Consider the following 71,436-nt stretch of genomic DNA (forward strand, 5'->3'; position numbering starts at 1 on the left):
TACTTTTTTCCACAATACTTTAAATTTACGTTTTATTTTCAACACCTTAGATGTTGTAAAATATAGATCATAGAATATTATGACTCAAAGACCACTATAACACCATGCCATGATGGACACGTAGCACAGCCTTTGAATAACTATATAAATGAGTGAAAACACACCCATAACAGATGCCTGACATCAGGCGGGATGGAGCTGTCAGCTGTATTTATTTGTTTGAAATTATATCTGTGTTTGGTTGAGCTGAAATCAGCTCTTGCCTTAGATCTATATCTAGATGGTCTGGATCAAATGCCTACAGAGGCTCAGGATAGATCTGTGGCTTCTTCTGTGAAATGTAAGCTGCAGGGTAGCACTCGTCTCCCTGCATTTTCAGTGGACGGGGACTATGTTATTGGTGGTGTTTTCTCTATTCACTACTTCATGCAAACAGTAAACCATGACTACACTACCATGCCTGAGCCAGTAAGATGCAGTGGGAGGTCAGTAAGTGGAAGAACTGGGTGACAAACCTGTATGATGTTCAATAGTGTTGTGGTCTTTTTGTGTAGTGCTATGTATTAGTAGTATTTATAGTAGTAGTATTTATTCATTTTGCAATGTATGCTAAATCCACAGTTTTAAAAATACGGATACTGACACTTTATTTTCTTCAAAACAAAAATTATACTGTGTTAACTCTTTTATGAATGCCTTGTTACCTTGCTTTGAATTCAGTTACTGCTCTCTTGTGATGAATTTAACCCTTATATTTTATCCTCAAATGAATTGCAGTTATTAGTTCCCTACTGTCTTTTTTATGTTGAAGCTAAACTATCCTAAATCTATGTGGTATAGATTCTAACAGGGAGTTGATGTTCTTTTTACAGCATTGATACCCGTGAGCTGCGCTTCTCACGAGCAATGGTTTTTGCCATTGAAGAGATTAACAACAGCACAGAGCTTCTGCCCGGGATAAGGCTCGGGTATCAGATCTTTGACTCATGTTCATCAGTGCCCGTGGCAGTGCATGTGGCATTTCAGTTGTTAAATAGCTTGGACTCTGTGTTTTACACAGGTGGCAACTGCTCACAATCTGGTATGGTGATGACTATTGTTGGTGAGTCTGGGTCTACACCATCCATCAGCATGTCACGCATCCTTGGGTCTTTTAATATTCCTCAAGTAAATGGCAATCTTTGTATTTCTAATAAGCATGCAAATAAGTTTTGATTGTGCCGTCCTAAAAAGAGTTTTGTTTCCTCTTTTACTTTAGGTGAGCCATTATGCCACTTGCGCATGTTTGTCTGACAAGCAGCAGTACCCGAATTTTTTCAGAACAATCCCCAGTGATCGTTTCCAAGCTGAAGCGCTAGCCAAGCTGGTAAAGCACTTTGGCTGGACTTGGATAGGTGCTGTTCGTTCAGATTCAGATTATGGAAATAGTGGCATGGCATCTTTTCTAGAATCAGCACAAAAAGAGGGGATCTGTGTGGAATATTCTGTATCTTTCTATCGGACTCACCCACATAGCAGGATCCAAGAAGTAGCAGATGTTATCCGCAGGTCTCTATATGACAGATTTTGCTTAGATTGAGATTTGCTTAAAGAAATCCATCCATCCATTAATTCTGTTTATCGTTTTGTGTATTTATTTACTACTGCCATATAGCAAACTGAAACAATTAGATTAATTCTTGTAAAAAAAGAAGACATTTCTAAATGTATTGCATTCTTTCTTAAGGTCTACAGCAGTGGTTATTGTGGCATTTGCAGCTCCTGGGGACATGAGGGTCCTGCTGGAGGAGCTTTCACATGAGCCTTTTCTACCTCGCCAGTGGATAGGCAGCGAGGCATGGGTAACCAACACAGAATTAATGAGGTACAGTTTCTGTGCTGGGGCCATTGGATTTGGGATTCAGAAGTCTGTAATCCCTGGTTTCAGAGATTTCCTGCTTAATTTGTCTCCCTCTCAAGTAGCTACATCCCCTATGCTTACTGAGTTCTGGGAGGAATCGTTCAACTGCAAAATGAAAAAAAGTGAGAAAATCCTTCTGATCTTTAGCAACTGTTGTCTTGCACAAGTATAAGGTTAAATAATATTGAAACCTTATGTTCTGATCTCTGGGGTGAGGTTTAGGCACTCAGTTAATGTAGTGATTTTGTCCCATTTTAAAAATGTGACTCGTTGTCTATTAAAGAATTTCATACTAATATGATTTAGTAAATACATGACAAATGAAAATGTGTTAATGAAATTTAAAATCTTGCAGTGATGAAACATTCCCTGTGTCCTCTATTGTTTAGGTCCTGTTGTAGACAAGAAGATATGTGATGGAACTGAAGACATACAGAATCTTCAAATCCCGTATACTGACACATCTCAGCTCAGAATTACTAACATGGTGTACAAGGCTGTGTATGCAATAGCACATGCCATCCATAATACAGTGTGTCAGAGAACCAATGGCATAGCTAAGTGTGACAAACTAACCAAGTTAGAGTCCAAACAGGTCAGCTCAAATTAAATAATAATGCCAGTTTCTTTTTGCTTGTTTTTTTTACCACTAAGGTATTCTTCATGAAATCAAATACTAGTAGTTCTAAAATATTTCCATTTTTTTCTTTCTCTTCTCTTGCTTTCTATCTTAAAGATTTTAGCGGAGCTGAAGAAAGTAAATTTTTCCCGAAATGGTTATGGTGTGTCATTTAATTCTAATGGGGATCCTGTGGCGATTTACGAGTTGGTTAACTGGCAGAAGAGTGAAACTGGAAAAACAGAGTTGGTAACAGTAGGGCTTTATGATGCATCACTGCCAATGGGCCAAGAGTTTCAGATTAACCGGAACATAACCTGGATGGAGGATAGCAGAAAAGTAATGACTCAAAAGACAAGAACCACACTGCACTTTGGAGGATTGCACATTTATATTTCCGTCTTTTGTTTTGGCTTTATCTCTCACAGGTGCCAGTGTCAGTGTGCAGTGCCAGTTGTCCTCCAGGAACTCGTAAAGTGCTGCAGAAAGGAAAACCCATCTGCTGCTATGACTGTATACTGTGTCCTGAAGGAGAGACTAGTAATACGACAGGTAAAATAAAATGATTTAACATATATTCGAAATTATTTTACTATGCATAAGAGAGACATTGAAGGAATTATTGGTAGAAGTCATCTTTCCGTCTCTCTTTATTTATTTATGTTTTTTAATTCAGATTCAACTGAATGTTTACCCTGCCACAAGGAATTCTGGCCTAATGCAAAGAGAGACACTTGTATCCCTAAGCCTGTAGAATTTCTTTCATTTCAAGACATCCTTGGAATCATCCTCGCTGCATTTTCAGTTCTTGGTGCTTGTCTGGCCATTATGACTGCGGCTGTATTCTTTCATCACAGGACATCTCCAATTGTCCGAGCCAACAACTCTGAGCTGAGCTTCCTGCTGCTCATCTCACTGACTCTATGTTTCTTATGTTCATTAACTTTCATTGGAGCACCATCTGAGTGGTCCTGCATGCTGCGTCACACTGCATTTGGCATCACCTTTGTACTCTGTATTTCCTGTGTACTTGGGAAAACTATAGTGGTTTTAATGGCTTTTAAAGCTACACTTCCAGGAAGCAATGTCATGAAATGGTTTGGCCCTCCACAACAAAGAATGACTGTTGTGTCTTTCACCTTCATTCAAGTTTTAATATGTACTATTTGGTTGGTACTTAGCCCTCCATTCCCAATTAAAAATCTAACCGCATACAAGGAGAAAATCATACTGGAATGTGATTTAGGCTCTGCTGTGGGCTTCTGGGCTGTGCTCGGTTACATAGGCCTACTTGCTGCCTTTTGTTTTGTTTTAGCTGTCTTAGCCCGCAAATTACCTGATAATTTTAATGAAGCCAAGCTTATCACCTTCAGCATGTTGATATTCTGTGCAGTGTGGATCACCTTTATCCCAGCATATGTCAGCTCTCCTGGGAAATTCACTGTAGTTGTGGAGATTTTTGCCATTCTGGCCTCCAGCTTTGGACTAATAATGTGTATATTTGCTCCAAAGTGTTTCATCATATTGTTTAAGCCTGAGAAGAACACCAAGAAATACGTTATGAATAAAAATGTATCATAAGATTTAGAGGTTTCATACTTAAGATGGCGATAAGAATTTCAAAACATACTTCTTCAACACAAGCTCTTGATTTTCAGTTTCAACTCAAATCAAATACTTAATCTGTGCTTTTTTAATAATAATTTTTGTATGATTTAGTATCTTTTAATGTATTTGTGTGAGATTTATTTTTTTCAAGGCACAAAAATAAAATTCACATTTCATGATAACAATATCTTATTCTGAGTCCTGTTTTTGAGTTGTTCAATACAACCAATGGTAATGAAAAAGTTCCAAATGTAAATTTAATATCCTGTGTGTGCATATGCCTAGTACAAATTCCAAATGATATTAGGATTCATGCATTCATCTGAATGTTACCCTGAAATGTGCCAGACACATGAATGTTACATAGGTAAGCACACGGCAGTGATTTCTCATTGCAGAACAATGAAACCATCCCACCAGAAAACTGTTCAGAAGCGTTTTGAAAAACAGAATAAAAAATATTTAGCTATCCTCCATAAATCCAGCATTCTAATTTGCTTGGTTAGGGGGTATGGCAACAGAAAAGGTGTGTTAATATTGAATTATAATGCTATCAACTGAATTCCCACAACATTCACAGTTTCTAATTCTGTAATTCTCGCAAGTCACAAAAATATATTTTCAGTGAGTGATGAACCGCAGCAATATCAGAAATATTAGCACTGAATCTATATTTGGGCGAAATAACGAAAGAAAAAATGTTTTTCACTTCCTTTTTTTCCACTTTTAATTTTTCAAATGTTTTTTTAAGATTTGACAAAACAAGTATTCAAGGTTAATTTGTACAGTTGTTCTTAGCTTTATACATCATTTACATGATATCATTACAAATCACAAACTTAGAAAGCACACTAGAATAAACGAATAAAAGGTATTACAAATAACACAAAATAACAAACATGTCTTCATGTAATTATTACTGAAGAGTGACATTGTGAAAAAAATTTAAAATGAATTTTGGATACTGTGTGGCATTAGTTGTGCTAAGAAAGGTATAAAAACAGAGTGCTCATGTGAAACATACTGATACGCAGGATGTAGGACCCAAATGCAGGACTAGAGAAACAGAGGGATAAACTAAAAGAGGCAGCTTTTATTGTGCTGTAAAAACTTGAATACTAGTTACAAGAAACAAAACATAACAACTAGAAGCTAGGAAACTAGGAACTCAGGAAACCAGAAAACTAGAAACAAAGAAGGTAGAAACTTGGAGCTGATGAGAAATAAATATAGGAACCAGGAGCACAGAGGAAACACACAGTACTGAGATGGTACAATGCAACAATGGACAGAGGAAAACACAGGGCTTAAATACACCAGGGAGAAGGGAATGAGAAACAGGAGGAGCGCACAGCTGGAAATAATCACACATAGCGAGATGTGGAGGAAGTGAAACTGAAACCAATGAACACGGGACGTGAGACTGACAAAGTACAACAGGAACCCAAAAGACATTCACAAAGACACATACTTGACACTAAGACATGGAGACATGACTGACCGGGGAGCTGCTCGATTTGTTCTCCACATCATGGACTCTCTGCTCATTTCAGCTACAGGTCCACCACTGGTCAGAACAGCCAGCAACTCGCCAGGTTCCCCAGCTGTTCTGCATTAATTAATCATGTTTTATTTAACTACAGTACTCTATATATTATTTTATCAATGACATATAGCTAGGTTAGACTCATGTTATCTCAGCTTAAATGTCAAAATGTGTATAAACACTCATGTTGCAAAGCAACACCACATGATGCAGTAGTGGTTTTACATTGATTTCTTTGGGTTCAAAATGATGTCCTCAGTGGTTCTACACTGTAAACCCAAAGAAGTTAGCAGAACTTAAAAATTAAGGCAACTGATTGCCTCATTTTTTTAAGTTTATAAACTTAAGTGTTGAACCTTATGAGAACTCCAATGATTTAATTCCATTTGAAATGTAACTGTTGACTAAAATAAAATTAAAATGTTTAATAATTAAATTAAAAAAAAAAAATTAGTAACTAGAACTAAAAGTTTTCATTTATGAATCCCATGGGAATAAGTTGGCATAAATGTCATGATCCGGCTGTGTGCAGGCAGGGATTAGACCCAAACGCAAACTCACTGAAACATGAGGAATAAACTCAAAAGCACTGCTTTATTGCCTGAGTACAGGGAAAACAGAGAACCAAACTAAACTGGGAAATGATAAACTGAAACGCCAAGAAACACAGGGAAACAAAGCCATGAGGGATGACGCGACATGGAACAGAGGGAGACTCTGACATAAATACACAGAAGGTAATGAGGGAAGTGGAAGCACACAGGGAACACAGCTGAGGACAATTACACTTGACAGGACGGGGAGGACACGAAACTGGAAACCCTGACACCAAGATGTGGACAAGGGAGTCGGAAGAGACTCTGCAGGGATGCTTCGAGTCAACTGACTGGGATGTTCTTTGTGATTCCAATCAGGACAATATTGACAATCTGACAGGCTGTGTTACAGACTATATCAACTTCTGTGTTGACACTGTGGTCCCCAAAAAAACTATTCTGTGCTTCCCCAACAATAAGCCCTGGGTTTCCAAAGACATCAAAGCAACCCTGAACAAGAAAAAAAGAGCTTTCAGAAACGGTGACAGAGATCAGCTGAAACTGGTGCAGAAGGAGCTGAAAACCAAGATTGCAGAGGGTAAAGAGTCCTACAGACAGAGGCTGGAAAACAAACTGCAGGAAAAACAACACCAGGGAGGTGTGGAATGGAATGCGGGCTATCACTGGCCTGAGACAAAAGAGAGGTGTTGGGATGGATGGGGACGTCGAAAGTGCTAACAACCTTGTTAAGTATTTCACTATAAGCAAAGTCATGTCCAAGTGACGAGATGACGTCAGAGAGGTGCGTGCCTGCGTGCACGAGATTGTTATCGTTTTCTCTTGTGAGCATGCGCAATAAACGGCCAGTGTGGTTCCCAGGCCAAAATGGAAGATGGCTATCGTTATTTTCTCTCCGTGAATATTAAGCCACTAAAGAGTGCAAGCTAGCCACTTTGGAGAAGGTTTACACGCAAGACTGCTGTAGTAATGTCTACCGCTACAGGTTATGGGCCCAGTCATACCAGCCAAAGGTGGTTTAAGCTTTTATTCGACGGCGATGAGAAAAACTACGAGCTCTGGGAAACGCGGTTCCTCGCGCACATGGAGTTGCGCGGCCTCGGTGCTGTCCTGCAGCAGGAAGCAGAGGACGACGAGGATGCCCGCGCCCAAGACGAAGCGAAGAACGGGAAGCATACGCAGAGCTGGTACAGTGCTTGGATGACAAGAGTTTGTCACTGGTCATGAGAGATGCAAGAAACAACGGAAGAAAAGCGCTGGAGATTCTCCATGAGCACTATGCAGGAAAAGACAAACCACGTGTCGTAAGTTTATACTGTGAACTGTCCTCCTCCAGATGACTAGTAAAGAAACAGTAACTGACTATATTATCAGAGCAGAGACTATATTCACGTCATTAAGAAGAGCTGATGAAAATATAAGTGATGGACTCCAGATAGCCATGGTAGTAAAAGGGCTACCTGATTCATATAAACCCTTTGTCGTGCACATCACTCAGACAAATGACACGGTAACGTTCAGCGAGTTTAAAACAAAACTGCGGAGTTACGAGAGTACCGAAAGATACGGGAGGAGTGACGTGAGTGTAGAGGAGGACAACGTGATGAAGACCATCGGCGGGACAAGGTCGCGGGGAAGACAGAGAGGAAAGAAAGTGGACATGGCTACTATCGAAAGTGCTACACCTGTGGTAAAAGGGACACATGGCCAGGACTTGTCTTGCAGATCCCCAGTTAAGAGAGAGGAGCAAAACTGGGGCACACCACAACGAGGAAGAGGACGCGGTCGTGGACGAGGACGTGACTACATGAATAAAGCAGAGGAAGAGGCTACATCCTTTTGTTTCTTTAAAATGAGTGACTGTCCTATGCAACAAGAAAAGAAAAGTCTTTTAGTAGACTGCGGTGCCACCACACACATGATTAACGACGCCACAAAGTTCAAGACAGTGGACAAGAACTTCAAACCAGAGAACCACGTGATCGAACTTGCAGATGGAACCAAGGTGAAAGGAATGGCGAAGATGAGGGGCGACGCAGAGATCTACATCCTGGACAGCGAGGGACGGCAGGTGAAAACAAGGCTGAAGCAAGCACTCTTCGTCCCATCGTTTCCTCAGAACATTTTCTCAGTTAAAGCAGCAACAGCCAACGGAGCCGAACTCCATTTCAAGAATGGGGATAACTGGTTATTCCACAAAAATGGAACCAAATTTGAGGTGAAGGTGTACGGTAGGCTGTATTACCTGAACACTGTAGAAAATGAAAATGTTGATGAGATATATGGTTGTCATGATATTCAGACCTGGCACAGAATACTTGGTCATTGTAACCTAGATGATGTTGCAAAACTTGAAAAGGTGGTTAAAGACATGACCATAAAAGGAAAACAGGAAGGGTCCAACCAAAACTGTGAAGTTTGCATACAGGAAAATTCACACAAAACAGAAACAGACAGGCAGATGCTAAAGCTAAAACTATACTGGAGCTAGTACACACAGATTTATGTGGCCCTATAGAGCCAGTAGGCAAAGATGGGTACAAGTATGCGATAACATTTACTGATGATTACAGTGGAATGATTTTTCCGCACTTTATAAAAGCAAAGAGTGGCACAACAAAAGCTACAGAAAAGTTCATTGCAGATGTAGCTCCATATGGAAAGATAAAATGTATAAGATCCGACAATGGTACAGAGTTTACCGGGCAACCGCTCCAAACTTTACTCAGGAGTAATGGGATAAGGCACGAGACTAGTGCACCCTACTCACCACACCAGAACGGAACTGCAGAAAGAGGTTGGAGAACCTTATTTGAGATGTCACGATGCATGCTGTTGGAGAGCAAACTCCCAAAGCATTTATGGACGTATGCTGTGCAAACAGCTGCCCAAATCCGCAACAGATGTTACAGTAGGCGACTGGAACAGACTCTTACTGTGTATTCACTGGAAAAACACCTGACCTATCAAACATGAAGGTATTCGGTTCTGAGTGCTACGTGTACAAACAGGATAAAAAGAAACTGGACTCTAGATGTGAAAAGGGAATTTTCCTAGGCTATGACAAATATAGCCCAGCCTACAATGTCTACTATCCTGAAGTAGGAAAGATCCAAAAACACAGGCTGATAAAATGTCTTACTAAAAGTAGTGCAGACAGTCAGACACAAACAGATTTTGACGTCAGAAATGTTTTTGAGATCCACAAAAATACACCACCAAACATGGTTGACCAAAATGAAGTAGAACCAAAGGCGAGTGTAGAACCAAACCTAGATGAGTTTACAGGGGCAGATTCAACAGAAAGTACTCAGGAAGGAGAAGAAGTGAGGTATCCTACAAGACAGAGAAAAGCTCCAGAGTATTTAAAGGATTATCAATGCAAAACTGAGTGTGACAAGGATGATGATGAAGGTGTAGACTATTTCTATAAAGTGGCTTATGGGGTGCCAATAACATTCAAAGAAGCCATGGACTCTAAAAAATCAAAAATGTGGAAAAATGCCATGAGAGAGGAAATGAACTCTTTAAAGGAAAATGAGACTTTTATTTTGATGCCACTGCCAGAAGGTAAACAAGCAGTGGGAGGCCGTTGGGTGTATGCAGTAAAGGAAAGCCCAGATGGATCTGAGACTTACAAAGCAAGGTATGTTGCAAAAGGATATGGACAAAAAGAAGGATTGACTATAAAGAGACTTTTCACCAACAGTGAGTATGACGTCTGTTCGAGCTTTGATGCAGGTGGCGGTGCAGGAAGACCTCACACTGCACCAAATGGACGAAGACTGCTTATCTCCACGCTCCGATGGACTGTGAAGTTTATGTGGAGCAACCAGAAGGTTTTGAGGTAAAATCCAAGACAGGAGAACACTTAGTGTGTAAACTGAACAAGTCACTGTATGGTTTAAAACAGTCGGGACGTAACTGGAACTTGTTACTGCACGATTACCTTGAAGAGAATGGTTTTGTCCAGAATGATGCTGATCATTGTGTCTACAACAGAGGTTCTGAGAGTGGGAAGGTCATTCTATTAGTGTGGGTAGATGACTTGATCATAGCAGCAAGTGACAACACCTTACTCAGGGATGTGAAAGAGATGTTAAAGAAAAGGTTCAAGATGAAAGACATGGGTCCACTTAAACATTTTCTAGGCATCGATTTTTCACAGGATGAGGGAGAGATTAAAATGACTCAAAAAAGACATATTGAAAAGGTGCTGACAAAATTGGGGATGTCCGATTGTAAACCGAGATTCACGCCAGGCGAGCAAAAGTTAAGTTTTGACAGTGAAGGAGAGATCATTGATCCTACAGGGTACAGAGAGATGGTGGGAAGCTTGATTTACATTATGACATGCACCAGACCCGATCTAAGCTGGATCGTTAGTAAATTATCACAACATCTTATGGAACCAAAACAACAGCACTGGTCTGCAGCAAAACATCTATTGAGATATTTGAAGGGTACTAGAGACCAAGAGCTTCACTATCACAAAAGTGAGAAAGGTCTAAAGCTTGAAGGGTACAGTGATGCTGACTGGGCGTCAGATAAAGATGACAGGAGGAGCACAACTGGATACTGTTTTAGTCTAACTGAAAATGGTCCAGTTATATCCTGGAAAAGCAGAAAACAGTCAACAGTAGCTCTATCTACGTGTGAGGCAGAGTATATGGCGCTGGCTGCTGCTACCCAAGAAAGTATGTATCTTGTACAACTACTTAGAGGAGTAGATAGTAGAGAGCATGTACCTGTTAAGATATATGAAGACAACCAGGGGCGATAGCTTTATCAAAGAACCCGGTATGCACACAGAGGAGCAAACACATAGATATAAAGTTTCACTTTGTTCGATCTGCGCACACTGAGGGAAAGATATCTATTGAGTACTGCCCTACTGAAAATATGATAGCTGATGTTCTTACTAAGTCAGTGACAAAGGTCAAGTTCGAGAGTTTCAAGGAGTATCTATTTGGAAAATAAAATGGATCAGCACAGAGAATCCTAAAAATGAACAAAGGAGCGATGCAAGTTTTTTTTTTTTTTTTTTTGAGTATGGCCAGTATTGAAAATATATATCTATATTTTTTTGTTTGTTCTATTTTCTATTACAGAGAACAACGAACATGTCTTTGAGTGGGAGTGTTAAGTATTTCACTATAAGCAAAGTCATGTCCAAGTGACGAGATGACGTCAGAGAGGTGCGTGCCTGCGTGCACGAGATTGTTATCGTTTTCTCTTGTGAGCATGCGCAATAAACGGCCAGTGTGGTTCCCAGGCCAAAATGGAAGATGGCTATCGTTATTTTCTCTCCGTGAATATTAAGCCACTAAAGAGTGCAAGCTAGCCACTTTGGAGAAGGTTTACACGCAAGACTGCTGTAGTAATGTCTACCGCTACAAACCTAAATCTACACTTCAATAGGTTCGACTGCCCTGCGTCTCCTGTCTCCACACCCAGCTCTTCCCATCTTCTCCTTTCGCCTCCCCCCTCTCCTGCCCCCTCAGACTGTCTCACTCTGTCCCTCTCAGCAGATGACATCAAAAAAGAATTGGGCAGACTCCACTCCGGCAAAGCTGCTGGCCCTGATGGTGTCAGTCCCAGGGCCCTCAGGTGCTGTGCTTCCCAGCTGTCTGGAGTTCTACAACGGATCTTCAACATGAGCCTGGAAATGCAGAGAGTCCCATCACTCTGGAAGCAATCCTGCCTGGTTCCTGTCCCTAAAAAGATCAGCCCGTCGACCCCCAGTGACTACAGGCCAGTGGCTCTGACCTCACATGTCATGAAGACGCTGGAGAGACTCATCCTGAAACATCTGCGTCTGCTGGTGGAGCCCTGGCTGGACCCCCTGCAGTTTGCTTATCAACCTCGTATTGGCGTGGAGGATGCCCTCATCTACCTGCTGGACCAGGCTTATTCTCATCTGGACATTGTTGGGAGCACTGTGAGGGTCATGTTCTTTGACTTCTCTAGTGCTTTTAACACGATCAGACCATCACTGCTGGGGAATAAGCTCACGGAAATGCAGGTGGACGCCCCACTGGTAGGTTGGATTACGGACTATTTAACAAGTCGATCACAGCATGTCCGACTGAAGAGCTGCCGCTCAGATAACATCCTGAGCAGCACAGGGGCACCGCAGGGGACGGTCCTATCACCCTTCCTCTTCACTCTCTACACATCTGACTTCAGGTACAAGTCTCAGTCATGTCATCTGCAGAAATTCTCTGATGACTCTGCCATTGTGGGCTGTATCAGGGATGGACAGGAGGAGGAGTACAGGAGTGTGGTGGACAGCTTTGTCGAGTGGTGTGAGCTAAACCACCTACAACTTAACATCACAAAGACAAAGGAACTGATTATGGACTTTAGGAAGCAGGCTCCTCCTCCTACCCCTGTCACCATCAGTGGGGCTGATGTGGAGATCGTTGAGGACTACCGGTACCTGGGGGTACACTTGGACTGTAAACTGGACTGGACCAAGAACACCAAAGCTATCTTCAAAAAAGGGCAGAGTCGGCTTTTCCTACTGAGGCGGCTCAGGTCCTTCAATGTTGGTAGGAAAATGCTGACCATGTTCTATCACTCGGTGTTGGAGAGCGTCGTGTTCTTTGCAGCTGTGTGCTGGGGAAGTGGGGTGAAGACAGCTGATGCCAACAGGCTGAACAAACTGATTAGAAAGGCTGCTTCTGTCCTGGGTGTCAGACTTGAGAACCTGGAGGAGGTGTCTGAGAGGAGAATACTAAAAAAGCTTCTTTCTATCATGGACAACCCCTCCCACCCCATGCACGCCCCCATGATGGACCATCGGAGCAAACGCAGCAAAAGACTCATTGCCCCGAAATGCAGAACTGACCGCCACAGGAAATCCTTTGTACCGGTGGCAATAAGACTGTTTAACTCTTCCTCACTCTGTAGGTGATTCTCCTGAGACTATTACCTATGTTATTCTGTTCCCTCCCAGACCGTGCAATATTACCCAAGAGTACTTATTGAATATTTGTTTTCATCCCCCCATCATATGCTGCTACTCCCTTTATTCTATTGCACAATACTTTGTCACTTTCTAGAACCGCCTGCACTGATAGTTAAGTTATTTATTCACCAGGATATAGTTATGTATATTACTTTGTTAGAGTTATCCAATACTATGTCTTGCACTATCCTACTGTATATTACTGTACACTATTCTTATTGTATATATTGTATATCTTATATCTATTTCATCTGTTCCTCGATCTCTCCTGCTGCTTTGAGCATGTACATGACAAAAGAATTTCCCTCGGGATAAATAAAGTTGTTCTTATTCTTATTCTTATTCTTAAACGTAACACAGGAAGTACAGAGAAACAGCCTGGAGAGAGAGGGAGAGAACATGAAGAAATACACGAAGGGAAGAGGAAAACACGGAACACAAGGAGTGGGAGCAAAGCACAATAACTCACATCACTATATAGACAGTCACACAGAGGGAGACACAGAAGGCAACAACACAGGGGGAACATATGGACAGAGAAGACTAAACACAGAACAGAGGGCACAGAGAAACATCCAACCGGTTTTTCACATGTTATCAAGGGAAGGATCTCAGAGCAGCCCTTCTGCCCTCGGTGTCAGACCACTTCGAAGAACCGGCTTCCCCTGCAGCCTTTTATTTCTGTGACACACAGTTTACAAACACCTATTGTAAACTCTCCTATGGTTATAAAAGATATGGGGTTGCCCTACTATTGTAATAGTTGTGGGAGTCTCCTAGTGGGTGTGTGTTTTTAGTGGCAGCCATTCCATGCTGCTCGTGTTCCGTTTGTACGTGTTTTGGAGGTTTCACGTGCTTCGGAATTTGTACGTGTTTTGGAGTTTGTACATCCTTCTGAGTTTTACGTGCTTCGGAGTTTGTACGTGCTTTGTCTCTAGGGGCTACCATAAATATACTTTTATTTATTCATTCCACATGAAATCTAATAAATAAATTATAAAATACAAAAACCAACTATTTACATTTCAACTTTTAACTATTTAACTATTGAAATTTTCAGATTTTTCCTTTAAACTAATTTAAAGTGAAACAACACAAAAAACTGCAAACCACAACACAATAAAATCTAAATTAAAATATGCAAAACAAAAAGAAGACGCACATTTTTTGTCATAAAAGGCCTGGGATGATGTTTTGGGAGAGTGTTTTCCTGCTTGGAATTGCACATATAGGATTCACTGCATGAATAAACTTTCTGAATGCTTTATCATAATTCCCATCACTAGAATACAGAGCCACATTATGGCTGGTGTTTCTGGCTTTTCAATGAGTCCTGAATTGCACCTGCTCCCATTTCAAAATCAAACAACTGTAGACAAGTTGGTAAACCTCCATACAGTGAATTCTTCATTAGAAGAAAAAAGAAATCTAAATAAAAAGGTCAGTTGACTGCTTTTAAAGCTTGCAGTTGATGCAGATATTGTAAATGTCCCAATAAATTCACTGCAGTAGATTCAGTTTTTTGAAGCCGTTAGCAACAACAACAACAACAACAACAACAAAAACTACTCCACTCTCATCTTAACCTATTATATCACAATAAACACATATCTTTTATGTTTGCGGTCAAATTGACCCATCCATCCATCCATCCATCCATCCATCCAACCATTCATCCATCCATTCATCCATCCATCTTCTTCCACTTTTTCCGGGCCTGGGTCGCGGGGGCAGCAGCCTAAGCAGGAAAGCCTAGACCTCCCTCTCCCCAGCCACCTCCTCTAGCTTATCCAGGGGAACAAAAAGGCGTTCCCAGGTCAGCCGAGAGATATAATCTTACCAGCGTGTCCTGGGTCTGTCCCGGGGCCTCCTCCTGGTGGGACATGCCTGGAACACCTCACCCAGGAGGCGCCCAGGAGGCATCCTTGTCAGATGCCCGAACCACCTCAGCTGGCTCCTTTCGATGTGGAGGAGCAGCGGCTCTACTCTGAGCCCCTCCCCGATGGCTGAACTTCTCACCCTATCTCTAAGGGAGAGGCCAGCCACCCTTTGGAGGAAGCTCATTTACGCCACTTGTATCCACAATCTCGTTCTTTCGGTCACTACCCACAGCTCGTGGTCATAGGTGAGGGTAGGGACGTAGATCGAGCGGTAAATTGAGAGCTTCGCTTTTACACTCAGCTCTCTCTTCACCACGACGGACCAGTGCAGCGTCCACATCACTGTGGGTGCAGCACCAATCCGTCTGTCGATCTCCGGCTCCCTTCTCCGAACACTCGCGAACAAGACCCCGAGATACTTGAACTCCTCCACTTGGGGCAGGAACTCATCCCCGACCTGGAGTGGGCACTTCACCCTTTTCCAGCTGAGAACCATGGCCTCAGGTTTGGAGGTGCTGATCCTCATTCCCACTGCTTCACACTGTCACCAAGTCCACAAAACACATGTAGACTGGTTGGGCAAACTCCCATTTGCCCTCAAGTATCCTTGAGAGAATAAAGAGCTGGTCCAGTGTTCCGCGACCAGGACGGAAACCGCATTGTTCCTCCTATATCTGAGGTTCGACTAGCGGATGAACTCTCCTTTCCAGCACCCTGGCATAGACTCCGGAGTGTGATCCCCCTGTAGTTGGAGCACACCCTCTAGTATCTTTTATGTTTGCAGTCAAATCGACCCAGGAATCAAAACCTTCCAAACACGTTTCCCATATAATTTAAATGAATTAGAAAAATTTAATGATATTTTTTTAAGGAGCAGGTACTTAATATCGCACACAAGGGAATGCAGGTTCATTGTAAATGCATTGAAACAGACCTTTTTTCATGGGCTTGGGTCTGGGGACCCAGGGCTCATGTGCTTCATGGGCTTCTGTATATTTGCTGGTCTGTCTTGGGCTGGCGGTCCTCGCAGATTGACCGCAGTGTTTATGGTTTGTGTTCTCGTGTTCCCCATTTTCCCGGTTTGTGTGTGTGTGTCTGTTGGGTGTTCTGGTTTCTCTGTGAGTCTGGGACCGAATAATAGTGTATGTTACCGGCACCAACCTGCTACACTCTCCCCTGCTTCAAGAGATGGCTCCGGACATCTGGAACCAAACTAACACACTTCATGGCGTTTGCCCAAAGTCTTTAAAGTCTAATAGTCAAAACTGTTACAGTTCCAGGAGTAATGTCAAAAGGTCTTTTGGTCACCAGTCTAACATGTGCATACTGGTGTGGGGTAATAACAGTCCGGAACAGCTGGGTAAAGTGGCACGTGGCAGGGAACGCATGCAAGCATCATGTTTGCTCCAGGTCTCCAGAGCTGATATGAAGGCTGTCCCATTTGGCTATATGTAAAAACCTCTCTCGGTTTCACAGCTCTGGTCGACCTCCGTATTGGGGGCACATCCCATTCTGGTGTCTCTGGGGCAGGGTCCCTGTTATCCACACAGCTCTCCGACCCTGTGTCCTCCATAAGATCCTCGGTTGCAGGTTCCTCCTGGGTTTCCACAGTTGGTGATGAAACAACAGGCATTGGGAAATCTGCTGGTTCTGTAGACACAGCTGGTGGGACTGCACTTCCCTGCTGCACTTCTACTGATTCCATTTCGTGTCTTATTGGCTGAAACTCAGGAGCTACAGCTCTCTGTTCACTGTGTGGTCTTGGCTGAGGCCTTTTGGCGTTAACTCTCCTCCACTGATACACAGGTATAGTTCTCAGGCTGTATGTGTATCCTTCCTCTTCATCCGAATGATCAGACTCATGTTCCACTGTTTCATTGGGGTTTGTCTCTCCCAGTCTTTGTGGTTGTCTTTTCTGACGTCCCTGCTGATCTTGCTCTACCGGCAAATCAGTCACAAGCAGCAAAAGGTTTCTATGCAGGACACGGGGGGTTTTGTCTCCTGTTTCTGATTGTACCCTATATCCAATCTCCAATCTTCTCAACAACTCTGTGAATTTTCTTTTCCCAGTAGGCATGGAGTTTGCCTGGACCACCTCGCTCGGAGAGGTTTCTGACAAGCACTCGATCTCCTGGTTGTAGTGCGATGCCTTTGATGTGCTGATCATAGCGCTTCTTCCCTTTTGCAGAGGACTTTGCAATGTTTTCTGAAGCGATTTTATAGGCTTCCTGCATGCGTGCAGCCCACTTTTGTGCATACTCCTGTCTGGACTGTGACTCTCTTTCAGGTTTTAAATCAAAAAGCAGATCAACAGGCAAGCGTGGGGCTCTTCCATAAAGGAGGAAGAAAGGTGAATAGCCCGTTGCCTCATGTCTTGTGCAGTTATATGCATGGACTATATGGGGCAAATGGTCCTTCCATTCTGCCTTTTTCTCCTCATGAAGAGTCCGTAGCATTTGCAGAAGTGTTCTATTTAGACGCTCAACAGGATTTCCCTGTGGGTGGTAGGGGGTTGTTCGAGAGTGGCCTATTCCTGCCAGCTGTTTGAGTCTTTGGAAGAGGTTGTTCTCAAACTCCCGACCTTGGTCATGATGCAGCTTTTCAGGGTACCCGAAGCGTGGGATAAAGTCAAGAAAGATGTTCTCAGCTGCTGTTTTGCCAGATTTATTCTTAGTTGGGTAAGCTTGGGCAAAACGGGTAAAGTGATCTACCAAAACTAAAATGTACTCATAGCCACCTTTACTTGGTTCTAGATGTAAATAGTCAACCGAGATGAGTTCAAAGGGGGCACTGGTTGTTATCGAGCCCATTGGCGCTCTCTCTGGGACACTTGGCTGTTTCTGTTTGATACAAGGGCACTGGCGAATGACATAGTCCTCAATTTCACGCTGCATAAAAGGCCAGTAAAACCTCTCCCTTGCTAACTGAATGACTTTGTCAGCACCAACATGTCCCATATCATCATGCAGGTGCTTCAGTACAGTTTGCTTCAGCTTACTGGGTAGAATCAGCTGTTTTCTTTGTCCAGTCTGTCTGTACAGTATTCCTTTCTCAAGTACAAGTCTGTTCCATTCATGTACTAGCCTACGTGTCTCTTGTCCTAGCTGTCTCTTATCTTTACTATTAGGACTCCATCTACTCTTTTTCAAGTTTATCACCTCACAGATAGGGGGGTCCTCCCTCTGCGCAGCCCTGATGTTTTCTGGGGTGATGACAGGGGCACCTTCAGGGGGTGTGTCATCAACACAGTGCAGTGCAGCCACCCATGGTACATCACCGTCTCTCATGGCTTTGTCTCCTTGCCAGATTGCAGAAACCACTTCTGGGGACAGTGTCTCAGTATACTCCATGAGGTGTTCCTGGAGTGGCAATGGATAGCGGGAGAGCGTGTCAGCGTCTGTGTTGGACTTGCCTGGTCTATACTTTACAGTGAAATGGAAGTCAGCTAATTCGCCCACCCACCGATGTCCCACAGCATTTAACTTTGCTGTGCTCAAGATGTATGTGAGGGGATTATTATCTGTGTACACTGTGAAAGTGGGTGCATAGTAGAGGTAATCCCTAAATTTATCACAAATTGCCCACTTCAGGGCAAGGAATTCAAGCTTGCCGGAGTGGAGATGGTAATTTTTCTCAGCAGGCGTGAGTGTTCTGGAACCATAAGCAATGACACAGAGCTTTTCCCCCTGTTGCTGATACAGCACGGCTCCCAGGCCTTCCTTTGATGCATCTGTGTGTAGCACAAAGGGCAAACTGAAGTCTGGGTAAGCCAGGACAGGTGGACTGGTTAACATATCCACCAGACGTGACACCACAGTACGATGTTCTGCTGTCCATCGCACTGGTGTTTTGGATGGAAGCTGACCACCAATTGTGCGCTTTAACTTGATTGTGGCTCTAGATGAGCTGCATTGCAGGCTAGGATCACTGGGACTCTCAATAAGCTTAAACAGTGGTCTCGCTATTCTAGAAAAGTCCTAAATGAACGTCCTGTAATAACCTAGAAACCCTAGGAGGGCTCTGACCTCTCCCACGTTCTTTGGCTCTCTGTCTCTCAAATGTTCCACTGCTTCGAGATCTTTTGGGTCTATGTGGACACCTTCACTGGTCACCAAGCGCCCAACATACCTGACCTGATGCTTAAACAGTTCACATTTTTTGGGACGTAGCTTCACGCCATGCTCTCGCAGGCAGCAAAGCACACGCCTCAGATCATCAACATGGTCATGAAAACTCTTGGAAAAGCAAAGCACATCATCTAAATATGGTGAGCAGCACTCATCCCTCAGACCATCAAGGACCCCCTCCATGCATCTCTGAAATGCTGCTGGGGCGTTGGTAAGGCCAAATGGGAGGCGGATCCACTCGTACAACCCCCAAGGCGTGCTGAATGCAGTCAGGTGTCTTGAGCTTTCATCAACAAAGCCCTGGTGGTACGGTCGAGTATTGAAAACCATGAATAGCCCCCCAAATTATCCGGCAGGTCTTGGATGCGTGGTAGTGGGTGGTGGTCAGCAATGGTTTTACGGTTAAGGCCCCGAAAGTCAATACACAAACGTAAGCTTTTGTCTTTCTTTCGGACACACACCACCGGAGATGAGTAGGGTGATGTAGACTTTTTGATCCAGCCGTTGTCCAGCAAATTCTGAACATATTCTTTTACCTCTTTATACAAAGGTTTGGGGACCGAATTGTAGGATGTCTGGACAGGTGTATCATCTTTCAGATTAATTTTCAACTGCAAGCTTGGGATGCAACCAATGTCAGAGTCACTTTGGGCAAAAACATCTGACTGTTCATACAACATATCTCTAACTACCTTTTGTTCATCCTCTGTCAGGTAGGACAAATCAACAGGTGGATGCCACCTCTGACCTTCATTGACTTCTGTCTGGTGCTTTTCTTTACCTAGCTGAACAGAACACACATTTACATTTGTATGGGCTGATGACCCTGAGTCAGCAGAGGGACACTTGACAGGTTTTACTTCAGTCACCTCTTCCAATGTACCTAAGACGGTTCTTTTGGAGAGAAAAATGTCATGTTTGGTAGGATTCTGAATGGGAATCTTAACAATTTTTGTCAACCCACTGGGGACATCTACCAAAGCGGGGAACAACTCCAAACCCTCAGGGCAGTTGTTCTCTAGATTTGGTTGGAAGAGTCGTGGGCCACCTCTTGGCCATTCTCTGACTCTACACTTTACTTCACAAATCTGTCCTGCAGGAATCATTACACCTTTTTTTCCTGTTCTCACACTACACTCATGATCTATTTCATCAGGGGTTGGCATCTGAAGTGCTGACACTAGAGCATCTACTGCACTGCTGCTGACACTTAAAGCTTCTTTGAGGAGCGCAGAAAGGTCAGCCCCACCTCTCTGTTCTTTGTTGGTTTTTAGGATTTCAGCTATTACATTGCTGCCTAAAATAGGACAGTTAAGGTTGTGCTGACTGATAAGCACTGGCACTTGTATGGCGACATGCCCATAGTTCACACTCTGAATTTGAAGTTCCGTGTCTACCCAACCATCAAATGGAACGTCTGTACCATTAGCTGCCGCTATTTCCAGAGGCTGGTCTGAAAGAAGGGACTCGAGTGACTTGATCTTAATGTGGGGGATGTTTTTCTCTATCCACGCTCTTGATACCATAGTCACTTGGGCCCCTGAATCAAGCAGCATCTTAAGTGGTACTCCATTGATGGCACATGAGACCATACATCTGTTCCCAATAAGCTGTGCAGTGGGTTTCATTGGTGGTGCATGACTGGGTGCATTTGGTCTCACCACGCTTGAGGTCTTAGCAAAACTGGCATGTGCTGGGGACTCCTCGGCTTGTTCGGTCACTGGCAGCCCCTCTCCAGTGACCTCACCCCGTTTCCCGACACCTTCCGCCGTAGGCAGCCAATAGCCCGATGTCCTGCCTGGCCACACGCAAAGCAGTGGGGGCAGCTCACTTTGCCTTGCTGTACACAATCACCACATCTGCCCCGGTTCTCAGCTGGAGGTGTTGGAGGGTGGTTCAGGGGCGAGCAGGAGTCTCCAGATGTCACACTATCAGTCTGGCTCACCACTTTAGTTAGCTGTCTGGTCAGTGAAGACACTTGGGCAGTCAGTTCTCTAATAGCTGCACGGTTAGCCTGTAGTTCAGTGTCAACCTTTGCTTGCTCAGTCAAGTCAGTGTTAGCAAGCTGAGCGGCACTTACAGTCACAGGTCTAGTTTTAGATGCTGTACCCAGTCGCCTCAGTCTCTCAGCTTCCTCACTGGTGGACTAATCTGTTCAAGCAAAAAGTCGTCACTAACCTGCAAGTCATTAAGAAAAGGTTTGAGGTCTTGTCTTACATAGTTGTTTTTTTCATTGAACCCTTGATAAAGTGTGTGAAGGAAGGTGCCCTGCACAAGCTTTTTGTCATAGTTAAAGTCTGCACCAGGCTGTCGTGACTCAAATAGTACACGCTGTTTTAACCCTATAATTCTGTACAAAAACTGCTGTGCACTCTCTTTGTCTTGCTGCTTAGCATTACTTAGCTCTTGAAAGAGTTCAGCACTATTCTTGTCTCGAATATGAGAGCAGAGAAGCTTCTTCAAACCATCAACTGTCAAATCATCTTTGTTGGTTAACATTTCCTTGAGAGTACCAGGCTTCATTATCTTTAGCACGGTTCTGATTATTTCACACTCAGTAAACCCTTCTTGTAACCCCTCATCAATTTGTTTGCACAGACTACTGTAGGATATATCAGAGCCAAGATCTGAAATTTGTCCATCATGCAACTTAAATTCTCTGCGTGGAAACAAAGCTGCCACATCACTGAGACTCAAAACTTGGTCATATCCTCTGGACGGACGACTCACCCTGCCAGGGGAAACCCCAGCAACACTAGGCGCCGGTGACGCTGAAGCTGGGATGTTGAAGTTCTTGGTGGGCGTATTAGGGTCTGTTAGCATGGATGAGGGAAAGGTGGAGATGTCTCTGTCCCGCGGTAGAATGGGCTGTGTGTGAGAGTCTGTGTTAGGGTGTAATGGTGGAGTGGGGATGTGGTCAGCTGGCATAGCCAGATGTCTGTCAGGATGTGTTGGGTCAGTGTGGGGTGAAGTAGGGCATTCCTGCTGCTGGTTAGGAATGTCTTCCGTCTCAAGCGGCACGGCCAGATGATCGCCAGCCCCTCTGACGTCCGTTGACAGCAGGTCACTCACGATGTCGTCGAGGAGCAGGAGCTGGGCCATACCTTCATCCTCCAACGCTCTCAACTTTTCACCTCTGATGTACTCGACGATCAGGTCATACAGTTCTGCTTCACTTAAACCATCAAGATTGCGAGTCATGCTGCCATCCTCCACTGAAGTAACAACAGTGCGCAGCTGGTCTTTTCTGGATCTTTACTATCAACAACCGCCGTGGGGTAACAGTGGCCATCTTGACGTTTTGACTGTGACCTGGGCTCCCTGGATGACGCACTCAATGCAGCCTTCCCTGAGACATTGGACACCAGTTCTGGTCGTTTGGCACACACGTCACCACTAGACGATCCCGGACGAGCCCCCAGTTGTTACCGGCACCAGACCTAGGGGAATCTGGACCGGCAGCAAGCGGCACACAGGCTAGAGAGCACTGCGTAGCCAAGTATGAGCAAACTGTGGATTAATAGAGAGGACACCAAAGTTAGCGTCTTGCTCAGGCCGGAGCTCATTTATTTCTCAACATATAAACAATACAAATCACACTAAACCATGCATTCTCCTAGTAAAATAACAGATTTCATAAACAAAAATAAAGTTACAAAAAGCATTCTCTCAAAAGCAAAATAAATACAAACTTTTACATCCACAAACAGCTGAGACGTGGTTCACGATACATGTGACAAGAAAGTGAGGTGTTGTGGCAACACCACTAACCTTGTCAAACACCTCAGAGTAAATCATATCACAGAATATGACAAGCGTATGTTGAGGCAAACTGAAGAGGAGTGGAAATGGACAGGTGCTGCTAGGGCGAGACCGATGTCTCTCACGGAGTCCTTTAGTGCTGCAGGCAGGCAAGGTGTTTTGTAAGTTTTTGTACAAAGTATCGGTAGCAGATCAGTATCGTTGATACCACCCTGAATTTTACTTGGCATCGAATCGGAAAGGAAATCAGTGGTATCCCACATCACTACTTGAAGGCCCAACGTTCTTTAGTGGCCTGTGTGGTCACTGCCCAGCATCGTGGAGTCTGTTGGGCATTTCTCATATAGTACCAGAATTGGTATGTCCACCATTGGTGGCCTGTGGTTTTCACAGATGAGGTCGGTTCATCATGAGCACATGTGCTATGGGGAATGTTTTGCTGCCTGTAATGTCATTCAACATGACAAGTTTGGTGGTGAGTAAGTGATGGTCTGACAAGGAATACCCTTTAGGAACTCACAGAGCTCTACAGGCTTGGCTTAAATATAAAAATTTGAAAACAGCCTTTCATTTCCAGTATACTGTATTATACAAAATACTATGCTATTACTATTTTGTTTAACCTCATAGGCATTGCTCAAATTATTGAGCATTATTACCGATTATTATTAGCCTATCAGAAAAAATAAAATGTATTGCTTGTAAATTATTTTTGAACACATTTCAAGATGTTGTAAAATACAGATTATAGAACATAATGACTTTCTCAAAGACTGCTGCATAAGAGCATGTCATGATAAAGACGTAGCACTGCCTTTGAACAACTATATAAATCAGTGAAAACACACCCATAACAGATGCCTGACATCAGGCAGGGATGGAGCTGTCAGCTGTGTTTATTTGTCTGAAATTGTATCTGTATTTGGTTGAGCTGAAATCAGCTCTTGCCCTAGATCTATCTCTAGAAGGTCTGGATCAAATGCCTACAGAGGCTCAGGATAGATCTGTGGCTTCTTCTGTGAAATGTAAACTGCAGGGTACCACTCGTATCCCTGCATTCTCAATGGATGGGGACTATGTTATTGGTGGTGTTTTCTCAATCCATTACTACATGCAAACAGTAAACCATGACTACACTACCATGCCTGAGCCAGTGAGATGCAGTGGGAGGTCAGTTAGTAAAAGGATTGGTTTACAAAACATGTTTGATTGAGCTGGAATAGTAAGAGTCTGACCTGTATGTTGTCCAATGATTTGTAAAAAAATCAATAATTTTTTAATCTTAGTGATACTGATACTTTATTTTCTTCAAAAGTGAAATTATACTGTGTAAACTTTCTTATGAATGTTTAACATGAGATAAATGCCTATATTATTATCACTGTTATTATATATTAATAATATGTCATTTTGCTTTGATATCAGTTATTAATCTTGTGTGCTGAATTTAACCCTTATATTTTATCCTCAGATATAAGGGTTATTAGTTGTTTGTGGCCCAACTAAAAATTTTCCTTACTCTCTTTTTTTCTGTTGAAGCTTAAAATATCTGAAATCTATGTAGTTTAAAATCGAATATTGAGTTGATGTTCTTTTTGCAGCATTAATACCCGTGAGCTGCGCTTCTCACGAGCAATGGTCTTTGCCATCGAAGAGATTAACAACAGCACAGAGCTTCTGCCCGGGATAAGGCTCGGGTATCAGATCTTTGACTCATGTTCATCAGTGCCCGTGGCAGTGCATGTGGCATTTCAGTTGTTAAATAGCTTGGACCCTGTGTTTTACACAGGTGGCAACTGCTCACAATCTGGTATGGTGATGACTATTGTTGGTGAGTCTGGGTCTACACCATCCATCAGCATGTCACGCATCCTTGGGTCTTTTAATATTCCTCAAGTAAATGGCAATCTTTGTATTTCTAATAAGCATGCAAATGAGTTTTGATTGTGCCGTCTTTAAAAGATTTTTGTTTCCTCTTTTGCTTTAGGTGAGCCATTATGCCACTTGCGCATGTTTGTCTGACAAGCAGCAGTACCCGAATTTTTTCAGAACAATCCCCAGTGATCGTTTCCAAGCTGAAGCGCTAGCCAAGCTAGTAAAGCACTTTGGCTGGACTTGGATAGGTGCTGTTCGTTCAGATTCAGATTATGGAAATAGTGGCATGGCATCTTTTCTAGAATCAGCACAAAAAGAGGGGATCTGTGTGGAATATTCTGTATCTTTCTATCGGACTCACCCACATAGCAGGATCCAAGAAGTAGCAGATGTTATCCGCAGGTCTCTATATGACAGATTTTGCTTAGATTGAGATTTGCTTAAAGAAATCCATCCATCCATCGAATTAATTCTGCTTATTGTTTTGTGTTTTATTTACTGCTGTCTATTAGATTAAGAAAATTAGAAATAAATTAGAAATTAAACAATTAGATTAATACTGGATGTGTAACAAAGTTACAAGAAATTTCTTAATGTATTGCATTCTTTCTTAAGGTCTACAGCAGTGGTTATTGTGGCATTTGTTGCTTCTGGTGACATGAAAATTCTGTTGGAGGAGCTTTCACGTGAGCCTTCCCCACCTCGCCAGTGGATAGGCAGTGAGTCATGGATAACTGATTCAGAATTTAGAAGGTTTAATTTCTGTGCTGGGGCCATTGGATTTGGGATTCAGAAGTCTGTAATCCCCGCTTTCAGAGATTTCCTGCTTAATTTGTCTCCCTCTCAAGTAGCTACATCCCCTATGCTTACTGAGTTCTGGGAGGAATCGTTCAACTGCAAAATGAAAAAAAGTGAGAAAATCCTTCTGATCTTTAGCAACTGTTGTTTTGCTCAAGTATAAGGTTAAATAATATTGAAACTTTATGTTCTGATCTCTGGGGTGAGGTTTAGGCACTCAGTTAATGTAGTGATTTTGTCCCATTTTAAAAATGTGACTCGTTGTCTATTAAGGAATTTTATACTAATATGATTTGGTAAATACATGACAAATGAAGATGTGTTAATGAAATTTAAAATCTTGCAGTGATGAAACATTCCCTGTGTCCTCTATTGTTTAGGTCCTGTTGTAGACAAGAAGATATGTGATGGAACTGAAGACATACAGAATCTTCAAATCCCGTATACTGACACATCTCAGCTCAGAATTACTAACATGGTGTACAAGGCTGTGTATGCAATAGCACATGCCATCCATAATACAGTGTGTCAGAGAACCAATGGCATAGCTAAGTGTGACAAACTAACCAAGTTAGAGTCCAAACAGGTCAGCTCAAATGTATATGCTAATATAGTTTCTTTTGTTACCACTAATGTATTCTTCATGAAATCAAATATTAGTATAAGGCCTAATATTTTGGCATATCTTTTCCCTGCTTTCCATTCCTTTCTAACATACAGATTTTAGTGGAGCTGAAGAAGGTAAATTTTTCCCGAAATGGTTATGATGTGTCATTTAATGCTAATGGGGATCCTGTGGCTATTTATGAGTTGGTTAACTGGCAGAAGAGTGAAACTGGAAAAACAGAGTTGGTAACAGTAGGGCTTTATGATGCATCACTGCCAGTGGGCCAAGAGTTCCAGATTAACCAGAGCATAACCTGGATGAAGGATGGCACCCAAGTAATGAGTCAAAGGACAAGATCCACACTGCACTTTGGAGGACTAAGGATTTGTATTTATGTCTTTTGTTTTGGCTTTATCTCTCACAGGTGCCAGTGTCAGTGTGCAGTGCCAGTTGTCCTCCAGGAACTCGTAAAGTGCTGCAGAAAGGAAAACCCATCTGCTGCTATGACTGTATACTGTGTCCTGAAGGAGAGACTAGTAATACAACAGGTAAAATAAAATGATTTTACATATATTCAAAATTATTTTAGTGTGCATAACAGTAGCAGCGGGAATGAGGATCAGCACCTCCAAATCTGAGGCCATGGTTCTCAGCCGGAAAAGGGTGAAGTGCCCACTCCGGGTTGGGGATGAGTTCCTGCCCCAAGTGGAGGAGTTCAAGTATCTTGGGGTCTTGTTCGCGAGTGTTCAGGAGAAGGGAGCCGGAGATCGACAGACGGATTGGTGCTGCGGCCGCAGTGATGCGGACGTTGCACCGGTCCGTCGTAGTGAAGCGTAAAGCGTGCTGAGCGTAAAAAACGAAACTCTTAATTTACTAGTCGATCGACGTCCCTACCCTCACCTATGGCCACGAGCTGTGGGTAGTGACCGAAAGAACGAAATCGCGGATACAAGCGGCGTAAATGAGCTTCCTCCAAAGGGTGGCTGGACCCACCCTTAGAGATGGGGTGAGAAGTTCAGCCATCGGGGAGGGGCTCAGAGTAGAGCCGCTGCTCCTCCACATTGAAAAGAGACACTTGAGGTGGTTCGGGCATCTGACAAGGATACCTCCTGGGTGAGGTGTTCCAGGCATGTCCCACCGGGAGGAGGCCCCGGGACAGACCCAGGACACGCTGGTGAGATTATATCTCTCGTCTGGCCTGGGAACGCCTTTTTGTTCCCCCGGATAAGCTAGAGGAGGTGGCTGGGGAGAGGGAGGTCTGGGTTTCTCTGCTTAGGCTGCTGCCCCCGCGACCCGGCCCCGGATATAGTAGAAGAAGATGGATGGACGTGCATAACAAAAAAATTAACAAATTACCTTTAGAAGCTTTCTTTCTGTGTCTCTTCTTTTTATTTACATTCAGATTCAGCTGATTGTTTGCCCTGCCACAAGGAATTCTGGCCTAATGCAAAGAAAGACACTTGTATCCCTAAGCCTGTAGAGTTTCTTTCGTTTGAAGACATCCTTGGAATCATCTTGGCTACACTCTCTGTTCTGGGTGCTTTTCTGGCCATTATGACTGTAGCTATATTTTTTCATCACAGGACATCTCCAATTGTCCGGGCGAACAACTCTGAGCTAAGCTTCCTGCTGCTCATCTCACTGACTCTGTGTTTCTTATGTTCATTAACTTTCATTGGAGCACCATCTGAGTGGTCCTGCATGCTGCGTCACACTGCGTTTGGCATCACCTTTGTGCTCTGTATCTCCTGTGTACTTGGGAAAACTATAGTGGTTTTAATGGCTTTTAAAGCAACACTTCCAGGTAGTAATGTGATGAAATGGTTTGGTCCTCCACAGCAAAGAATGACTGTTATGTCTTTCACCTTTATTCAAGTTTTAATATGTACTATTTGGTTGGTAGTGAGCCCTCCCTTCCCAATTAAAAATCTAACCACATACAAGGAGAAAATCATACTGGAATGTGCATTAGGCTCTGCTGTAGGCTTCTGGGCTGTGCTCGGTTACATAGGCCTACTTGCTGCTTTTTGCTTTGTTTTAGCTGTCTTAGCCCGCAAATTACCTGATAAATTCAATGAAGCTAAATTTATCACCTTCAGCATGCTGATATTCTGTACCATGTGGATCACCTTTATCCCAGCATATGTCAGCTCTCCTGGGAAATTCACTGTGGCTGTTGAGATTTTTGCCATTCTGTCCTCCAGCTTTGGGCTAATAATGTGTATATTTGCTCCAAAATGTTTTATAATTTTGTTTAGTCCTGAGAAAAACACCAAGAAATATTTAATGAACAAAAATCCAACTTAGGTTTGTAATTTTTAATATTATAACAGGAAGATCAAATATTAGACACAATGAATTATTTATAACTTTACCTTATTACTTACTCATTTATTTCTCAGTTTTTGAATCTATGCCTATACATATACAGGGTGGTGAAAAAATATTTCTCCCTTTTCCAATTCATAGTTTTTTCACATTTGTCACACTTAAATGTTTCAGATCATTAAATACATTTTGATATAAGATAAAGATAATCCAAATACATGTAAAATTTAGTTTGTAAATGATTAATTTCATTTAATGAAAATCATAAACATGTTTAATGTCATGTCAAGCATCTTATTCCAATTTGAATCAAGACTTTGACTAGGCCACTTAAAATTTTTAGATATGTTTTGCTTTTGTTTGGTTTTTTGAGTCACTCAGGGGTAGACTTGGTGTTGTGTTCATGATCATTGTTCTTTGGTATAACCTAAGTGAGCTTGAGCTTTAGGTCATAAACTCGTGGCCAGACATTCTACTAATTTTCTGGTAGAGAGCAGAATTCACAGTTCCATTAACTACAGTAACAATTACAGGAAATTGTCCTGGTCCTGAAGCATAAAGCAGCCCCAGATGATATTAAAACATAACTTTTTTCCATTAATAAATAAAATCAAATTTTGAAAAACTGCATTTTGTTTTTCCTAAATATCTTTATCTAATATTAAAATTTTGTATTATATTTATCTATTTCTTATCAAACCAGAGGCAGAGGTACAATAATGTTGACCAGAATTTTCCAAAGTAAGTATTGTGCAGAAAAAAAAAATCAAATAGTAGACATCTGTCTGATCTGTTGCTTGAATGTAGTGGCAGACATCCTATACAGCCATGTTTAGATATAAGATTCCTGTTAAATGCTACCATTCACATCAATGAATATTTTCTATTTGGATGTGATATCATCAGAGAATGTGGGTAAAACAGAAGCGACCTTGGCTTGGTTTACTTTGACTACATGGCCACTCTTACCCGTTTGTTCTTGCTCTCTCTCCTTTTGCTGTCTTCATCCTCTCTCTCTACTTCTCTCCCTATCTATCCTCTTCTTTCAATCTTTCTGCTGACACCAAAAGGTAAATGTAAGAGTGAAACAGAATTTACAGCCTGATAAATGACTGGTTTACATCACCTTATAACGAAATTCTAATTGAATATGGGCTGTTGCTGCCCATTGATAGGTAAAAATGTTGCAGTTTTCACTTTTCCTTGCTAATGTTTCAGATAAAGTTTGTTTTAAATCAGTACTGGATGGCCATGATCTTCATGACCACTTCACATGAAAGGGTGTAGTAATGGAGCAATACTGAAAAAATTCTAATATTAGAAAAATATGAAAAGGATAGACAAAATGCAGAATGAAAGCAACACAGCTGCTCCAAATAAGTCCAAAGTGTGAATTCACTGTTTTCTAATTTAGTATTAACAGCGCTAGATGAATGTTCTTTGACCCGTAAGACTGGAAAAAGCTTCTATTTAAAAAAATGAATATTGAAAAGACAGTTTTATTATTACAGCTGCTGCCTTTAACATTCTGAGATTAATTAAAAAATAAATACAAAAACTGATTTCAAAATGTGTTTACATGCAAATTGAATTTAAAATCATCAACTGCAAAGAGATGCTCTGTTTTAGGCTCATATATTAAGAATTAAGACTATATATATATGGATTAAGATAACAATAAAATTGTTGTAAATTGTTCCCAGCCAATAGAAGAAAAAGCAAATAATAAAGCTGCTTCTAAATGCAAAGACATTAAACACTACTGGAAAATCTCTCAGACTGTCATTAGAGAGAGGTCTGAGGGATCTTTCAAGGTTTGTGATACTATTTTTCAGAGAACTGGTTTGTCAGTAAGTAGAGTTGATCTCTAATCTGGATCACATTTGCAGCATGAGTTACCATGGTCATGTACCCTGGTAATAAGTAAACCACCTTCCACCAAGGTTCACCCTGAAGTTACCTGAATAAGACAAAATTCTGCAGCACAGGCCTCAGCTCTTTCTTACTAACAATGCTGCAAACATGGCTGGGACCAATGTTGTTTTTTCTTTTCACGAATGTTCAGGAAATAATTACTAACTGTTAGTTAGTCTCTGCTTAACAACAGAGTTTTCCCTTTTCCCAAACCTCCCTGGACACCAAGCCCGATTCTTATTGTTAGTAATAAAGCATTCAATCTATCTGATTCATTCTCTGGAATCTGTTTGCTGCTTTTGGGTTCTCTCAATGACCGTTACCCTTAGGTCATCTTATATTTGACTCAATTCTCTCAATTTGTTGCCCAAACAATGACACTTGTGAATGGAATCTGACAATTTCACTACTAAAAGAAACATTAACAAATACCGTCATTTAAGATATTATACAACTATACAACAACTGAAAGCTATTGCATGGCATGTATAAATTATGTAGACAGTGAAATGGTCCACATCAGTTTTCCATATTTGGCCATCACTGAATGTTTTAACTCAGGGTGAGTCAACACCTCCTCAACTCACCCACAGGCCAACCTTATGTGATTTAGATGCAAGGTGTTTTCAAACCTTTGAGCCAAATTTCTCCTATACAAAACATGCAGCAGTCTGTGCCAGGCTTACTTTAAGACTGTTGGTTCCTGTTGAGCCTACACAGTACTGGTCAGTGCTGTACCAAAGCTTTAAATGCTAGAAAGAAAAAAAAAAACTCTATGCATGGGTAGTATTTAGGCATTAATAACTGATATTTTACTATGACATGACACATGAGTTTTCTGACAAATATATAATAATGAAGGATTTAACATTTTGTGAGCAGAGGCCTGTTCTGCGAAAAGAAATTAAACACACCCAGTGCATGAACTAGTGAGGGTATACTGTAGGACAAATACGTACCATAGGGAAAATATGAAATGATTATCCATACAGCAGAGCACTACATTTTAATATTAATGCTTATAGAACAACAACATTGTTTTGTGTGGCTTTTAGCACCAGACACAGGAGAATAATAATATATCAGAGGAAATGAAAAAAATATTATTCTTTTCTATGTTTTGTAATGAAAAGTGTGTGACTCTAGGAAAACAGCTTAACAAACTTGAATTTAAAGCAGTGGTTCAACTTAAGAAATTAACGATTTGTTCAAGCAGTGTTATCCTCTCTCCTGTTGCACTTTGCTGTGATTGGGTGATCTAATGATGACTCATAAGAAACAATAAAATGACACAAGGACCAGATATATTAAAACACTTCACTGTGGTGTCATAGACTATGCTAGAGGACCACTGGTTTAAGCACAAAGTTTTTATGAGTTTACCGTGGATAATGCATTCAACTCTTGTTGGTTATTTTCTTTGGGTGTTTTTTAATGTCTTCTTTAATACGATTTGTATTGTGTTCTTTGATGTTAACACTACTAAGTCACTAAGTGTGGCGGGAGGTGTTGTAGAAAAAGAAGAAGCTGCGATGAAAGAGCCAATGCATGGTTTAAAGATAAGGGGAACGAGAAGTGTTGATTTTAGTTTATCTCAGTGTGTAACACTGGGAGGCAGTGAGCTCCCAGCCCTGCACTCTGATGGGGAAGTTGTGATTGGAGGGGTTTTCCCTCTGCATTATGTTGTCACTGAGCCACAGCACAGCTACAACAGTAAACCTCAAATTGCATCATGCAGCAGGTGAGTGTAGTATAGTGCTTTTTCTTCTTCTTCCTTAGAACACTGAAAAGTCAAAAAGGCATAAGCTTTGACCATATTGCCATGTTTCTTTAAGACTGTTTAAATGATATTGTTTTATTAAATGAATAAATACGTTATGGAGTTTTTCTTATCTACAGCTTTTATCAAAGAGCCTTTTGCTGGATGATGACTATGGTGTTTGCAGTGGAGGAAATTAACCATAATTCAAGTCTGTTACCAGGTGTTAAACTAGGCTACTGTAAGGAAATGAGGTGTTATTTTTCTGCCATTTTTATTATTTTCATTTGACTATTTCCAGTTTCTGTCAGGGTCCTGGGTCTGAGCGATCCAGGACCCCTGAGCAGTCATGGACTGGTTATGTTGTGTATATATATTTGGTGTTGCTGTCCCTCTTCTCCCTGTCTGGATGTGTGTATGTGTTTCTGTGGGCGCCTTCAGGCCTGGTGGGTGTGGCCCTGCTGGTGGACTGGCCACACTCGAAGCCACACACCTGCTCCTGATCAGGCCTCGTCGGGGGAGCTACTTAAGAGAGTCTTGGAGCTCCCACCGACGCGGGAGCATTGAGTTAGACTCCCAAGTCAGTGTGTCAGTGCAGGAAGTCCTGATTGTGTTTGCCCGCAGGGGTCAGTGTCTAACGGCTGCTTCCATTATTTTTCCCCCTCAGGAGGAGCGTGGAGAGGAAGGACAGCACGCACAGGGTGTGCAGGGTCACGACAGCGGGAGCACGAACACGGACGCCACTGGAAGACACACACGGAGTGTTGGGGAGCACGGGATTAATTGTGCATTATTATTTACTACACTGTAAATAAACGCACTGTTTGCATCGCAGAGCACCGCATCTGGGTCCTCCTTCCCCCACATCCCCACGGTCTGCTTGGCGGACCGTGACAGAATGATCCCGCCAAGCATGGACCCAGCGGTCTCTGAGGAGAGGCTTCGGAGGGAGGTAATGGACAAGGTTTATAGACTCTGTGAGCTATGGTGGGAGAAGGAGGGGTTGCGTCGCGCCGTGGAGAAGCGGCTGCAGGAGACCCTGTTTAAATTCCCCTGGCTGGTGGACTCACTTAATTCAGTTGTCCTGGACTTTCTTCTCTCTACCCTCCACCTCCACTCTCCTACTCAGGCTGCCCACCAGCCCGGCGAGCTGGGGATTCGCAGCCTGATACGCCCGCCCCGGCGTCTACCCGAAGCGACGTTCGCGCCGCGGCGTTCCTCACCGCAGCCGACTTCCCGGACATCTCAAGAGCCGGCTGTGGTGAGTAATGAGGACACTTTTCCATTTCTCACCCCATCTGCTTCTTTGTTTACAGTGGATGGGGACACCGCTGACGCTGCTGTAAGCCAGCCAACAGTACAGCTAGCATCACCTCATTCAGCGATCTCCTCACCGCTCACCTCTTCACCATCTGTAGCAATGCCACCAGCTACAACGCCGCCCGAGCAGGAGCTCAGCGAGCCGGAGGAGCTCGCGCCGCCCGAGCGGGGGCTCAGCGAGCCGGAGCTGGAGCTCGGAGAGCGGGAGGAGCCCGCACCGCCAGCTGCGGAGCCCTGCGAGCCGGAGCAGGAGCTCGGAGAGCGGGAGGAGCCCGCACCGCCAGCTGCGGAGCCCTGCGAGCCGGAGCAGGAGCTCGGAGAGCCGGAGCAAGAGCCGGAGCTCGAGCCGGAGCTCGACGAGCAGGAGCAAGAGCCGGAGCCGGAGCTCGACGAGCAGGAGCAAGAGCCGGAGCCGGAGCTCGACGAGCAGGAGCAAGAGCCGGAGCCGGAGCTCGACGAGCAAGAGCCGGAGCCGGAGCTCGACGAGCAGGAGCAAGAGCCGGAGCCGGAGCTCGACGAGCAAGAGCCGGAGCCGGAGCTCGACGAGCAAGAGCCGCAGCCGGAGCTCGAGGAGCAAGAGCCGCAGCCGGAGCTCGAGGAGCAAGAGCCGGAGCCGGAGCTCGAGGAGCAAGAGCCGGAGCCACCAGCTGAGGAGCCACCGCCGCTGCTGGACCTCGAGGAGCCGCAGGGACTGGCGTTGCCAGCAGAGGAGCTCAGCGAGCCTGTGGAGCCTGCGTTGCCACCGGAGGAGCTCGGAGGTCTGGAGGGACCCACTCAGCCGGAACTGGAGGTCAGGGTGTCAGAGGGACCTCCACGTCTGGCGCGCCCTCCACGCCGTCCACGTCTAGCGCTCTCTCCACGCCATCGACGTCCAGCACATCCACGTCAGCGACTAGCGCTTCATAGGCCACGTGCCACTCCTCGCTGTTGCTCATCGGAGCAACGTCGTCGCCGTCACTGGAGCCGGGGCAAGCCGCCGGAGGGGCTGCAGCGCCGCCATCACTGGAGCCGGGGCAAGCCGCCGGAGGGGCAGCAGCGCCGCCGTCACTGGAGCCGGGGCAAGCCGCCAGAGGGGCAGCAGCGCCGCCGCCGTCACTGGAGCCGGGGCAAGCCGCCAGAACAGTTTCATCGGGGCTGCCGGACCCATGGCCGCCCGCCGGAGCTGCAGCGTTGTCTCCAAGGGGGTAGAGGTAGGCCGCCTGAACTGTCTTGCCGCCACCGCCTGACCCACAGCAGGTCCCGCTGGTCTTGCCGTCCTTTGGGTCGGCCTCCAGAACTGTTTTCGGCCACTGGACCGGGGGGTTGGACTGTTGAACTGTGTTTTTCGTTTTTGTTGATTAGTGGTGTTGTCGGAGAGGTTTTGGGGCCCTCCGTCCTGGACCCCCCACCGCCCGCCCTGGGTTGGTTTTCCTGTTTTTGCTTTTTGTGTTTTCTTTTGGGGTCGTCGGGAGCCGACCCTTAGAGGGGGGGTACTGTCAGGGTCCTGGGACCCCTGAGCAGTCATGGACTGGTTATGTTGTGTATATATATTTGGTGTTGCTGTCCCTCTTCTCCCTGTCTGGATGTGTGTATGTGTTTCTGTGGGCGCCTTCAGGCCTGGTGGGTGTGGCCCTGCTGGTGGACTGGCCACACCCGAAGCCACACACCTGCTCCTGATCAGGCCTCGTCGGGGGAGCTACTTAAGAGAGTCTTGGAGCTCCCACCGACGCGGGATCATTGAGTTAGACTCCCAAGTCAGTGTGTCAGTGCAGGAAGTCCTGATTGTGTTTGCCCGCAGGGGTCAGTGTCTAACGGCTGCTTCCATTATTTTTCCCCCTCAGGAGGAGCGTGGAGAGGAAGGACAGCACGCACAGGGTGTGCAGGGTCACGACAGCGGGGAGCACGAACACGGACGCCACTGGAAGACACACACGGGAGTGTTGGGGGAGCACGGGATTAATTGTGCATTATTATTTACTACACTGTAAATAAACGCACTGTTTGCATCGCAGAGCACCGCATCTGGGTCCTCCTTCCCCCACATCCCCACGGTCTGCTTGGCGGACCGTGACAGTTTCATTATTTTGTTATAGCTATTGCATCATAATCATATAACAAACATTTGCATTGACGCATTTATTGAAGTTATTGATATAACCTTAAAGTTTGTATTAATTTCATGTTAACCTTTATTTACTTTATTTACAGGTGCCAGTATAATCATATGATAATCTGTCATTGCAGGTGCACCTATGATCATTTTTTATACACATTGCATTTTTGTGCCTTTAAATTAGTTGTGGCTCAAGAAGTCGTCTCTTGAGGGTTACAAGCTTTTGGTTAGCGCTATGATTAGCCAATCTACTGTGAGGATGACATGAGTTATTGAAGGATGGCACACGCTTACAATACATTTGTATTCTGTTTTTCTTTATCATTTTTATTCAGGTATACCTTTTAAGTTTTAAGTAGTGGTATTAGATTGAAACATTTGTTTAATACATTTTTACATTTTTCATTTTATACATTTTATATATAAGTCAAGATCATCACACACAGGATGGCCTCAGCCTGGTTGCATAACCAGAGAGGTCAAATAAGGTGCAGAGTGAGGGTGACACATGCACACCCATACATGCACAGACACACACACACACACATATACACCCACGTACAGTTAGAGAGGTTCATTTGTAGGTGAAAGTTTAAGCATGTTTTGCTAGGGTTGCAGTTTTTATGTCGGTGGATGTGACGGTTTGATGCAAGTACAGGATGTTTAACAGCTATGTCATTGCTGTGGGTGCAGGGACTGCACCTGGAAGAAAATGGAAGCAAATGTTCTTTTAAAATGTGTCAAAAGTTAACTGAGGGTTTGTGGTTTTGATTTGACGTATGTTTGTATTGTGTTTATTTCACGCTTGAGGTGGCGTTCTAATACCCCGATGCATAAAACTGTATTCTGAAGTTTCGGAGACGAGATTTTGATGCTGTCTGCGTACAGGGTCAGCTCATTCTCCCACGCGTGTGTTTCATTAAAATCATCGTTTGACTCCACCTGGCAGGGTCAGTGTGTTATTCCGATCACCCCCACCTCTCTGTCCTCAAAATGAACCTTAACACTACCATATCATGGACTGCTGTGACCATATCCCCACCGGCCTGCAGGCTCTTTTTTCGTTACTCAGACACTCTAAAACTGTTGACAGTAAGGTTGAAAAATCAGCAGATACTGAATACAATGGTATCAACAGGGAAGGGTTAAAGACTGTAAGACTAACTGCAAAAGAAATAATGACCTCATTGAAAAATAGAAATGAAATCTCAAATAGTCTTAAAAACACTGGATATTACCTACGTAAATGAAAATACAACAGAAGAAAGAAAGACGAAAGAGTCTTCCACATGTCTGTATTATTCTCCGGTGCCTGCTGTGATTGGTCTTGCATCCTCTTCCCCTACAAGAGCTGTCGCTCACACACTTGGCCCTTTCAACATACCACTGGTAATAAACTGTACAACTTTATTTAATAGTGTTGTGTATTTGGTTTGTGTTTTATCTCAATAATATAGAAAGAAATCAATTTCTCTCTAGGTGAGTTATTTTGCCACCTGTACCTGTCTTACTGACAAGCATTTGTACCCATCATTCTTAAGAACTGTGCCAAGTGATCTCTTTCAAGTTAGAGGTCTCGTAAAACTTGTCACATACTTCGGCTGGTTCTGGGTGGGCACAATAGGAACTAAGGTGAGATAAAACCTTTTTTAAATGCTACAATAAGAGAGCTTTAGACAGCAACATGATTTATAAATGTTTTCTGTATATAAATTTCAGGATGACTACAGCCTTTATGGCATTCAGGCATTCTCTAATCAGTTTGGAAGGCAAGGTGGATGTGTGGCATTTCATCTCACCATCCCAGCATCACCCACAATGGCTGAAATAGAAGAAATGGCAGATAAGCTGGAGAGTTTAACTGCTCGGGTTGTGGTGGTGTTTGCTACAGAAGGGCAGCTCCTAAATCTGTTCTTAGAAGTAAGTAGTTGGTTATAGTGTCATTATGCTCATAATTGTTTTCATGAAAATTGCTGCATTCTTTTATCTATGCTTTTCCAGCTAGCTCAAAGGAATGTGACTGGGATACAGTGGATAGCCAGTGAAGCCTGAGTGACCTCTAGCCGACTGGCCTCACCCCAGTTTCACCACATTCTACAGGGAACACTGGGCTTCACTTTCCCCGGAGTCAGCATCCCAGGCTTGAAAGAGTTTCTTTTGAATGTCCGACCCTCTCCCAAACCAGGAATGGAATTTTTCAATATGTTCTGGGAAGAACATTTTGGTTGTAAGCTGGAGTTTAAAAGCCAAAGAGCCAAAGACTATGAAGCAAGTGCTTTAGATGATTTTAATGATAATGATAGTTTTCGTTACAACCCAGGTTTCCAAAACAATTCTCTTTATATGGTCGGATTTAATATGGGACAAAAAAGTTTATTTAACATGTCAGCTTATAAAGATGGTGAACATGCTTTTGAAAAGCCTGTATGCACAGGGTCAGAGGATTTGAGAAACACTGACAGCAGTTATAGTGATGTATCTCAGGTTCGAATATCCTACAATGTGTATAAAGCTGTGTATGCCATTGCCCATGCTCTGCACACTTTTTGGAACTGCGATTCAGCAGGACCTAGCGGGGGATTGTGTGAGAAACACAGCTCATTTTCAAATGGTCAGGTAATAGAAAATATTATAAAATATTTAAAATCAACATTCATGTAATTCAACATTCATGGGATTCATGTGTAGGGTTTTTTTGCCAGTCTTTTGTTTTTCTAATTCTCTTTTCATGTAGTTTCTTCAATATCTGAATATGGTCAATTTCACTAACCAGTTTGATGAGAAAGTATACTTTGACTCCAATGGAGAGCCAGTCCCCCTTTATGACATTATTAACTGGCAGAAGGACAGCAAGGATAAAATCAGGTGGAATATAATACTTTAAAGTGTAAATGAACTGCATGTTAAAGTAATCATGAACAATAAACTATAGTTACATTTATTTTACTTATCTGAGGATAACTGCAATTTTTGATAAAACGCTACAATACATAAATTCTTTGGCCTTTTGAAATATTTTATGCTACTTTATGCTAGATTTTTCAAAGTTGGAACATATGATGCTTCAGCACCACAGAGAGAGCAGTTGCAAATAAAAAAGAACACCATTGTATGGACAAAAGGACAGTTACAGGTAGGTCATAGTTATCCTGCACGTATTTGTTATGAAACTGTTCAAATTAACTTGATACAGTATCTTAAATAGCAGAAACAACATGTTGATGGATATTATTATACTTTTCTCTGTTCCTTGTTCAGGTTCCTGTATCTCAGTGTAGTGCTCCATGTCCCCCTGGCAGCAGGCAGGCCACACGCCAAGGAGAGCCCAAATGCTGCTTTGATTGTTTGCCCTGTGCAGATGGAGAGATCAGCAACCAGACTGGTAGCCAATATATGTTATTATTATTTTTTTTTTAAAGAAGATAAATAAATAAATTATTATGTAGTGCAATGAAGAAGGTCATTGAATTTAAAGATGGACACTTGGAGAACTATCAAGACATGTTGATATGCAAGGAAAACTTCCATAATGTTTACACACATATATTTACGTTTTGTGTTCCCAAAGGTTCCACTGAGTGCACAAAATGTCCTGAGTACTTCTGGTCAGACAAAGAAAAAGTGAAATGTGTTGCAGGGGAAGAAGAATTCCTCTCTTTCTATGACACCATGGGAATCATCCTGGTTGCACTCACCCTGTTGGGATTCTTACTGACCACCATCATCACTATAGTCTTTCACAGTTTCCGCTATACACCCATCGTCAAGGCCAACAATTCAGAAATAAGTTTCTTGCTTCTCCTGTCACTCAAGCTCTGTTTCCTGTGTTGTCTGGTGTTTATTGGTCAGCCGTCTTGGTGGACATGTAGGCTCCGCCAGGCAGCATTTGGGATCAGCTTTGTCCTGTGTTTGTCCTGCCTCCTTGTTAATACTATTGTGGTCCTCCTGGCTTTCCGGACTAATGTACCTGGTTCCAGGGGTCGGAAGTTGTTTGGAACATCTCAGCAGAGGATTCTGATCATCTGTGCGACAGCTCCTCAGGTAGGAGGAACAGTCACTGTCATTTAAAGATCAGTTTGTGTGTTTCTGGTATTCTTCTATCATCCTATCCTCCCCTGAGATTTGTCTCTGTTCTGGCTGGGTGTTGGGAGCACCTCCCTTTCCATTCAGGAACCCAAACTACCAAGCTTTAACTGGAAAAATGAGTATTAAATACTGAAAATATGACTTCTGTAATTTATTTTCTTGATTTAGTTGCCATAAACCATCAGAAAAAGATGAAAATGTCCATATCTTTATCTACAGTGGCTTGCAAAAGTATTCGGCCCCCTTGAACTTTTCCACATTTTGTCACATTACAGGCACAAACATGAATCAATTTTATTGGAATTCCACGTGAAAGACCAATACAAAGTGGTGTACACGTGAGAAGTGGAACGAAAATCATACATGATTCCAAACATTTTTTCAGTACTTTTTTGTCCGTCTGTATCTGGAAGTCCCACAGGATCTTAGCCCGGTCATTCTCCACCACCCTTGGGGGCGTCTCCCATTTTGACCTCGGAACTTCCAGGCCATACTCGGCACAGATGTTTCTGTATACTATGCCGGCCACTTGGTTATGGCGCTCCATGTATGCCCTGCCTGCTAGCATTTTGCACCCTACTGTTATGTGCTGGATTGTCTCAGGGGCATCTTTACACAGCCTGCACCTGGGGTCTTGCCTGGTGTTATAGACCCCAGCCTCTATGGATTTTGTGCTCAGAGCTTGTTCTTGTGCTGCCATGATTAGTGCCTCCGTGCTGTCTTTCAGTCCAGCTTTGTCCAGCCACTGGTAGGATTTCTGGATATCAGCCACCTCCGCTATCTGCCGGTGGTACATACCGTGCAGGGACCTGTCCTTCCATGATGGTTCCTCGCCTTCCTCCTCTTTCTTGGGTTTCTGCTGCCCGAGGTATTCACTGAGCACGCTGTCAGTTGAGGCCATCTTCATGATGTATTCGTGGATGTTTCTTGTCTCATCCTGGACTGTGGTGCTGACACTCACCAGTCCCCGGCCTCCTTCCTTCCACTTAGTGTACAGCCTGAGGATGCTGGACTTGGGGTGAAACCCTCCATGCATGGTAAGGAGCTTTCTTGTCTTTATGTCAGTGGCTTCTATCTCCTCCTCGCTCTTAGGGTCCTGTTGATCTTGTACAATTCTAGGCATTCCAGTATCCAGCTGTGGGGCATTGAGTCATGGGCCTTCTTGTAATCAATCCAGGCAGTGCACAGGTTGATCAGTCTGGTCTTGCAGTCTCGGCTGACTGTTCTGTCTACCAGTAGCTGGTGTTTTGCGCCTCTGGTATTCTTGCCAATCCCTTTCTGTGCCCCGCTCATGTATTGACCCATGTGCCTGTTCATCTTAGCCGATATGATGCCTGACAGGAGCTTCCATGTAGTACTGAGGCAGGTTATTGGTCGGTAGTTGGATGGGACCGGTCCCTTCTTGGGGTCCTTGGGGATCAGGACCGTCCGACTTTCGGTTAGCCGTTCCGGGTGTCTCTCGTTAACTAGCAGCTGGTTCATTTGTGCTGCCAGACGCTCGTGGAGTGCAGTCAGCTTCTTCAGCCAGTAGGCGTGAACCATGTCAGGCCCTGGTGCTGTCCAACTCTTCATACTGGAGACCCTTTCTTGGATATCTGCCACTGTGATGGTTACTGGACCCTTTTCAGGGAGGTCGCTATGGTCTGCCCTCAGATGCACTAGCCACTGAGCATTGCCGTTATGGGTTGCGTCCTTCTCCCATATGCTCTTCCAGTATTGCTCCGTCTCCAGCCTTGGTGGTGCTGTTCTCTTATTGTTCCCTTGCCACTGAGAGTACACCTTTGCTGGTTCTGTGGAGAACAGCTGGTTTATTCTCCTGCCTTCTATCTCTCTGGTGTACCTCCCCAAGCGCCTGGCCAAGGCTGTCAGTCTTTGCTTGGCAGTTTCCAAGGCCTCAGGTATGGACAGCTTGCTGTATGTGTGTGTTGTGTATGTGTGTATGTGTGTGTGTATCTGTGTGTGGGGGTCAAACTGTGACCCCAGGAAGACTCCCCAGAGCCGTCCATCTAAACCAGTGGTCCCCAATCCCAGTCCACGAGGGCCGGTGTCCCTGCAGGTTTTAGATGTGTCCTTGATCCATCACAGCTGATTTAACTGGATAAATTACCTTCTCAACATGTCTTGGAGTTCTCCAGAGGCCTGGTAATGAACTAATCATGCGATTCAGGTGTGTTGACCCAGGGTGAGATTTAAATCCTGCAGGGACACCGGCCCTCGTGGACTGGGATTGGGGACCCCTGATCTAAACAAAAGGCACTTAGCCTAAAACAGATATAGATACGTTTATCCTACCATAAAACAATAAGACAAGGTACGACCTCTCCCATGCTCCTAAAATGTGGGTGTGAAAGTCAGAGAGCTCTGGAATGCACACAAAGCTTGCAGACTATTAAGGATCAAACCTCTACCAATCTACACCTAATTATAAAACTCTAAGAATATATGAGTAAATATTTCTAAGCATAAATGACAATCACAATACAAATCTAACAACATCATCTAGCAGATCGTCACAATGACGTCACTTCCGGTTTTGGGCAAGTAATGGCGAACATGCGATAGTTCGCGCTGATGTCTATTCCAACGTAGGAAGTGTTATGAACAGCTGATCGGATTGGCAAAGCGTGTTGCTGGAAGATTATGTTTTTGTTGCTGCAAGTGGTTTTTATGCAATTTTTGCAAAGCTATATGCAGTGTTGGGGAGTAACGGAATACATGTACCGCCGTTACGTATTTAGAATACAAAATATGAGTAACTGTATTCCGTTACAGTTACCGTTTAAAAAGGTGGTATTCAGAATACAGTTACTTTGGTGAAATAAATGGATTACACGGCGGTACTTTCCTGTTTCATATTGTCGCGGGTCAGGATTGTTTGGGTTTGTTTGACAGCTGTGTTCTTTTGTTCCAGGCGGCAGCGTTACGGTTGCCATGGTTACAGGGTGACGCGTGTTTCCTGGGTGAGAGAGCGCTTTTTTGTTGTTGTTGTTGTGCTAAGCTAAAAGGCAGAATGCTACAGGCATGGCCCTAAAGAATGTAGCCTCATGGGCAGTGTAGTCCGTGCTGCAGCGAGAATGGACTGCCATACACGTTATGTGTCTGTGAGTGAGGGAGGGAGAGAAAGGAAAAGTCCGAGCTGTCACGGAGCAAAAATGGGAGCTGGAAGCATGTAAATATAATAATAACCACCGCAGCCAAGAAGAGTGCCTGACGAGCCCAGCTGTAAGTAAGCTATTAAGACTGGACTGTACACTGTGTTCGTGTTTTCCTCCGGAAAAAATAAGTTCCGTTGGAGCAGTCTTTCAACGCCTCTCTCTGTCTCTGGCAAGTAAAGTTGACCAAGACAACAAAGTAAAGCTAGTTTTCAGCTACCAGCCCGACACGGAACCCACCGTATTAGCCAGAGGTCCCTTTACTACTGTTCGGAGCCGCGGACCTTCAGTAACAGTAATAAATCACAGCAATAGTACATTCACGTAGTTGTAAACAACATGATAATATATTAAGTAATCCAAAGTATTCAGAATACGTTACTCTCATTGAGTAACGTAACGGAATACGTTACAGAATACATTTTGGGGCATGTATTCAGTATTCTGTAATGGAATACATTTTAAAAGTAACCTTCCCAACACTGGCTATATGTGGAAGGTAACCATGACCTAGGACAAGCTAATGGCATAAGATGTAAGTACAACTCCTCTAGTTTAATATGCAAAAAAAAATATTGCGCTAGCTTACGTGGTTGCAGTTCTACCGGGATTTAAAATTAGTTATGCAAAACGGAGCGTGCCCGCTCTGACTGGCTTTAAAGGGTTAAGGAATAAAAAAAAGGTTTTAATTGCCTTGCAGTCCTACAGCAGTAGCTACAATATTGGTTTGATTCCAAATGTATTGTTATCATCCATTGGTTTATGCAAGTGTAGCCGGATGGGCTACTCGCCTTTCTTTTCTCTCTTTCGCTCGCTCGCTCTACTGCTCTCGCTCTCTCCTGCGCTCGCTCTCACTGCACAACTAGGTTAATTGGGAACCCACCTGCATATTGATTGCAGGCTGGCATCAGGTATAAAGCTAAGCCGGTGCTTCTCTGGACTATTCCTCCCATGCATTCAGCGCAAAGCAGCAGTAAATGCTGGCACTCTGTGACGGACTGATCAGCAAGAGTAGATCATATGACAGCCACAGGTATGCTCTTGCTTAACCTCAGATTCACTCCCACTATTGGAATGTATAGTAATAGTTTTTGCGGCCTGTTGTAGCGCGGCAGTTTGTTTTATTCCGGCGTTGCGGAGAGAGGTGCTCGTGTGATCCCCACCAGTGAAAGTATAGCGCCTCCGGTCCTGGGGGTTTGATCGCTGCCTTCACCTCCGTGGCAACTCGCACAGCCTTAATTGAAGAATCAAGACGCCTGCCTAGCCATTGTTGTGAGGGCTCCTCCTCGGTGGAGCCTGCTGTCTTGTCTGGTCTTGTTTTGTCTATTTTGTTTTATCCTGTTTTATCTTGTCATGAGTCTGGTTTTATTAAGTAGGCCTACCATTTCCTGGTTCGCCTGGTTTTATTTTATTTTATCTCTGGACTGTTGCGTGTGCCCACGCTTCTGTGATTGGGCTGAAGCAATCCTTTGCCCGAGTGTCGTGCCGGGAATTTTAAATTGCCTCCGTTGCTGGTCTTAGCCTGTGGGGAGCCAGACCAGCTTGTGATTGAGGCTTGGACAACTACTACCAGTACGAGTGGACCCGTGGGGCATAAGCCTTCCAGTGTGGTGTGTGTGTGCGTGTGCGTGTGTGCGGTTTCTTTTATTAAAGTTATTAAAGTGTGTTTTAGTTTTTTATGAGCTGTAGCGAGCCAGACGCTCAGTGTCCCTTTTATTCTTTTAACATATTTCTGTGTTTTATTTCAGTGGACGAAGGACGTGCCAGTGGCCCTGGGACCTCAGGTGGTGGGTCGTTTTCACACTTTCTTTGTACAGCACCTGGTGGCCTGCAGTGATTTTCGTTTTGTGTGATTTTCTTTTGGGTCCACGGCTGCTGGTAAGTCCAAGTTCCATGATTGTTTCATTTTCACTTTAGGACACTGTCAACAATGACGCTACATCTTGGTTTCTAAATATTTTATTTATTTTTACTATAAATAAAACTGTTTTAATATTGGAGCCAACCTGCCTCAGTGTGCATCCTTGAATCTGTGCGGCCTCTTTTATTCCTTTTATCTATTTCTTAAATATATATTTCCTGGGGGTGAAATTCCCCTAGGTGGCGTTGTCATTTATTTATTATTTCCTTTATAACCCCGCCGACCACTTGGTCACATACTTGGCGTTGGTCGACAGGATGCACATTTGAGGTAGACGTTTGGTCTTGTAAACTGTTTTATTTTTGCAGAGATCACAGTTCACCTGTTTGAAGGCTCTATTTGTTTTGGTGTGTGACTATAGACAAGACAGCAGTATCCAGGTTTAGGAGGAGTAATAGGATTTTAGCACCTTCCTGATTAAATTTTCCTTTTTTTTTGGTCAAAGTTTATTATGGAGGAAGAATTGCAGCAACTTAGAGACTTGGTAGCGTAGTTAAAAGCAGATAATGAGCGATTGCGCCGGGATGGGGACGCTGTGCTGGAGTCTGGTGGTGGTGCCACGTCGGCCTCCTTTGCGCCAGCTGGTTGCATACCAAATGTTGGTAGCCAGGTCGCTGTTACAGAGCGTTTGGTGGTGGTGCCTAGGGACCGTAAATGTCCCATGTTCAATGGCAGAACGGGCATCAATATAGCTGAATGGGTCGAAGAGGTTCAAGCGTGCATGCGTGCCCGGCACCTGTCTGTTGCTGATCAAGCATTCTTTATTTTTGACCATTTAGAGGGAGAAGCAAGGGAGGAGATCAAATTTCGTCCTAATTCAGAGCGAGGGGATCCTGCTCAGGTGTTGACCATTTTAAAGGAACTGTATGGTAATGCGCAGTCCTATGTCACTCTGCAGCAGGCTTTCTTTTCGAGGAGACAGCGGGAGGGAGAGACTTTGCAGGAGTTTTCCTTAGCGCTAATGGCTCTGATGGAGCAAGTGAAACAAAGTGCACCTGATGGCATGCGTAATGCAGAGGTGTTGCTCCGAGACCAGTTTGTAGAACATGTTGGTGACAGTGCTCTCCGCAGAGAGCTTAAACAATATGTTCGCCGTGAGCCTACTGCCACCTTGTTAGAGGTGCGCGGGGAAGCAATTAGGTGGGAAAGAGAAGGGTTTTCAGGTGGTGTTCGCGACCGTGGCTATTCCCACCCATCAGCATATGGTTTCCAGTGTGGGGTGCACACTAGCCCTAGGTCTGCTCCTGTTGGTACACCCGAGTCTGAGTGGCGTGAACTAAAGGAACTCCTAAAGCGCCAACAAGAGCAGTTAACTCAGCTTACTGAGACAGTGGTTTCTTTACAGAACCCCGAAGAGGTGTTCGGCCTTCACGGGCTGGCTCGGTGATTTGTCGCCGGTGTCAGCAGCCAGGACACTTTGCTAGGGAGTGCACTGGGGAGTGGGTTTCACGCCGCACCAGAGCAGGTTCTGATTCAGGCCCTCCTCGTACGGCAGTTGGCAATCACCTTTCCGCTACCCAGTCGGGAAACTAAAACCCTCTGAGCTGCAGAGCCACAGTTCAGGTGGGGAGTTCACTGGCTCACAGAAAGATAGGATTGGCAGGCTAATTTCATCGTGTCCAAAGATGGATGTGCTGATTAGTGGGGTGACTGTCCCTTGTTTGGTGGATACTGGTTCCATGGTTTCCACCATCACGGAGAGCTTCTTTTTGACGCATTTTGCCCCTTGGGGACAAGAACGCCTTTAGTCATGCCATTGGTTACAGCTTCGGGCTGCCAATGGGCTTGCCATTCCTTACATTGGCTATTTGGAGCTCAGTGTATTCCTGTGTGGCAAGGAAATGCCTTCTTGTGGGATCCTTGTAGTGAAGGACCCTCCTGGTGCCACGCCCTCCGTCCCTGGTATTTTAGGGATGAATGTAATCCGCCGCTGTTATCAAGAGCTGTTTGGGGCTTTCGGTAGCTCCTTGTTTAATTCTCCTTCTGTGTCACAGGCACCGAGACCAGTTTTGGAGGCCTTACATCAGTGTCACCAGTCTGCAGCCCAAGCCCCAGAGGACCCTGTCGGTACCGTCAAGGTACAGGGCCCGCGGGCCGTGCGGATACCTGGTGGTGTCATGCAGCTGGTGGCCACCACCTGTTCTCGGCAGTTGTCAGGTCAGTCTGTGCTTTTTGAGTCTCCTGAGTCCGGGCTGCCATTTGGGTTGCTGGCCTCTCCATGTTTGGTCCAGGTGGATAAGGGCGTTGCCTATATCCCAGTCACTAATGTGGGAACAGCTGAAGCTGTCCTCCACCCACGGACCCATTTAGGAGTGATAAGCCAAGCTACTGTTGTTAGCCTCCCTGCTGGTGTTAGCGAGGAACACTCTTTTCCTGTCACAGTTTCCTCCCATACAACCAGCAGCCCTGCTCAAGACATGGTGGATGCGATTGACCTGTCTGCTCTCGCTGAGTCAGAGCAACATGAGGTACAGTTACTTTTGCAGAAGTACCGCTCTGTTTTCTCCACTCATGAGGGAGACTTGGGCTGCACAAACCTCATTTCGCACGACATACCTCTGCTTGATGACGTACCCGTCCGGCAGAGATACAGGCGAATTCCTCCTTCTGATTATGAGGCTGTCAGGGCCCATATCAATCAGCTATTGGAGGCCCAGGTAATTAGGGAGAGTAGCAGTCCTTATGCCTCTCCCATCGTGTTGGTCCGCAAGAAGGATGGAAGCCTCCGTCTGTGCGTTGACTACCGTTTGCTGAATAGCAAAACGAGGAAGGACACCTTCCCTTTACCTCGCATCGAGGAAAGTTTGGATGCCCTTGCTGGCGCACGCTAGTTTTCTACCATCGATTTGGCCAGCGGGTACAATCAGGTACCAGTTTCTGAACAGGATAAGCCTAAGACCGCTTTTTGCACGCCGTTTGGCCTGTTCGAGTGGAATCGTATGCCATTCGGGCTGTGCAATGCTCCTGGTACCTTTCAGCGCCTAATGCAGAGGATGTTCGGGGATCAGCAGTGCCAGTCGTTACTGCTGTACCTAGATGACATCATTGTGTTCTCCTTGTCTGTTTCTCAGCACCTGCAACGGCTGGAGATGGTGATGGCAAGGCTGCAGCAAGAGGGGCTCAAGGCTAAGCTAGAAAAGTGTGCCTTTTTCCAGCAGAAGGTTAACTACTTGGGCCATGTGATCTCTTGTGAGGGTGTCTCCACCGATCCAGCCAAGGTTGAAGCAGTAGCCAAGTGGCAGTGTCCTCGTTCCGTGTCAGAGTTGCGATCCTTTTTGGGTTTCGCCAGCTATTACCGGCGCTTTGTGGAGGGGTTTGCCACATTGGCGGCTCCCCTGCATCAAGTGGTGGCTAAATTGGCTGGCACCAAGACAAAGAAGGGCTCGGGACAGAGTTTGAGTGCTATTTGGACACCTCAGTGTGAGGAGAGCTTTGAGGCCCTGAAAGCCAAGCTTGTGTCTGCCCCTGTGCTGGCGTATGCTGACTTCGCACACCCATTCATCTTGGAGATTGACGCCAGTCACAGTGGTTTGGGTGCAGTTCTCTCCCAAGACGTAGAGGGTGTTGTTAGGCCAGTGGCTTATGCCAGTCGAGGTCTTCGGCCCCACGAGCGAAATATGGACAATTACAGCTCCATGAAGCTGGAGTTTCTTGCGCTCAAGTGGGCCATGGCCGAGATGTTTCGGGAGTATCTGCTGGGGCAGAAGTGTGTGGTTTACACTGATAACAATCCACTCAGTTACCTCTCTTCAGCTAAGCTGGGTGCCACCGAGCAGAGGTGGGCCTCCCAGCTGGCGGCATTCGATTTTGAGATTAAGTATCGCTCAGGCCGCAGTAATAGGAATGCTGATGCTCTCTCCCGACAGTATGAGACGAGCTCCAGCCTGGCCGAGGGCGTGTTGCCCGGGACTCCCATCCCGACTACGCTTCAGCAGGCTCCGTGTCCAGCAGTACTGCCCGCTGTTACTCAGTCAGAGATTGGGGCCTTTCCGTCTCATCCCCCGTGGGATATCCGTGCTTTGCAGGAGGCTGACCCTCTCCTGAAAGGTTTCTTGGTATACTGGAGGAGGCAGTCCCTGCCCTCTTCAGAGGAAAGGAGTCAGGTCCCCAAACCAGTCATGGTTCTGCTGCGTCAGTGGGATCGTCTGGTGGAGAAGGATGGCATCCTTTATCGCCTTATTTTGCGTCCGGGTGGAGGTGAGGAAGCCCTCCAACTTGTTCTTCCAGAGGCTCTGAAGCCGGAGACCTTGAGGCAGCTGCACCAGGACCATGGGCACCAAAGTATTGAGCGTACCACCGAACTGGTCAGGCAGCGTTGTTATTGGCCCGGGATGTCCTCTGACATCAAGCAATGGGTTCAGCGTTGTGAACGCTGTCAGGTCGCAAAGGACTCAGAGTTGGGGTCTCATAGTTATATGGGTCACCTGTTGGTGTCTAGGCCAAATGAAATCCTGGCCATAGACTTCACCGTGTTGGAACCTTCCCGTAGTGGAGTTGAAAACGTCTTGGTTATGACTGATGTTTTTAGCAAATACACTGTTGCAGTCCCTACCCGGGACCAGCGGGCCTCTACTGTGGCCCAGGCCTTGTTAACAGAGTGGTTTTTTAAGTTTGGCGTTCCTAGCCGCCTCCACTCTGACCAGGGTAGAAACTTTGAGAGTTTGGTGATGCAACAGCTATGCGAGTTGTATCGGGTAGTCAAGTCCCGTACAACCCCTTACCACCCAGCGGGTAACGGGCAGTGCGAACGGTTTAACCGAACCCTCCATAACCTCCTCCGGACCCTGCCATCATCTCGGAAACGCGACTGGGCTGCATGCTTACCACACGTGCTCTTCTGCTATAATAGCACGCCCCATCACGGCACTGGAGAGTCGCCCTTTTTCCTGATGTTTGGCAGGGATCCTAGGCTGCCTATTGATTTTCTTCTAGGCCGTGTTCAGGACCCAGTGCCTGGAGAGGTTCAGGACTGGGTGGTTGAGCATCAGGCCAGGTTAATGGTGGCTTTTGAGGGAGCTCGGGCACGGTTGTCGCTGGCCGCTGACTGTCGAAAGGAGCGGCATGACCAGAGAGTCCACCCTGTTCCTTTAAAGGTTGGTCAGCTGGTGTAACTTCATGATCACAGCGCCTGGGGCCGGCACAAGATCCAGGACCTATGGAGCTCGGTGGTCTATCAGGTGTTGAGGGCACCTCAAGGGAATGGGGCTGTTTATACCATTGCCCCTGTGGGAGACGTGGAGAAGGTTCGACATGTCCATCGCGACATGTTGAAGGCACAGGTTAGCCCGGGGCCTCCTGCACCTGGTCCACAGGCTCCACCCCCGCCTGTGCCTGCTGACTCGGAGCAGACCTCTCTGAGTGATGATGAGTTGTGGCTCCTTGTCCCTGAGGTGCCTTCACAACCTGTGGCACCTGTGGCGTCATCTTCTGATGCCTCTAGAGTTCCATCGGTGGAGCTCAGGTCTATTCCCAGCGTGCTACAAGCACCCCCGACCTATGCTCCCCCAGATTCCTCCTCAGGCTCTCTCGGACTGTCTGAAATGAGTGGGCCACAATTGCGGAGAACAGCACATTCAACAGCTGGTCAGCACTCGAATGTACATCACTTGCCACGTCCTGTTGAATCTGCACCAGTCGCTAATGCTCAGCTTGCCGTATTCAGGTCATGGTGTTAGGTTTCTTGAGTTATTGTCGGGGCGCCAATACAAAAAGGGGGGGTAGATGTAGCCGGATGGGCTACTCGCCTTTCTTTTCTCTCTTTCGCTCGCTCTCACTGCACAACTAGGTTAATTGGGAACCCACCTGCATATTGATTGCAGGCTGGCATCAGGTATAAAGCTAAGCCGGTGCTTCTCTGGACTATTCCTCCCATGCATTCAGCGCAAAGCAGCAGTAACTGCTGGCACTCTGTGACGGACTGATCAGCAAGAGTAGATCATATGACAGCCACAGGTATGCTCTTGCTTAACCTCAGATTCACTCCCAGTATTGGAATGTATAGTAATAGTTTTTGCGGCCTGTTGTAGCGCGGCAGTTTGTTTTATTCCGGCGTTGCGGAGAGAGGTGCTCGTGTGATCCCCACCAGTGAGAGTATAGCGCCTCCGGTCCTGGGGGTTTGATCGCTGCCTTCACCTCCGTGGCAACTCGCACAGCCTTAATTGAAGAATCAAGATGCCTGCCTAGCCGTTGTTGTGAGGGCTCCTCGACGGTGGAGCCTGCTGTCTTGTCTGGTCTTGTTTTGTCTATTTTGTTTTATCCTGTTTTATCTTGTCATGAGTCTGGTTTTATTAAGTAGGCCTACCATTTCCTGGTTCGCCTGGTTTTATTTTATTTTATCTCTGGACTGTTGCGTGTGCCCACGCTTCTGTGATCAGGCTGAAGCAATCCTTTGCCCGAGTGTCGTGCCGGGAATTTTAAATTGCCTCCATTGCTGGTCTTAGCCTGTGGGGAGCCAGACCAGCTTGTGATTTGACGCTTGGACAACTACTACCAGTACGAGTGGACCCGTGGGGCATAAGCCTTCCAGTGTGGTGTGTGTGTGCGTGTGTGCGGTTTCTTTTATTAAAGTTATTAAAGTGTGTTTTAGTTTTTTATGAGCTGTAGCGAGCCAGATGCTCAGTGTCCCTTTTATTCTTTTAACATATTTCTGTGTTTTGCAAAGAAAAGCGTCTGGACTTCACTCCTTTGACTACGATGACCTGGATGACTGAGAACCTTCACAGACATATTTCTGTGTTTTATTTCAGTGGATGAAGGACGTGCCAGTGGCCCTGGGACCTCAGGTGGTGGGTCGTTTTCACACTTTCTTTTGTACAGCACCTGGTGGCCTGCAGTGATTTTCGTTTTGTGTGATTTTCTTTTGGGTCAACGGCTGCTGGTAAGTCCAAGTTCCATGATTGTTTCATTTTCACTTTAGGACACTGTCAACAATGACGCTACATCTTGGTTTCTAAATATTTTATTTATTTTTACTATAAATAAAACTGTTTTAATATTGGAGCCAACCTGCCTCAGTGTGCATCCTTGAATCTGTGCGGCCTCTTTTATTCCTTTTATCTATTTCTTAAATATATATTTCCTGGGGGTGAAATTCCCCTAGGTGGCGTTGTCATTTATTTATTATTTCCTTTATAACCCCGCCGACCACTTGGTCACATAAGCATGGATCTATGAGGCAAGCCAAAAAGGAGCCAAAGCTAAAGCTAGAGCTAGCAGTTGGCCAGTGTTGCCAACTCCTCAGTAACAAAAATCGCTATTGGCTGTCCTAAAAGTCGCTAGAAGTTGCTAAATGACGTCATCGCCTAATTTGCATAATTGGTCATGCTCATAAACAACGCTGTAGGAGAGAGAAATAGCACCATGGACGAGACATAAAGTGAGTAAAAAACATCCTAAATGCATTTAGGCATTTATATTTACAACTACAAGTTACATTTCTTTTAGCAATTATTGTTTTAATGTCATAATTCCCACCCTCCTCCTTTATCCGAGCTTGGGACCGGCAAAAGTGACCCAAAATAGGCACTCTGGCGGAGTTACTTGTTTTTCTTTCTTTTTTTTTGGCTTTTTTTTGGGAGGGGGCTTTTTTTTTGGCTTTTGTTTTTTTTTTCCTTTTTAACCACACAAGAATAAGGGTAAAAGAAGAACATTTTTAACTATAATGTTGTTAACAAACTACATTAGCAATCTAAATGGACCAAAAACAGACAGTAGAAATAAACAGTGGCAATGCGAAAAAATGCTGGGGACTAGTCTGGTCCTAGTTCAGGCTGATTGGGTTTGTTTTTTTTTCCAGACATCCAGGCTGTGCTGGCTCACAGAAAGAGTGGGTCATCCTCATTTTTGTCAAGATTCTCTACTGCAGGTTCAGCAACTGTAGCACGTGACTTAAATGAGTACGCAGCTGATGTGCTAAAAAGCTGCAAAACATTGTCGGGCAGCTGGTGCTCATAGCAAGCCTCACCAGACAGCTTCAGTCCATATCGGATGTATAGGATGGAGTTAAGGCTCTGCAAGGACATCCGATTTCGACTCAAAAAGGTAACCAAGGTATGGTTTGGAACTGATGTATCCCTCTATGGCTCTTTGAGTACATCAACATTTGCCAGTGGATTCAGCACCCTGCTGCTCACAGACTTGATCAGGCTAACCAAGTGGTAAAGTAGTTTAAGAGGATCTACCTGTTCTCCTTCAAAAGCCTTGATGGTGGTCTGTACCTCTCCCAGCACTGACTTCAGAAAAGTCATGTACAAGATATTTTGAGGGTCATTGTACATGGAGTATAAAACTTCAGCCATGTAGCAGTGTTCACTGGACTTGGTGACTGCAAAATGCAGCCTAAGCTCATCCCACTGGTCCAAAATGCGTGAAACCACAGGCTTAATGGAGAGCCAACGTGTGGCACACACCTTGGTTATCTGTAAAGGTTTCTCCCCACAGTTGATAGTCTCATAAATGGCCTTGTAGGCCTCCCTGCGCTTTGGAGACACTGAAAACCAGTTATAAGTCTCTCGTACCAAGTACTCCACACTACGGGGTATGGTGTCATTGGAAGCATGACTTACAGCAAGCTGCAGAGAGTGGTATAGACAGCGAATAAGAACAAGATCTTTGAGGCCATACTCCTCCTTCAGCACTTTATGGACCCCATTGTTAATCCCTGTCATCACAGATGCATTGTCGGTTCCTATCCCCAAGAGATTGTCTTTTTTAAGACAACACTTCTCAAGGAAACCCACAACAACATGAGCTATAGATCTGGCATCTCCTCCCTCCAACTCAACAAGCCCTAGAAAAGTGGACACAATTATCTGCTTGGTGTCACTAAAGTACCTTATGACAACCCCCAGATACTTAGAAACACTTATATCTGTGGACTCATCGAGGAGGAGGCTGAAACGCTGATCACCCACATCTGCAACCAACTTTTTCAGAAAGTATGGTGCCAGAACACCATTAATCATTTCTGTGCACTTTGTCCTGTGCATTTTGAAATGGGTGGCAGCAGTGGAGTCTGAGAAAGCAGTTCTACATGCCTCTCCAATATGATCACATGCTAGCATGGAACAGTGTTCAGCGATAGCTAATGCCATGGTGGCTTCGGCCTTTTTTGAAGAGTCTGGTTTTTTAGTAAGAAACTGCAGTTTCATTTGGGTGGAACTGTTATAATGCTTTGCCTTTTGAGTATGTTTTTGTGTTAGCATGTGTTTTTTCACATCACTCAGTTTGGCATAGAAATCCGCCTTGCAATACAGGCAGTATGCACGTGTATCATCTCCAATAAACTGCTTCAACCAGCCCTTAAATTCAGGGTTTGATTCCCACTCTTTCCTGTATTTTTGAGTGTACAGTTTAGACTGAGACATGATGAGCTAGCTAGCTAGATGTTTAGCTTATGTCACAGAGAGGCACACACACGATGGAAGAAATGAGCAAGTGACTATGTTGGAATGATGTTTTAGTGCACTGATTTATTTTAGACAAAGAAAAATGAACATTTACCTAGGGAGCAGCGGCTTCGCTCATGTGCGATTCATTTGCAGTTTGTACGCGTAAGGGTGAACAACATCTGCTCTGACAGCTGCTGGGGGCGACTGCTGCGTGAGGACTATCCACTGCCTGTGAGCGCTTTGACTTGGGTTATGTGCCCACGGAAGCACCGGCTGCTTGTTGACAGTAAGAGCGATACGTGGTTTCATGTCAAAAAGTCGTCATAAGTCTCCAATAACACCAGCAAAAGTCGCCAGATTTGTCGCTAGTCGCGTTTTAGAAAAAAAGTCGCAAAGGGGGACTTCCAGTAGGAAGCAGACTTCCAGTAGGAAGCACTCTGCCACCTACTGGCAGCCAGCTCTATGCAGGCTGTTTCTATTTATGCTTATTATACAGAACTTACCACAGGTGTTTCCAGGTAATAGTCACACACTTTTTAAGCTTTAATAGGTTCTCAATATGCTATTAAAAGAAACAGACAGTTTTGTGTTTTGCAGCTCTAGTTCCTGCTTATTACACAGAAGCTACCACAGCTAATAGTGGTAATAACTTAGAAATTACTGCATTATTACGTTCTTGTTTCTTCCTTGTTACCCTACTATTACCACTTTATTACCAAGCTATATGTCCACAGTGTTACCCCCAGTTTTGGGGTCCTTATTATCATATTACATAAATTTCAGGTTAATATTACTCAGCTGTGACCACTGTTGCTACCATGATATTACTTAGATATTACATGGTTATTACTTTGGTAACTGCATAGTGATAACTTAGAAATTACTACATTATTACCTTCTTGTTTCCCCTTTGTTACCCTACAATTACCCCTTTATTACCGAGTTGTAGTAGAAAGTGTTACCCAAAATTAAAATATATTAATCAACACTTAATCAGTTTTCAACGTGATTAACCCATCTGGAACGCAGAATGGACAAACTTTTTACAAACTGCCTAAAATGTGTTGACAGTGACATTCCAGGGATTTTGAGTCATTCTGCGCTCCAGATAAAAATTTTCATCGAGTTAATCGTGACGATAGATTAAATAGTTCATAATTAGCTATACAGGATGAATGATGATCTAACTCTTCTAGTCAAAGCTTTCAAATGATGTATTCATGTGCAAAAGGAAGATTTTGTCTCTCCATAAACACACTCCGATTGCAAATTCAGACATATTAATGCAAAGAAAAAAAAAAATAATGTGCTTTAACATCCTGAATGTATGGCAGTTCAGCTTTCTTCAGCCTAGTTATTATTATTATTATTTTTTTTTTATCAAGGATTAAAATACAACCAAACATGCTTCTAAAATCAATTTAACTTTACAATAATACAACTTTACAGTATTTATTTGATAGTTTTCAGGAAGTCTACTCAACTTTAAAAAAAACAAGAAGGGGGACAGAAGACTGGCTTCCATCTTCGGAAGGTTCATGACTCATTGAGATCCCCTGATGCAAGATCTGAATGGGGTTTGAGGCGCCTGGAAAGAGATCTCAAAACTGCACTGTAGGTACCAACAATGCAGTTCACATCTTCGGTCATATGCTCTCAGTGGGTCACATAATAGGGCGAGGGACGGTCTCACAATGACTTCACCTGAAACATCTGCTCATAATGACCCATGCCTTTTTCACACATTGGTGCATGTGGTGAGGTACATGATCAATAGTGGATCAACAACCTTGTTAAGGGACAACTCCCATTAGGAATTAAATACCTGGGACTCCACCATTTGGTTTAGAACTGAAGAAGCTTCTTGGATGAGAGAAAACTTTTCTAGTCGTGATCACTAGTTGACCAAGTTATATTTTCACTAGTGGTGGGCGGATCGATCCAAATATCGATAGTATCGATCCCAAGTCGGGATCGGTATCGGATCGATACTAGCCTGGTTAGATCGATTCTTTACTTTGAGTTCTGCTTGTTTGCTACGCTGTGCTTTCGGCAAAAACGAAACAGCCAGGTCGCTGGACTCGCTGCTCCTGTGACAGCGGAGAGCAGGCACACTTTGCTCCCCCCCCCCCCTTCTTATGTTTCAGTGTTGCGCTGACACGTCATGTAACTTAGACACTTTGGGGGTTGTTGTTTACATATTAATAATATATATTGTTTTTGTTGGTGTATAGAATGTTAATTGCCATTTTTGTATTATAGTTTATCAACAGTATTTGTTTTAATTTGTTTACTGGTTTGCGTGCACTTAAGATTAAAAAAGAAAAGAAAAAAAAAAGATCGCCACCACGGCAGACCCTACGGCATTTTCATGCTTCGCGCATCATTTATTCTTACAATAATCCCACGGTTCATGTAATAGTACATTCAACGGCTGCAGCTCTCCCGCTGGCAGCCGTACACATCACCACCACCAAACCTGCAGCATCGCAGAACACGCCCTGCCACATACCCCCTTGCCCGCTTCACCCCACCCCGCGAACAGGCGAGGGAATCGGCCCGGACCGTCGGCGCCCCATGTCCCGGCCCAGCGACGGGGAAGTGTCCACTCTGGCGGTCGCCCACGCCTCCAGTGGAAGCCCGGGAGCTGGCCTGATGGCCACCCATATGGCAAGCAGAGGCGGCAGAGCAGGAGTGGAAGTGAGCCGGGGCTCAGAGGCAGCTGGGCAGACGGCCGAAGCGGACAGCATGCCGCCCTCAGACAGGACCCCCGCGCACCTCGACCTCCATCTCCAGCTTGGCAGGTCCCGCTGGCGCGCCAGCCTCCGGCTGACCCCGAGCCGCGCGCTGTCCACCCTTACAGTGATCACACGGTTGCTGTAACAGTAGCCTACATTAAACGGCTGCAGCCCTCCTGCTGCCAGCTGTACACATCAACACCAAAAACAACAACAGCACAAGCAGCGCACAGGTTTTAAGCCGGTGAGGCATGATTGTAGATGCAATGAAGGTAAGATTCCAGTTTCCAGTAGCAAAGCACCGAAAGAAGTTGCATGTTACAGATACATTAAGGGGAATGAGAGTAAGGATATAAGCATAGGTGACACAGGTGAGTCCATCTCACCAGCAGCAGCATCGCAGACCACAGCCGCCACAATAATAAAGCATTTTTTATTTAATTATAAATTAATTATTTCTCCTAATTATGTCCTGGATTTTAAGTAATAAATAATACAAAAGGAAAAATCACAAAAAGCACTTAAGGTCATGAAAATTAATTGCGATTTAGCAATTCAATGAGGCATCCACCTTATTTATTGAAAAGTATCGGTATCGGTATTGGTATCGGCGATACTGGCCCGTATTTACTTGGTATCGGATCGATACCAAAATATGCAGTATCGCACACCACTAATTTTCACCATATGTTCATCCAGCACTTGGAGGACTTTGAGGAAACCCACTCAAGGTATTCTAGAGCAGTGGTCCTCAACCTTTTTTGTGCCACAGACTGGTTTATGTCTGACAATATTTTTAAGGTGTCGCGGATAAATACAGCAAAATAAAACCAGTACTGGTACCAAAATGAAGAAGATTTGTTCATAAGGCACATGATTAATAGTGGATCAACGACCTTGTTAACCCTTTAAAGCCGGTCGGAGCGGGCACGCTCCGTTTTGCGTAACTATTTTTAAATCCCGATAGAACCGGAAAAACGTAAACTAGCGCAATAATTTTTTTTGCATATAAAAACGGAGGAGTTGTACTTACATCTTTAAACATCAGCTTGTCCTAGATCACGGTTTCCTTCCATATATAGCTTTGCAAAAATTGCATAAAAAGCACTTGCAGGAAAAAAAAAACAATCTTCCAGAAACACGCTTTGCCAATCCGATCAGCTGTTCATACACTTCCTACATTGAAATAGACGGAAGCGCGAACTATCGCATGTCCGCCATTACCTGCCTGAAACTGAAAGTTACATCATTTTTGTGGAAAATGTAGTTTTTTAGTTGTAGGCCTTATAAGCCTATACTGGTGTTTTTAAAAGTCATGTTTGACTTTATGCTTTTCTTTATAGTTTCTGGGATGCTTAGAATTAAAATTGCACTGCTTTAAATGGTTTATTTTGATGCACATGCTGTTTTCTTTCCAAATTTGCATTATGGGATTGTTTTTTGTTTTTTCTGCAGTATATAAAAATTGGTGTATCTCAAAAATAAAACTATGAAGACACTCAAAATAAATTTCCTGTTGTTGTAAACTATTTTTTGCAACTTTTTTGTATTTAAAGTTTTGAGGGATAAACCTCTTAAACCTCTTTCTCTAGAAATAGTAGAAATATATGTAAAAAGCCCAAAAACGATTTTCAATCTTTTTGTAGTTTATTGCACTTTTTTGCAATTTATGTAGTTACTATCGACCTAATACATACATATTATAAAAATTTGGGCTATAACAATTGTATTGATGTATAGCAACTTGAAATGCTCCCAAAAATGGCACTACAGCATGTAAAAATATAAAGTAAGTTCTGGTGGACTTGGTTCTATGGTAGGTCTTAAAGGGTTAAGGGACAACTCCCACTAGGAATTAAATATATGGGACCATCTGGTTTAGGACTGAAGAAGCTTCTTGGATGAGAGATGAAACGCCTTCAAAAACACTCAAAGAAGTCTAGTTACTTTCTTTCCAAGCACCTTATATTACCGCATATAGACAATCATTATACCTCATGGCATTGATCAATCTGTTATTACTACAAAATAAAAAAGAAATGTGCAGTTTTGTGTCTTCCTGATTTATGGTTTTTACATAGAAACTAAACATCGTTTCTGGGAAATAAGCCACAGCATCACTGAAAAAGATATTTAATAATCACATCATCACGTTCAAACAAATCACAAGGATTATTATCAGCATAATAGTATAGAAAAAAGTATACTAAAATCTGAACTTATATTTAACATTAAGATCTTTATATGGTACTAAACTCATGATAATAAGATAATATGTTTTGTTTGAAATGCCCCATAGAAACGTACATTTTATTACTCACAATACTATATGTTATTGCCTCTTGGGAATTGTTAAATATGTTTGCACAATATTATTCCTACTTCTTCTTCTTTTGTCTACGCTGTTTAGGGGTCTCCACAGTAGATCATCAGCTTCCAACTCACCCTATCCCTGACATTCTCATGTGTCACACGACTCACTTGTCAGAACAGGAATTGGTGAACATTAGCAAGAACTAGAAACCCTGATATACTATAACTGATTTTTGTTGATTAAATATTTCTTAGTGTTCTTCTCAGGCTTAAACAATATGATAAAACACTTGGGAGCAAATATACACATTATTAGACCAAAGCTGGAGGCCAGAATTGCAAAAATCTCCACAACTACAGTGAATTTCCCAGGAGAGCTGACATATGCTGGGATAAATGTGATCCAGACAGTACAAAATATTAGCATGCTGAAGGTGATAAGCTTAGCTTCATTGAAATTATCAGGTAATTTGCGGGCTAAGACAGCTAAAACAAAGCAAAAGGCAGCCAGTATGCCTAAGTATCCAAGCACAGTCCAGAAGCCAGCAGCAGAGCCTAATGCACATTCCAATACGATTTTCTCCTTGTATGCGGTTAGATTTTTTATTGGAAAGGGAGGGTTCACTACCAACCAAACAGTACATATTAAAACTTGAATAAAGGTGAAAGACACAACAGTCATTATTTGCTGTGGAGGACCAAACCATTTCATCACATTACTACCTGGAATTGTAGCTTTAAAAGCCATTAAAACCACTATAGTTTTCCCAAGTAAACAGGAGATACAGAGCACAAAGGTGATCCCAAATGCAGTGTGACGCAGCATGCAGGACCACTCAGATGGTGCTCCAATGAAAGTTAATGAACATAAGAAACACAGAGTCAGTGAGATAAGCAGCAGGAAGCTCAGCTCAGAGTTGTTGGCCCTGACAATTGGAGTTTTCCTGTGACAAAAGAATACAGCTGCAGTTACGATGGTCAGACAGGCACCAATGACTGAGAATGTAGCCAGGATAATTCCTAGGAGGTCCTGAAAGGAAAGATACTCCACAGGCTTAGGGATGCAAGTGTCTCTCTTTGCGTTAGGCCAGAATTCCTTTTGACAAGGTAAACAATCAGTTGAATCTGGATAAAAAACAAATAAATACAAAATTTTCTTGATTTTCATATATACACAATGAAACATTTTAAATGCATGGCAATCATTTCTCTTTACCTGTACTATTACTAATCTCTCCCTCAGGACATGCTGTACAGTCATAGCAGCAAATGGGTTTTCCTTTCTGCAACACTTTACGAGTTCCTGGAGGACAACTGTCCGTGCACACTGACACTGGCAACTGTCAAAGACAGAAAGGTTATATAATAAACGTAAATATTTACTATGCAGCTGTAATCATTGTTTACTAATCGATCGGACGATCGTGGCTCAAGAGTTGGCAGTTCGTCTTGTAATCAGAAGGTTGCCGGTTTGAGCCCCAGCTCGGACAGTCTCGGTCGTTGTGTCCTTGGGCAAAACACTTCACCTACCGCCTACTGGTGATGGCCAGAGGTGCCGATGGCGCAATATGGCAGCGTCACTTCTGTCAGTCTGCCCCAGGGCAGCTGTGGCTACAACTGTAGCTTGCCTCCACCAGTGTTTGAATGTGAGAGTGAATGAATAGTGGAATTGTAAAAGCGCTTTGAGGGCCTCGAAAAGCACTATATAAATGCAATCCATTATTATTATTATTACTAAAGTTTGTCAAATTCTGACTGCTTACTTTCATGCTACCCTCAGTCCAGGTAATGTTTTTGTCGATCTGGAATTCCTGGCCCACGGGCAGTGATGCATCATACAGCCCTACAGTCACTATCTGAGTCATGCCATTTTCACTTTTCTGCCAGTTAACCAGTTCATAAATAGCCACAGGATCCCCATTAGCATCAAATGACACGTCATAGCCATTTCGGGAAAAATTTACTTTCTTCAGCTCAATTAAAATCTGATAAAATTAGAGATAATGGGAGGGGAAAGCAAAAAAAAAAAGATGCAATATTTCAATAACAAATATTAATATTGCATATCAATTTATATTGAAGAATATATTGATGAAAGACACTGACATCAACATATTTATTTCTTCTGACCTGTTTGGACTCTAACTTGGTTAACTTGTCACACTCTACAGTGCCATTTATTTCCTGGCACACTGCATTATGGATGGCATGTGCTACTGCATACATGGCCTTGTACACCATGTTAGTAATTCTGAGTTGTGATGTGTCAGTGTACTGGTTTTGCAGATTTTGTATGTCTTCATTTCCATCACATACTTTCTTCTTTGCAGCGGCATCTAATCACAAAAAGACAGAGCAGATGTCAACATTAAACTAGATCTCAGATGTGTTCTCTTTATAAATGTTGCAAATCATGCTGGTACCATGAAACATATTTATTTTATAAAAAATAAAATAAAATAAAAAATGGAAAATAACCCTACCACGAATAATTAGTATAGGACATAACAGTGACAGTAATCTAGCTAATTGCATTTTCTATCGTACAATCACATTACCGTTACTAACAAGGAAATGCGGTGTGAATGCATTACTATTTTTCAGCACACAGACGATTGAAGCTGTCTTCATCTTACCGGGAGCTGGGGGGGGGGCAGTCACACAAGTGCTGCTGATTGGCTGAGGAAGAATAAAGTAGTTTACCATGACTACTTTATTCAAAAAGCTCTATATCATCATGGAGGTCTCTGATGTTGACTCAAACTACACATGACCAATTTAAGATGACACAGCAACAAGATGTTATATCAACCCTGGACAACCCTTAGTCTCCATTTCTTGTTTTAACAGTGTGAACTTCAAAGTATGTACCAGTTTTTAAATTGTGTTGATTGCGTCTGAAAAAACAGTTTTGTTATGTTTACTGCAGTAAAGGAAAGGGCTCGAAAGCAGTCTCTTCTCTTCTTGCGATCAAAAAACGAAAAAAGAAAAAACACCTTTTTCCTATTGGTGGAAAAATGTGTCATGTCGACCAATCAAAAGATGATATGGCAACATGGCATTGGTTGCTTAGAAAGAGGGAGAAATTTTAGGAGTGACGGCAGTGAGAGAGCAAAAGAGAAAGAGAGGGAGTTTTGAGATGCAAGAGATTAGCGTGTTTGGAGTGTGTCGTTAGTGTGTCGTGCAGTCAAACATTTTGTTTTGTGTGTCAGAACAATGAGGCAACTGCTAAATGTTGCAGTTGCTGCCAAAATGCCACCAAGGGCAGATTGCAATGTAAACGCTGCCTCCAGGTTGAAACACGAGGAGTGATAGACCTCCTGCTTTCAGGCCTGCAGGTATCGGGCTTGTGATGTTCTCCTTTATGTTAGAGTGGACAAAAATATTTTTTTGGAGCAGCAAAAATAATTTGTGTGTTATCTTATTTAATGCAGGACCCCTGATTGTTCTGTAAGTACTTTGAATTGGTTATATAAAAACTAGGAGTGGGAAGTTAACGTGTTAATTGCGATTAATTAATTTAAAAAAAAACAACGTACTAAAAAAATTAATTGCACTTTGCATTCCAGGCAAAAGCTAACTTTTGTCAATGCACAATTTCCTGGTATATCGATTACAGTGATGCACACATCAGAGCTACAAAGAATAAGAAGAAAGTGCGTTGCTAGGAATGATTGGAGGCAAATTTAATATCAAAAGACTACCCAACCGATGGAAGGCTTGATAATTGTGGTTTTGTGCAAACTGTGAAAAAAGGAGTTTGCATACCACCGAAACACTTCAACCTTATGGTACCATCTAAATGCAAATCATGTTGCAGCGAGCAAAGAAACTGTGGGAGCTGTCTCTAGCAGTCAAAAGGTGTTGGCAGCCCAAACTTGATGAAATGACTGGCTTCAGGACCAAAATTAGCAATTCAACATTGGTCAAAGTAACAAATTCTCTCTGAAAATTGATTGCTCTGACTGTAAACCACTATCATTGGTAGAAGACAGGTGGTTAGAAAATGTGCTACAGTTATCGTCAGGGGACCCAATTTTCCAACTGCTGTGCCGAAAGACTATTTCAAGTAAAATTCAACAGCTTTATGACACTGAAAAGCAAGCAAATTTAGATGCCTTACAGGCAGCCCTGCTAATATGGAGGAACTACACTAGGAGCAAACACCACTGGGGCAACAGAAAGAGCCACTCATACAGGATGTTTCATCTACTAAAGAATCAAGAGGCCGTTTTGCTGCTTTAGACAAACAAAAGCACAAGCTAGTAACTTTAACTCCATTAGAGCTGGTAAAACTCCAAAAGCTGCTGTCCTTGAGCCATGCAAGTAAATCAAACTATTTTTTTTTTAACTTTTTGTTACTGTTTCTTCAAAATGGGGTTAAAATAAAATAATTACTTTTACTACTCCAGGTTTGTGACTGAGGTTCTTGGAGGTGAGACATATGTCTCATGTTCAGGGGGTTATCTGTTTTCTGCCACCTGCATCACACCATGGAGGTCTCCGATGATGACTCAAACTACATGGTGATATTTAAGATTACCTTCACAACGTGTAGCTACCCTCAAGTATCTGTTGCTCAAGATAGCTACTGTGCTTGGCCACACTTTAAGGATTTAAATTTTCTTGCAAGGAGAAGAGCGAGAAGAGGTTTGGACCACCTTTGAGGCCCTGCTGCAGGAATATATTATATTAGTATATTAATATCATATATTGCTTTCACTTTTTAAGTTGAATTACAGAAATAAATGAACTTTTGCACAATATTACAATTTTTGGAGTTTCACCTGTATTCTCACCTCACACTTGGTCACCATTCATAGCTTTTCAATGAAAATAGGTTAGCCCATGAAGCAGCATTAGACTTTGTAACATCAGCAGTTGACAAGATAATTTAAAACAAGAAAAAAGTCTTACTTTTGGTCAGTGTGCAGTTAAATGCATCCTCCCAGAACTCAGTAAGTATTTGAGAAGACGCCACTTGTGAGGGGGACAGATTCAGCAGGAAGTCTCTGAGACCTGGGATTATAGACTTTGGAATCCCAAATCCAATGGCCCCAGCACAGAAACTGAACCTCATTAATTCTGGGTTAGTTACCCAATAACTGCCAATCCACTGGTGAGACGGGAAAGGCTCATGTGATAGCTCCTCCAACAGTGCCCTCATGTCCTCTAAAGATAGAATTGCCACAACAACCATGGCTGTAGACCTTGACAGACAATATTGTGCATTAGAAGCATTTTAAAGTGTAACTGCATGAAAAAATGTAATTTTGAAGACAGTAAATCAAATATTTGCGGAAAAAATATCTGTGATGAGGACACCTGCGGATAACATCTGCTACTCTCTGAATTCTGCTCTGTGGGTATGTTCGATGGAAAGAAAGAGAGTATTCCACACAGATCCCCTCTTTCTGTGCTGCTTTTAGAAATGAAGCCATGACGTTATTTCCATAATCCGAATCTGACCGAACAGCACCTATCCAAGTCCAGCCAAAGTGTTTTACCAGCTTGGCCATTGCTTCAGCTTGGAACTGGTCACTGGGAATTGTTCTGAAAAAACTGGGGTACTGCTGCTTGTCAGACAAGCATGCGCATGTTGAAAAGTGGCTAACCTAAACCAAAAGAAATAAAACACCACACACCGCAAAATCAAATATCTTGCACATACACATTTTAAATACAAAAATTGACAGAAATTGAAAACATTTACCTGGGGAATGTTAAAGGACCTGATGACTTGGGACAAACTGATGGATGTCGTAGACCCAGAGCCACCAACAACAGCCATCACCATACCAGAATGTGAGCAATTGTTATCCGTGGAAAACACAGGGTCGAAGCTATTTAGAAACTGAAATGCCATATGCACTGCTACAGGCACTGATGCACATGAGTCATAGATCTGATACCCGAGCCTAATTCCGGGCAGCAGCTCTGTGCTGTTGTTAATCTCTTCTATGGCAAAAACCATTGCACGTGATGATTGCAGTTCACTGGTGATAATGCTGCAAATAGTTGTGTCAATGTTAGAATATAGACTGTAGATTTAGTTTAAGTTAAATAGAACCAACAACAGGATCATTTGCTGGTTGTATCTGTTGAGCAAATGTTAATCAAAATGTTGCCTGACCAGTTAAATTGAGCACAAAAGATTAGTGGATTAGTAGAAATTAGTGGAAAATTATGGATTACTAATTAAAGTCTTTTCATTTCCTTTTAAATATAATACATTTAAATGCATTTCCTTTATCATTTCCTTTAAATCATTTCCTTTATAAAACTGTTATTTAACATATTGTATAATTTCTGTTTTTTAAAAAAGAAATTATTTTATAAAGAATAAATGACTTTTTTTTTTTTTTTACATTTTTTAACACTACACAGAATCAGTGTAGTTCCATAGAACATAACACACATGAAAACTTTTCTCTCTTTACACAGTCCAGAATGTTTTTAGCACCTTCTTCTTCCCATTACTGACTTTCTTACTTACTAACCTTCCTTTGCATTTTGCAGGCTCAGGCATGCTGGTGTAGTCACTGTAAACTGTGTTCATGAAGACGTGAAGGGAAAAATCACCACCAATAACAAAGTCCCCATCCATTGAAAATGCAGGTAGACGAGTGCTTCCCTGCAGCTTGCAGTTAAGAGAGGATGTCGTCGTACCAGCTCGAGCTCCTATATGCCTAGTCATTTGTCTCATACCAGCTAGACACACTGCAAAGGCAACAGCTGAGTTGAGGTGAAACAAACACACAGCCAATACCAGACCAATTACAAGAGCTGCTATCTCCATTTCCATCTAAAATTGTTGATATATGGGCACATATTGTTTCCATTGGTTTATATAGGTCTTCAAACAAAGGGGTTTTGTCATCCTCTCATCTTCTTGAGAATATGTGGTCATGGATTAATCCTTACATAGTGTTGACATTCTAAGTCTTCACAGTATAGTTTTGATTGGGCCCAAGATTTCCCTCATAATAATTGGCTACGACAAATGATACAATTTTAATCCTTAACTAATATTTCATACAGCAGAAAGAGTGTATATTTTTGGTTTTGCACCAATTGTTTTTGCAAAAAAACATATATTATCACACAAGATCTTATGTTGGTATACCTAAGACAGAAAAATATCATAGAGTATTAATAATTTAAATATATTTTTTGGAAAGCGTAAATGGCAAGAAAATTCTGGAATTGTAGGGATTTATTATGACTGTACTGCATAACCATTACTACTAACATTGTCTTTTCTCTGTAACTACTATCTGTAGTAATACAAAGGAATTAAAATTTAGAGCACAAAAGTCATAATAATATAAAAATAGTATCCTAAAATGTGAACTTATATTACCTTATTATCATGAGTTTAGTAGCACATAAAGATCTTAATGTTAAATACAGTGGTATGCAAATGTTTGGGCACCCTTGATAATTTTCATGATTTTCCTTCATAAGTCATTGGTTGTTTGGATCAGCAATTTCATTTAAATATATCATATGTCAGATGGACACAATGATATTTGAGAAGTGAAATAAATTTTATAGGATTTACAGAAAGTGTGCAAAAGTTACTTAAACTAAATTAGGCAGGTGCATAAATTTGGGAACCCCAACAGAAAAATTACATCAATATTTATTAGAGCCTCCTTTTGAAGAAATAATGCTTCCAAACACTTCTTATACCTTCCAATGAGAGTCTGGATTCTGGTTGAAGATATTTTGGACCTTTCATCTTTACAAAACATCTCCAGTTCAGTAAGGTTTGATGGTTTCCGAGCATGGACAGCCCGTTTAATTCACATCATAGATTTTCTATAATATTCAGGTCTGCAGAGTGAGATGGCCATTCCAGAACGTTGTACTTGATCCTCTGCCTGAACGCCTTAGTAGATTTTGAACAGTGTTTAGGGTCGTTGTCTTGTTGAAATATCCAGCCCTGGTGCAACTTCAACTTTGTTACTGATTCTTGAACATTGTTTTCAGGAATTTGCTAATATGCACTGGCCACACAGCCCCACAGCATGATGGAACTATCACCACATTTTACTGTGGGTGGCAAGTGTTTGTTTTGAAATGCTGTGTTCTGTTTCTGCCATGCATACCGCCTCTTGTTATGCCCAAATAACTCAATTTTAGTTTCATCAGTCCACAGCACCTTATTCCAAAATGAAGCTGGCTTGTCCAAATGTGCTTAAGCAAACCTCAAGCGAATCTGTTTGTGGCATGCGCGCAGAAAAGGTTTCTTCTGCATTACTCTCCCATACAGCATCTCCTTGTGCAAAGTACGCTGAATAGTTGAACGATGCACAAGATGCAAGATGATGTTGCAGGTCTTTGGAACTGGTCTGTGGGTTGACTATGACTGTTCTTACCATCCTTTGCCTCTGCTTCTCTAAGATTTTTCTTGACCTGTAACTTCTGGCCTTTACTAGAACTGTCCCTGTGGTCTTCCATTTCCTCACTATGTTCTTCACAGTGGAAACTGACAGCTCTCTGAGATAGCTTTTTGTATACTTCCCCTAAATCATGATGTTGAACAATCTTTGTTTTCAACATCATTTGTTTTGAGGCTCCTATGTAGCCACTCTCGAGAGAAGATGCAAAGAGGAGAAAAACTTTCAATTGGCCTGGCCCCCCTAAATGGATTCCGGTTGCGCCGTAAGATGGCTGCACCGACGAGAGCTCCCAGTCATCTCAGCAAAAATGTTATTATTTATTTTGTACTGCTTTCTATTTCTGTGCGCACAGCGCGATCATACACTCGGTATGACAGACAAACACTTCTGGAGCTACGTTCGTCAGCCAGTTCGGACTTTACAGCGGGTTTCGACTCAGTGGACGCTCTGCTGCCTGGGATCCTTTGTTTACTTGCGTGACGTCGAGGGAAAACAAAGAGGGGGAAACGCGCCGGAGTTTTGTGCCGAACGCGACAGAGAAACAGCAAGCCACCTCTCCCCAGCATCCTGCTCGCGAATCTCCAGTCTCTGGACAAAAAACTTGACGAGCTGCGTGCATGGATTAAACACCAACAAGACATCAGGAACTGCTGCGTTCTGGCCTTCACAGAGACATGGCTGGAGCCCAGCGTCCCCGACTGCGCCATCACTCCGGATGGATTCACTGTTTACCGGGGAGACCGAACGAAGGACTCAGGCAAGAAAAGGGGAGGAGGGGTGTGCTTTATGGTTAACTCTTTGTGGGCTAGAGATGTGTGTATCTTAAAAACTTACTGCTCTCTGAGCCTCGAGCTACTGACCATTAAAGTCAGGCCTTTTTACCTCCCGAGGGAGTTCAGCTCAGTTCTCCTTTCAGCTGTTTACATTCCCCCACACGCTGATAAAGCTACGGCTATGGACGAACTGTATGACATCATTACTGGACTTGAGAACAAAAATCCAGAAGCTGCCTTTATTGTGCTGGGAGACTTCAACAGAGCCAACATGAAGAAGGTTCTCCCCAAATACTATCAGCACATCTCCTTTCCCACAAGAGGTGATCAAACATTGGACCATTGTTACACTCCATTCAAAGAGTGCTACAAACCCCTCCCCCGCCCAGCTTTTGGTAAGGCAGACCATTGTTCCATACTGCTGCTGCCTGCATACAGACAAAGACTGAAACAGGTAAAACCAGTTTCCAGGGTTATTTACAAATGGGACAGTGAGGCTGAGGAGGTCCTGCAGGACTGCTTTGAGACAACTGACTGGCAGATATTTGTGGATGCAGTTGATGGCAACATCAATGAACTCACAGACTCTGTCATTGGATATATTGGAAAGTGCATGGATGATACCATCACTAAAACCACCGTCCGCATATATCCAAATCAGAAACCCTGGGTAAATAAAGACGTTCGGGCCAAGCTAAAAGTACGGGCCTCTGCCTTCAACTCTGGGGATGCTGATGCATATAAAGCAGCCAGGTATGACCTCCGAAAGTCCATAAAAAAGGCCAGAAAGGACTACAGGGATAAAATGGAGTCCAGCTACCACAGCTTTGACACCAGGCGACTGTGGAATGGACTGCGCTGCATCACTGACTACAAGAAGGTCAACACAGTCAGTGTTCAGCCCACTGCATCTCTCGCAGACGAGCTTAGCAACTTCTATGCTCGTTTTGACGCAGACAACAGAGAGCAGATCCTCTACCCTCAGGAGGACAGTGAGGCTGCAACTTTAACACTGAAAACAGAAGTTGTGAGATGGACCTTTAAAAAGGTCAATCCTCACAAAGCTCCAGGACCGGACTGCATCCCAGGCCGGCTACTCAGAGTGTGTGCAGACGAGCTGGCAGAGGTGTTCACCAACATCTTCAACCTCTCCCTGAGGCAGTCAGTGGTCCCCACGTCCCTCAAAGGATCCACCATCATTCCCGTTCCCAAAAAATCAGTGGTCTCCTGTCTGAATGACTACCGTCCTGTTGCACTGACATCCGTCATCATGAAGTGCCTGGAGCGGCTGGTCAAAAGTCACATCTGCTCCTCCCTCCCTGACACACTGGACCCTCTTCAGTTCGCCTATCGGACAAACAGAGCCACAGAGGATGCCATCGCCCTGGCAACGCACACCACCCTCACTCACCTGGAAAAAGGGAATACATATGCAAGGATGCTCTTCATCGACTACAGCTCGGCATTTAACACCATCATCCCTCAAAACTTGCCACGAGCTCGTCGACCTTGGGCTGGGAACACCAATCTGCAGATGGATTCTAAACTTCCTCACAAACAGGCCCCAGGTGGTGAGAGTTGGTAAGCACACCTCCTCATCACTCATCCTAAACACAGGTATGCCACAGGGTTGTGTGCTTAGCCCCCTCCTATATTCCCTGTTCACACACGACTGTGTTGCTAAACATGAGTCCAACATCATCATCAAGTTTGCGGATGACACAACCATCATAGGCCTCATCACAGACAACGACAAGACAGCCTATAGAGAGGAGGTGATGGCACTGTACGAGTGGTGTCTGGAAAATAACCTGACTCTCAACATCAGCAAAACCAGAGAAATGATAGTAGACTACCGGAAACGACCAGTCAGGGAACACCAGCCCATCCACATCAATGGTGTCAAGGTCGAAAGGGTCAGCAGCTTCAAATTCCTTGGAGTCAACATCACCGAGGACTTCTCCTGGACCCTTCACACAGACACTGCTATCAGGAAAGCTCGCCAGCGGCTTTACTTCCTGAGGAGGCTGAGGAAGTTTGACATGAACGCCAACATCACCTCAAATTTCTACAGGTGTGCAATCGAGAGCTTGCTGACGAGCTGCATTACAGTTTGGTACGGAAGCTGCTCTGCCAGCAGCCGTAAATCACTACAGAGGGTGGTGAAGGCAGCAGAGCACATCACTGGCATGAGGCTTCCTGCCATTCAGGACATTTATCTCCAGCGATGCCTCTGTAAAGGACACAGCATCATCAAGGACCACAGCCACCCAGCACATCAGCTCTTCTCCTTGTTACCATCTGGCAGACGTTACAGGAGTCTCTCTGCTCGGACTACAAGACTTAAAAACAGTTTTTACCACCAAGCCATACGACACCTCAACCACAACACTTAAACACACACAACACAGTCCGCAGGACGCACTCAGAAGCTACCCTGCAGCTTCACAAGTACTCTGTTTAATCTGCACTGGTCACTCCACTTTATTGTTATTGATTATTAGTGCAATACTGTAATTTTCTGCTGCTCATTCCTGTGCAATATCCCATCTGCCCCCCATATTTCTTTTCAAGATTTTCTTATTTAATCACTAGTGTACATATATTTATATTTATAGATACATATATATTGTAGCGGGCCAGGGCTGTTCGGGGTTTTGTTATTGACATTTATGTTCTGTTGCCATGGTTACAGGTGACGCTCTCTCAGCAACTGTGTGTTTCCGGGTGAGAGAGCGCCTTTTGGTGTTGTTGTTGTGGTTGCCGCGTGGAGCAGTTTGCTAGTGGCAGTGCTCCTGCGCAGATTTAAATAAATGGCTGTGCTCCCTGGCTAGCTCGCGGGAAGCAAGACCAAACAATACCTCTGTCTCCTCCTTGTCTGAGCTCGCCACAATATTTAGTCATCTTTTCTCTTTTACTACGTCTCTCTAATATTTTGCTCTTTACTATTTTTCTATTTATTTTTTTATTATTTTATTTTATTTTATTATATTT

The 71,436-nt window shown here is 43.6% G+C and overlaps 3 protein-coding genes, 1 long non-coding RNA gene and 1 pseudogene across 4 annotated transcripts; 4 read left to right on the top strand and 1 right to left on the bottom strand.

Moving 5' to 3' along the window:
• Positions 1-366: 366 nt before the first annotated feature.
• LOC116330086 (extracellular calcium-sensing receptor-like) lies at positions 367-4,100 on the top strand. The gene is made up of 8 exons (XM_031752284.2): positions 367-485; positions 873-1,167; positions 1,259-1,548; positions 1,727-2,022; positions 2,290-2,495; positions 2,637-2,858; positions 2,948-3,071; positions 3,196-4,100. The coding sequence occupies exons 1-8, from the start codon at positions 427-429 to the stop codon at positions 4,098-4,100; spliced, it is 2,397 nt and encodes a 798-aa protein (XP_031608144.2). The 5' UTR covers positions 367-426.
• Positions 4,101-10,018: 5,918 nt separating this feature from the next.
• On the top strand, positions 10,019-11,514 carry LOC120443550. Its single transcript, XR_005615478.1, has 2 exons — positions 10,019-10,074; positions 11,339-11,514. It is a non-coding gene; the product is annotated as an uncharacterized LOC120443550 (long non-coding RNA).
• Positions 11,515-24,095: 12,581 nt separating this feature from the next.
• Positions 24,096-28,556, top strand: LOC116330087 (extracellular calcium-sensing receptor-like). Its single transcript, XM_039622364.1, has 8 exons — positions 24,096-24,139; positions 24,571-24,865; positions 24,957-25,246; positions 25,460-25,755; positions 26,023-26,228; positions 26,363-26,584; positions 26,674-26,797; positions 27,652-28,556. The coding sequence occupies exons 1-8, from the start codon at positions 24,111-24,113 to the stop codon at positions 28,554-28,556; spliced, it is 2,367 nt and encodes a 788-aa protein (XP_039478298.1). The 5' UTR covers positions 24,096-24,110.
• Positions 28,557-36,862: 8,306 nt separating this feature from the next.
• On the top strand, positions 36,863-39,881 carry LOC120443519 (annotated as a pseudogene).
• A 19,597-nt stretch (positions 39,882-59,478) lies between these two features.
• Positions 59,479-65,883, bottom strand: LOC116330088 (extracellular calcium-sensing receptor-like). Its single transcript, XM_039622423.1, has 8 exons — positions 65,762-65,883; positions 64,975-65,269; positions 64,587-64,876; positions 64,179-64,471; positions 61,392-61,597; positions 61,025-61,246; positions 60,478-60,601; positions 59,479-60,386 (listed from the first exon to the last, which is right to left on the bottom strand). Exons 1-8 carry the CDS (start codon positions 65,866-65,868, stop codon positions 59,482-59,484), a joined length of 2,442 nt encoding a protein of 813 aa, XP_039478357.1. The 5' UTR covers positions 65,869-65,883; the 3' UTR covers positions 59,479-59,481.
• Between the last annotated feature and the right edge of the window lie 5,553 nt (positions 65,884-71,436).

Source organism: Oreochromis aureus, linkage group 14 (assembly GCF_013358895.1).
Source record: "Oreochromis aureus strain Israel breed Guangdong linkage group 14, ZZ_aureus, whole genome shotgun sequence".
NCBI classification, from domain to species: Eukaryota; Metazoa; Chordata; class Actinopteri; order Cichliformes; family Cichlidae; genus Oreochromis; species Oreochromis aureus.

What these genes read in the sequence shown, in the direction of transcription:
- LOC116330087 (XM_039622364.1), top strand. Translation starts at nt 24,111, where the DNA reads ATGCCTGAGCCAGTGAGATGCAGTGGGAG. An exon ending in CCAAGTTAGAGTCCAAACAG is followed by an intron (nt 26,229 to 26,362) that starts GTCAGCTCAAAT and finishes TCTAACATACAG; the next exon opens with ATTTTAGTGGAGCTGAAGAA. An exon ending in AGAGACTAGTAATACAACAG is followed by an intron (nt 26,798 to 27,651) that starts GTAAAATAAAAT and finishes ATTTACATTCAG; the next exon opens with ATTCAGCTGATTGTTTGCCC.
- LOC116330088 (XM_039622423.1), bottom strand. Translation starts at nt 65,868, where the DNA reads ATGGATGGGGACTTTGTTATTGGTGGTGATTTTTCCCTTCACGTCTTC. An exon ending in CCAAGTTAGAGTCCAAACAG is followed by an intron (nt 61,247 to 61,391) that starts GTCAGAAGAAAT and finishes TAATTTTATCAG; the next exon opens with ATTTTAATTGAGCTGAAGAA. An exon ending in GGACTGAGGGTAGCATGAAA is followed by an intron (nt 60,602 to 61,024) that starts GTAAGCAGTCAG and finishes TGTCTTTGACAG; the next exon opens with TTGCCAGTGTCAGTGTGCAC.
- LOC116330086 (XM_031752284.2), top strand. Translation starts at nt 427, where the DNA reads ATGCAAACAGTAAACCATGACTACACTACCATGCCTGAGCCAGTAAGA. An exon ending in CAACTGCAAAATGAAAAAAA is followed by an intron (nt 2,023 to 2,289) that starts GTGAGAAAATCC and finishes TCTATTGTTTAG; the next exon opens with GTCCTGTTGTAGACAAGAAG. An exon ending in AGAGACTAGTAATACGACAG is followed by an intron (nt 3,072 to 3,195) that starts GTAAAATAAAAT and finishes TTTTTAATTCAG; the next exon opens with ATTCAACTGAATGTTTACCC.